The sequence below is a fragment of the Gymnogyps californianus genome, chromosome 14 (assembly GCF_018139145.2).
Source record: "Gymnogyps californianus isolate 813 chromosome 14, ASM1813914v2, whole genome shotgun sequence".
Classification (NCBI taxonomy): domain Eukaryota; kingdom Metazoa; phylum Chordata; class Aves; order Accipitriformes; family Cathartidae; genus Gymnogyps; species Gymnogyps californianus.
The window spans coordinates 2,580,092-2,652,180 of NC_059484.1; the positions used below are offsets into that span (position 1 = coordinate 2,580,092).

General features: G+C 41.4%; 1 long non-coding RNA gene across 1 annotated transcript; it reads left to right on the forward strand.

Moving 5' to 3' along the window:
- The first annotated feature begins 880 nt into the window (after nt 1-880).
- Nucleotides 881-39,145, forward strand: LOC127022089 (uncharacterized). Its single transcript, XR_007767302.1, has 4 exons — nt 881-948; nt 2,779-2,842; nt 30,886-30,957; nt 37,707-39,145. It is a non-coding gene; the product is annotated as an uncharacterized LOC127022089 (long non-coding RNA).
- The last annotated feature ends 32,944 nt before the right edge of the window (nt 39,146-72,089 follow it).

A 72,089-nucleotide genomic window follows, 5' to 3' on the forward strand; every position in this document is an offset into this window, starting at 1 on the left:
GCGGGAGCAGCCAGGAGACATCACCGGGAGGGCGTGCGGGGACCTGCCGGGGCACTGCCCTGCGGCCGGGCCTCTCCTGTCAGCGCGGCAGGCGCAGCCCGGTGCGCAGGCTGCGGAGTCATCCCACAGTCCCAGAAGGGAGCATTCCCGGCTGTTTTTATCACTCTGATGCGCAAATGCATGGTTTGTGTGAAGGGGCATTGTATTATTTTTGTTTGTTTACTGTTACTTTACCGTCAAGAACACAGAGTCCGTCGGAAGGCACCCCCCCTCCCCGTTCCGAGAGGCGCCAGCTCTGTCCTGAGGGGAGCCTTCCCCTCCACTCACTCACGTGCTTGCTCCCAGCCACGTCTGCTGAAGAACATCCAGATCAAGTCATGGCAGGCACAGCCCGCACCGCTCACACGGCTCCGCCGTGCCAGGGGGCGAGCGGATGGAACGAACCATTGCGCGGGAACGGGCGGGAAAGGAAGGGTCGCTGGTTCTGGCGAAGCAGCTCGGTTAAATGACTGGTCTGCTTAATTCCCCCGGCTCGGCCTTGGTATTTCAGCGTGAATGATAGAGAGGGCATTTCTGTAGTGCCGGCTCTCTGCCATCGCCCCCCCACTCCCCCCGCTGGAGCGGATGGTACTTTCCAGCGCGGCGGGCACAGGTGCCGGCGGGGCGGGGCTACACGGAACGTTCTGGAGAGCGCGCGCGGCACCGCCCCGCCCCTGCCCCGGCACCACGTGACCGCGACGGCGGCAAGTGCCTTGGCGGGAGGCGAGGGTAGCGGCGGCGGCTCCGGGAGAGGCGGTGAGGGCGGCGGCGGCGGCGGCGGCGGCGGCGGCGGCGGCGGCGGCGGCGGCGGCGGCGGCGGCGGCGGCGGCGCGGCGGCAGCGGCGGCAGCGGCAGCGGCTCTGCGGGCATGAGTGCAGTGCGTGCTTCGCTGTCTCTGCTGTGAGGCAGGTGCTCAGTGACACCCGCACAGTCTATGAGCGTGGTTTTTTTTTTCTCTGGGTGATGTTGTGTGAAGTGGGGTGCCCCCTCCCCCCCCGGCCCCAGCAGGAGCAAGAGGGGCTTTACTTGAGGCTATACATTTCTTAAACTCTTCTAACTCAGTTGTTAGTGTGTGGCTTCTCCACTCGTTAGGTCAGGCCATCGGTGTAAGCAACTATAATTTCAGGGGATCTATGTTAATTGCCAACTGAGGGTGTTGCTGTTCGGCTGTGTTGGCAAGGCAAACTTGCATGGGAGAGAAGCAGCTGCAGGTTGGGTTGGTTGCAGCCAGGATTTGTCTGGAGTTACGTATATACTGAGACATTCACGCCCAGTATTTCTGCTGAAAAGAAACTGTGTGACAGAACTGGATTTAATTGTATCTGGTTTATGACCTGTTGGGTGCGTCAAAGGAAGGCATGCAGCGGCCACAGTTACATGCTCCACCTATGCAGAAATATAGAAAAGATAGGAAATTATCTTGTTATCACAGTGTAATCATAAATTAATAATTCCCATTAATTTACACCTATCTTTACATAAAATTCATATACACTTGAAGACATTGTTTACAGTCTGTGGAATAATTTCTAATAAGGAAGGCATAAAAATGACACTTCTGATAACACTGGCTGGGACCAGGCATTAATGGCAATTGGTCTGAATTGATTTTTAAAGTAGATTCATTAGACTAGGTGTTTTTCAGAATTAAACTTCGATTTCATGTGGCTTATTTTGTGACAAGAGCTTTTTGCTTGTTGCTTTGTGGTTTTTTTTTTTTTTTTTTTTTTCCCGCTTCATCTGTGGTTTTGTCTTTCAAGGTTGGCTTGTACGAAGTAGGTGAACTTAAAAAGGTTTCTTCTGAGATCTGTAAAAATGCTTATGTTATGAGCTCAGGTGCTTCTTGGAGCAGCAGAATAATGGACCCTTAAGGATTGCTCCACATATGTAAGAGTATGTGTAAGCCCACTAGAGTAAGCAATATCAATATAAGATTCAGCATATGCACTGTAAATAGTACCTAAGTCCTCAGAGTCTTTGTCAGATTTCTCCTCTTTGCTACTCCCAGGGGTGGGCACCCTACCACAGTCCCAGAGTGATAGAAAAGTATTTCCCCCTAATATGTCCTGAAACTATCCAGAGGATGCAAACCAAGAACTTGGCTAAAGAGATCCAGTTCACTGTCAGATTACTAGCTGATTGCTGAGCATGGCAGTGTCTCCTGTGCCATCTTTGGAGACTGAGGCCATTTAAAGGATGCTCTGAGTGGAAGACTGAATAACCTGGACTTGAGGCTGTTTTACAAAAAACTTCTTTCAGCTTTTTGATCGGGTTGGAGTTGTTCATGAAAGATGGGATATTGTATGACTTCAGCTAGGGTCCTGTGTTGCCTTTGAGAAGTTGTAGCACGTCCAACCTCAGACTTGGTACGAATGCGCATCGCAATACAAAGTTATCTTGCACCTGAATCCTGTCTGCAACCACCCCAGGTCCAGCCTCTGCCCCGTGCAAACCTCTCTCCTCAGGGTATGTGGCAGTCGCCCCAGGTGGCACAGCTACGTGGAGGAAGTGGCTTGTCCCTGATGCTGTGGGCTTTGTGGTACCACAGTGCTCTGCTCAGTTCTACAGGGTTAACTTTTACTTAATTTACGGGAGACTTATAGGGACTATTACTTTGCTTTGGAGGATATAGGTATTATCTTAGGAATCATTCGCATTTTTACTTGTGAACAAGCAACTGTCTTTTGATCTATTCTTTTCCTTCCTGACCTCTCTTCCCCTTTCTTTTTTTTTTGACAGTGTAAACAAGTCCCAGCAGAATTGCTGAAATTACCTCTGAGTGATATATTCAAGCACTGCGAAGGTAAGATCTCATTTATAAGCAGCAGTGAATAGTTTTGTGCGTATCTGCCATGCGCATACTCATCATCAGCTTACACATGCTCTAACAACACCAGGAACATTGTGGGGTGGCAGATTTTGATATTTCTGTTTGTATTATCAACTGTCAAACAGGCAACAGAGTCCTCCAAAAAGCTGGCATGCTGATAGTCTGCTCATGTCCTGTGCCACAAGAATATTTGCTGTGGCTTCTGATAGGAAGTTTATTACAGAGCATGAAGTGCTGTGTGGTGTGATGGCTTTTCTGGGTACCTTCTTGCACTAAATAACTGTCTGTGTGGTTGCCTGGAACAGATGACTCAAATGATCCCTCCCCTTCATGTGCTGGAGTACCACGTGAAGTCCTGAGTCAAGGGCATTCGAGTGTACAGGAAAAATGCCTTGCTTAGACAGGAGGAAATGTTGATTAAATGTTTAGAAAAGATCGTGTGAAGACTGTTCTTTGGTTATGGTCAGGTTACTGACTCAAGCTAGACCTTGCAATGACGTATGGGCTGAATTTTGTTCTGATGTGGAAGTGGTCTTTTAGCAGGTGAGGAGGTGTTTCTACATGTTTTGGGCTTTGATTTGATCGCCCGCCCCGATCCTTGGTTCTCCATGAGTTAGCCTGTGGGGACTTATTTATGGGAAACATAGATTCTTCCTAAGACCCATCTTGGGTAGGGAATATAATTTCCAGGTCCCAGAAGTGGCTCTTCAGTTAGCCATCCTTGTGAGGTAGGGTGCTGAAGGAGGTGACAGCAGAGTGGTTTTCATGGCTGTTGCTAGGATTTGAAGGTCCCAGATGGAAAGCTGACCAGGTCAGAAGGCTGCTTCCTACAACATTTATTTAAAAAAAAAAAAAAAAAAAAAAAAAAAAAAAAAAAGTGTGTGTGTGGGAGTGGTTGTCTGCATTTGTTTTTGCAGTGAAATACTATGAAAAAGAAACAAGATTTTGAGTTTTCTCCCCTATTTGTTTGCTTGCCGCATGTATTTTCCTAACACCCCCTCCTCCCCAATTTTATTTATCTCTTGATTTTGGAGAAAAAAAAGTTCAGGTGTTAATGGGCTCTCATTCTTTTTGTTTGATTATACATGGAAATTATTAATAAAGAGTCTGGTTAGTCTTATTTGCTCATGTTTTACTCTTCTAGCTCTTGGGATGTCACCATTACTGTAGTTCTTCAGAGTGGCTTCTTGTCTAGGTCTGAATTTCTGAAAGCAATTTTATTTATCTCTCTGTGCTTTTGAAACAATGCTTCCGGGGTACTGAGGAACCGTCAGACTGGGAGCTGGTGTCACTCCATAATGGTAAAGTGATTTGCCTCTCCAGTCTGATTAGAGTGAGAAACCAGTGTTCATGGGGGAGCAGACTTCAATGGTGATAGTTCTAGCTGAAGACCAATAAAGTCCTCGGGGAAGTAATTTAAGAATGAAGTAGTTTTATGATAGAGTGTTATAGCATGACATTAATAAACAGCATGAGCTTGACATACAGTAGTAGAAAAACGATTGATTTGTAATGCTGTTATGTATTACAAGTCTAAGAATATGTCAAAATAGTGTTTTCTGGCAGGAAGAAACACAAAGATCTCCTGTCGTTCATGGTGTAAGTAAAAAGATAATGCTCGTAGCAGAAAACTGTGAGGCAATAAACAGTTTTTGTAGGGCATTAAAAGAGGAAGTGAAGTTATGAACTCTATCCCTATGAATATGGCTTCTGCTGGAGGAGAAGCACAATCTAAATGAATAAAATTCAAAGTAGTCAAAATACTTTCCTGTTTTCAAATGTGTCTGAAAGTTCAGAGTTGCTGATGCCTTGGATTTTTCATTGAAAATATTTAAGGTGGTATGTTTTTAGGGAAGAAATAGTTGAAGGCAAGTAACTGAGGGAGAGAGATACGATGAAGAGAGTGGAAGGGACATGTGACACGACTGAACACATGTCGGGGTTGGTTCTTTTTTGCTGTCTCCCTGGAGCACAAAGCTTGCAACTCAGGTCTTTGTAAGCATATAAAACCCTTGTCCCTCTCACAAAAAAAAAATTAAATTAATTTTATATGCTATGTGTAGTCCTAATAAATTTGGGGATGTAAATTTTTATGTGCATACAGTTTTCTAGACTAGGTCTTAGACTGTAAATTCTTTCTGATTACATCTGCATGAGTGTGTATAACACCAGAAATTACCATTATCTATATGCAGTGAAAGTTGTAAGGCTGTGTTATCTTATACTTATTGATAGCACATTAGTATTATTGTATGCAAATTTAGTATCATTACTCGATTTATAGGTAATAACATCTGCCTGGATAGACCTAATACAGATCCTGTTTTACAGAAATGGCACACACCTTCCCTTTTTATTTCTGTTTCCTCTCAGACAGAAGTGCTTTCCTGTCTTATTTTATACCATATACTTGTCCTGATGTGAATGCAGCATTGGCCTTACAGCAATCCTTTGTGTTTACCCTGTTTCCTGATGTTTCTATGTTCACAAAAGTCTTTATCACTGGCTGCATTTGGCTTGTTTTCAAGAAGGAAGCCCATAATGCTCTCTGGGCTTCTCCTTAAGGAGTAAGCAGATACAAGGCCTGCCTTGGTTTTTCTTTTGCTTCTTGCCTTTGCTGACATGCTTTACATATAAAACAATGCCCTGTCTGGACTTAAGGTGTTTCAGCCACTTTCAACTCCCACCTCTTCATTTTTTGCCTTCTTTATTAAGCCAAATGGCTTCTGGGGTGTCAACCAAACCTGCTATTTTTAAAAATCTTTTCTGATGTAATGTTTCTTTTCCCCATCTTGCCAACTATTTCTGCTTTGTTGCCTTCATCCCTTCTACGAATTTGACACCTTCGTAATTTAATCTCCCAGTCAATGTCTTACTCATGTCTCGAGCATGCCAATTACATTACACTTCTCCCTCAGCACATGTGCTTCTAATTCACTGTATTGTCACATACCAACTCCAAGCGTTGCTACGGATCATGTTTATGGTTCAATCCTTCCTTGTCCGCTGCAAGGAGGGGGAAGTAGTAAGGTGTAGTTCATTCACCCTCCCTCTGTTACCAGTGTGGGATGCTGCCTGGTGAACTGAAGAGGGTCATATGAAAAATATTTTTTTGCTAATGACCTTCACTGGGGAAAACAGTCTTCCAGCTAGGAGTCTTTAATAATGGGATCATACGTGCTACCTTGTTTGGGTGCAAAAACGTAATCCTAAGTTGAAGGTTGTAGTCTTTACAAGTAATTACTTAAGTAATGCCATTACTAAAGTATTATGTTCTACTGTTAGCACCAGTTGGCTGCTACAAAACAGCTGGCTATGCTGTATGGCTGCTGCTGTAAGCTGCTTTTTGATAGGGGGAAGGAGAGTGCAGAAGATGAGGCTGCCTCTCTTGCCCTTGTTGTTAATGCAAGTTGTTCCATGTGTAGCAGAGTTGGTGAAACCAGGTTCTTGAGGATTTGTTTCCAATAGCTGGGATCTCTGGTATGTGAGAGTTAACTGTGAGCGGTATGTAATAAAGGCTGCAGCGTGAGTTCATCCCTCTCAGTCATGAAATAATCTCTCTCTTCTATCTGACCATGAGTTTTCATGACTTTTGCAGAACAACCAGTTTCAAATAAATACGATAGAGATGTAGTAATGAATGACACAGGTTGTTGGGTGGAGTGAACAGACTTTGTGGTTGCTTAAGCCTTGTTTCCCTAAGAAAACAAGCCTAAAATCAAATGCCTCCCAGTGTGGGAGGACATATGAAGAATATTTGCATAAGGAATCTATAGTCCCCTAATTGTGGCATTTTCCATGTCTCTTGAAACCATTTAAAAGCTTCTTCTGCAACCACCAGCTCTGTGGCTGTGGCATATTGGCTGGTATTTCTGGCCAGCACTGCTGCTCTGGCTGATGTGGAGGTCAGGTTTCATTCACACAGCAGTATTACCCATCCTTGACAGTCTCCAAAATGTTCCTGACTCTGGAAGCCTCTTTTGACTTCTGAGCTTTAGACAATATCCCTGGAGAGCACAGACCAAATACATATCACAGTTCAGTCGGTGTGACTGGTAATGTCTTGAACAACAGCTTTCTTGAGGTCACTCCAGTCTCCAGGAGCTAGAAATGGAGGAGACTAATTCAGGGAGTGCAGGGCCTGACCATGAAGGCCACAAAGCATATTGGGTAAATACTAGGTAGCTGATCAGTGTGCTCTTCATGAGTAATAGCACATTAATAATACATATTGCACGTTAATAACACACGTTTCTGTAGCTTACAATATAGATGAATGTGGCAGCTACCCCAGCTTTCTTCAGAGTTACAAGGTATTAAGAGTCTTGCATGAAATGCTGTCCCATTAAAGCTGATGGCAGCAGGTTGGATGTACCTAATAGGACGTGTTTATTTTCTTACATAATGAGCGCTCTCTCTCTTTGTCCTTTAGCAGTTGATGGCTTTGAACCTGGGGACTCTGCCTGTTAGGCTTGGGAGAATTCCCAGGTGTTACATGTGTAAGAAGATGGTTATGAGAAGGCATATTAGTTTTTGAGAGTGGATCTTTTTTACTGCACTAATAAATCTTAAGAGAGAGCAAACAACGCTGATTTATATGCAACCAGATTAAAGTTTGGTAATAAGAACATAATTGCTGACATGCCTGTCTTTTTTGATCATGTACAGTGTTCAGCTCGGGTAATGACAGACTTACCTCTGTATTTGGAAGTCAGTGCCATGTTGCATTTATAGCTTAACACAAATAAGCAGAATTCTTTTGTGCTTCAGTGAGTGAGTGTAATTGCTGGCAGACGTGAGTTCTGGGTTAGCCTTCCCAAATTGCTCACCATTTACAGAGTTCCCCTGAAACCATGCTGCAGCACAAGCCTCTAGTTCAGTGATGGCAGGGTGAAGGCTGCACTGCTGTAATATGAATGGACAGCGGAGGCAAGACTTCTCCTCCCTAGAAAGGCCAATGCTGCAGTACCCCTAATGGTTCTACAACACTGGCAGGCACCCTAGATGTTTCTTATGGAAAAATGCAGCTTTGACAGTTTTTCTATGACATTAGTCTGGTTTATGCTAGATGCTATGCTACTGTATTTTTGGTAGTTCAGGATTACGGTAAAGTTTGCAGCCTGTCATGCTGTTTTTCCACAAACCCTTTCCTTTTCAGTGATGTTGCATCTTAGATTAAAATGTGACTGTAAGAAAATCTTGTCATTTTCATTAAAACGCTACACGGAAAGAGATCTGATTTATTGGCTTGAGTAAAGACATTGTTCCCCCACCATGTATTTGATACAGGAGAAGTCTGAAGAAATCTGTGTATTTTTATACATCTGAGATTGAGGATAAGTACTGTAAAAATGCTTCTTTTGAGTTGAATACTATCAGACCCCTGTGAACACTTTGACAAAATTCGATGCTACAGTTTTTGCATGTCTAAAACTGCTTGAACATCTTTCCCCCATCCTTCATTCCTCCTGAGCCTTCCAGCTCTTGATGGGAGCAGAATTGGGGGTACCAGAGTACCAGCACTGAAAAGGAGGACTAGGTCTATGGGGGTGAGATAGCCGAACCCTTTCCTGAACTGCCCACAGTGCCACAGAATAGCCTATATCCCTGGACAAAAAAATCTCCAATTCTTTAATATTCAAGACCTCAATTTGAACCTGAGCTCCCAGGGAGCACAGGCAATACGGAGGCAACACTGCATCATGAGTCCAGTTTGGAGGGTGAAGGCATTCTTGTCAGACTGGGTTTGTATGAAGTCAATATATAACTACTGCTAGTTCATTTCTAAGACAGTTGGTGAAAGAACTCTAAACCAGGATGATTTCACAAGTGAAATGGTGTTCTGTGACCAAGCTGTGGAAGCTCTCTTGCTTAGTTTGCAGCTTCCTCAGATGTAGTCATGTCAAAGCTGGGTTGTCTCATTCCTTTAGAAACCTTCCATGGGATATAGGTAGAAACGATCACTGAATTTTCAGAGCAATGCCTTGAGCAAAAGATGTGCTGGGGTTCTGCAGTAAAAACAAGATTAGCTGGATTAATAGTGCAGATTTTTAGAAGAGATGGTAATGGATAGATGCATCAACCAGGGAAAGATTCATAGGTGTTGATCTTATACATCAATATGCAAGCTGGAAGAGTAGTAAGAAGAACTTGCTTAACATTTGTGTTGGAGATGAAATGAAATACTCTGAGCTTAGAGGTAAATTGGATGTAGTTCTTATCAGTATACCAATGTATTAGACTGGCTCTGAAAGCCCAGCTTTTCTGTGAGTAATTGCTTGCATTTCTGTAATGTTGGCCTGTGGTGATGCAAATAGCCCAAAGAAATACAGATGTATTCTGTAATTTCTCACACAAAATGGAGGATTTTCTTTACTATGAAGAGCAGTGTTCCTTCTTTCAGCTGCTGAAGCTGAGCCCCTCAATGTCAAGTACAAGTCTGAAACAAATTTTTATGGTTGAATTGTAAACTTCAGGAGATGCTTCTAATCAGTGGCACTCTCTGGTTTAGGCAGACACAATGTGAAATTTGCTGCTATTAATAAAGTTCTTCCACACTTGTTTTCATAAGGATGATGTTGCACACAAAGCTTAAAACCTCAGCATCAGTTTTGAAAAAAATAACTGCAGTGCTTAGCTGCTGAGGGCCACCTTAGCTTTTTTACAGTTGATAGTTGTTTCCCAGCTTTCTTACATCACCTCCATTGGTGCTGCAAGATTGATGTAGGAAATTTTGTGCAAATACACTCAATCAAGAAACCATTGTGTCACCGTGAGCTCTTAAAGATGTTCATTGCAATGTAGCATAATTGGCAAGGTCACCATGGAACAAACCTCCATGATTTATAAGTTACAAGTATGAAGTCTTTAGGAAAGTTGGAGAAGTACTTTACGGGTCACCTTTATTTTTCCTACCATAGACGCCTTGCCTCACAGGCTTCCTTTATGTCACTATGTATCATTGAAGTGAATAAAGAAGTCACTGTACATGTAGCTGAGTAGAATATTAGATGTAGTTTTGGGGGGTTTGCCTCAAAAGAGGTAAACTGAAGAAGCACCAAATAAAATATGAATGTTTAATTAAAATGAATGGGGGTGTAAAGTTTGCTGAAAAGAATGCATTTAATCAACTGACAGCACAGAGAGCTGGGATTTATTTCTGTTGTAGTAGTGCCTTGAAATCCCCCTGGGATGTGTTGCTGTTGCGCAGGTGGTAGTATACAATGTACAGGATGAAACAGCGCTTGCCTGGAAGAGCCTACCATCTAACTAGAAAAGAGCAGGAGAATGGACGTGGTGGTATTTACACCTTAAAAATAGGAAGCCGAGGCTTGGAAGAGGTAAATGAATTAGCCAAAATTATACAGAAAGCTTGTAGTCAGCGACCGAACTGGAAGCAGGTCTCCTGCATTTCAGGCAAGGCTTCAGCCAAAAGCTCATTTGCCCTCTTGATAAATGCATTTTGATTGCTCGTAGAAAAAAACAGAACTTGACATTTGCATAAGATATATTTTCACTCTTTTTAGGATTTGAATAAACCAGAATTTAATACTGAGAGCACAGAAACTTGTTCTGTGCTCTTGCAAAATTTTCCTTCAGTCCCCTCATACCATATTCAATTTCTGAGTTCCTGTAAGTCATTCTTTGAATGGGTAGTCAGTAAAAATGGAGTGGGAAGCCTACCACCATCTTCTTCAGGTTGAAGCCCCTGCTGAGTTTCTACTTTGGGGGTAGTTTTACATTCACAAAGAAAACCGTAAAACTCTAAATCAGTAACTGTGGTGAGCAGTTTAGCATCAGACAGGAAGCTAGTTGTATATAGTAATGCTGCTGCCCCCCCATAAACCAACCCCAAAACAAAAGGTCTGTTACGGTCTGGTGCTATCCTTAATGTTTCTTTGTAATCCCGACTGTGTGTTTGGACCTTGAGAATTCTTCGATATAGGTACGTGCTAATTTATAACCATACAAATGTTGGAGATTGTGATTTATTACCTGATAAAGAATTAATCCAGTATTGCAAGATAATGTTGTAGTTTGTGGATTCCATCAAGAATAGGAGGTGAACACAGAATACATGCTGCAGAAGCCCATGGAGAAAGCTGGGACAGTGAGAATTGAGCACTGCAATGATGCCAGCCGGCTCCTTAGACACCAGCATATTTAACCATCTATTTTGAATTTAGTTCCTTTCCTTTTGAAATTCCAGGTACTAATTATTGAGCAGATCTGCTCATTTCAGCACATCTGCTGAAAATTCTGTACTAATAATTTGCTTTTATCTTGAAACCAACTTCTCACAAAAAAAGCATTACCATTTGACCAGCTCTACACTTGATTGAAATATACAAACTAAAAAATGTCCATGTTAAAACTTGTGGAAACTTGAAACTTTTGTGAGTCTTGAGATCCTTTGAAAACCTGTGGCTGCTTCTACTTCATATCATGCAAGTGAGATGATTTTTTTTTTTTTTTTTTTTAGTAATGACTTCTATGTCTGGTGGCTAATGCAAATAGCTGCGTTGTAGTTTTGGCCAAGCTTGTGAAAGACCCCAGACTTACAAACACAGTCTGAAATTTAAACGTATGTAAGAAGGTTCAAATACTTCTGTACAGTATTCCTAGAAAAACAGACCTAGCAAAGCCAGTATGAAATTTTAGTCCTAAATATATTATAAGTGCTGCTGGTAGTGCTGCCTGTAATTAAGCTTGCCTCACATTTCCCATTATAAGACCCTGTTTTCAGTGGCATATAACTTTGCCAAATTTTAACTGTTTGGGCTGAAACTTTCCATGCTGAATGTCTGCCTCAGATGAATTGTTTGGAAAGCTTCAACAAAAAATGGTTTCACCATTTCTGGGAATGAAATTAAGAGAAAAATATTTTCTTTTGCCCATGCAAACTTAATTCTGGCATTTCCTAAGTTTTGAGTGCTTGGGTCTGTAGCCTTGATGTTTTTGTATATGTATATTTACATTTCCTTCAGAAAAGGAAAGTTTATAAAGTAATGCCTACATGGATATATTTGGATAGCTAGAGAACTTTTAACTCAACATGAAAACTGTAAATAATTAGGTTGGAAACAATCTAATTACATTGATTTATTGTTTATCCTTGGGCAAATTTCTTGAGGCCTGATTTCAGCAGGCCCATCTTTCATAAGGGACTGGACTATGGATTAGTTTTAAGATTGGTCTCCTAATCCTTTACTTCTGTTCTTAGATATGAAGTATGGCTAATGCTTGCCTCCTCCACAGTTTGCTGCCAGGCTGAATTAAGCTTTACAGGGCATTTTGATTTGAGTAGTTGGAATACACCCCAATACCACCCAAATCTGTGTCAGTAGCAGGCTTGATCTTTAGCTGTCTGAAGTGAGGTTGTCTTCTGCACTACTCTCTGTGCCTCCAGATACTGAGACCATCCAGAAACCTAATTTTAGTTGGATGTCTGATGATTTCTAGTAGCCAAAATTTGACTTGCTATTCCCTAAGTCTCTCGCTCCTCCAGAGAAAGAAGTTAAAGGAATATCCCAAAGCTTGGACTTAATAAAATGGGAAGGAAAGAGAAGCTGTAGTAGGCACTCAAAACGCTTCGGAAAAAGATTGTTTTTTCTAGATGCATATAAAATGGAGAGGAGAGGTGAGGTATCAGCCACCATAATTGCATGAACAATAGTGCAGTTTTGTCCTGCTGGCTGCAAACTCTCTTGCTTTTGGAAGACAGCTTAGCTGTTGTTTCTGCTTCTTGTGCTGGCTGGAATTATTTCTTTTGCTTGTGCTGCCCCTGCATTGAGCTGTTCCCTGTAGCTGTGTGTTTCAGTCCTAGCCCCTGCTCAGGAAGTGTATCTGCTGGGAATCACTCTCCAAGAGGTTTTGAGCTTTAGGGCTTTTAGCAGTCTAGCCAGTGCCTTGTGGTCCGGCTCTGACTTTACTGGATGCTTTGGTTATACATAGGTTCCCTACTAGAGCGTGCACTACACAAACATGTAAAGCAACGTAGTCACTGTCTAAAGTTCAAAATACAAGGCTTGATGGGTGGGAGAGGAGTGGAGAGCTGCTTGGACAGGCCTTGAATTAGTCTGTGAGCCTTCAGTCAAAGGTAGAGTAGAAGTGGGCACCTACTGCTGCATGTTAGAGGCCATCTCAGGTGAGTGGAAACATTGCTTTATCTTTGCATGGCTTTAAATTGTGTCTCCTTGGTTTGAGCTAGCCTAGTGATACATAACCAGTTTAGCATGACTGGATCACATGTTGCTCCCTGAATGGCTGTTGAATGACAAAAGAGGATGCGAGCTGGTAGAGAAGATACTTGGGAAACTACAAACAGGTTAGTATTTGTCGATGAGCTGACGTGAGTGGGAACAAGATGAGGGAGCATACTAGATGGGACCACAGGACTATGTTCTATTTCCATTAAGGCATCAGGCCTGCAGATGGATGGTGGACAAGTCACTGCTGCTTTGATCCTGTTTTCTGCTCACCTTCATCTGTGCACTTAGCGAGCAGTCTCCACAGAGCTGTGAGCACACTGTGTGCCCCGTGTGTGTTGGTGTGGCCACGGTACAGCTGGAAACCTCGCCAGAGCCTCTGAGGCTCCGTTACGTGCTTGTGTTTGCTCTTTTTCCATCCCAACTTTGTTTTCTTCCCTTTCACCTCCATCCCTGTGGTTACTCCTGACTGTAACTGAGATCCGGTGTAGTCCTGCAACCAAAACTCTGCTTTCTGTTCCTGCATCATCTTCCCTCGCTGGCAGAACTGAAGCAGAAGCAAAGGAAGGACGCAATTGCGACTCTTTTCTAAATGCAGGTCAGTTCCAGGGAGAGATCCAAGCTGGTACACAGGATCTGAGGGAAATGATGTTGATATCTATCCTGAAAGAAGGACGCTATTGGGAAATACTGCCTGTATCAAAAGCAGACTCATGCTTCAGAAATGGCCATGTGATGCCGGAGTCCTCAAAAACTGCTGTCCCATACGCAGGTTGTTTAGATACACAGCTACTGGGGATGCAAACTTTAGTATCTTCATGTTTTCTGGCTTTTACCATAGATGCTTATTTATTGTTCGTTTGTCGTTGTTCACTTATCCAAAGTATTTCAGAGAATTGTGTCTTCCACCAAAGCAAAGTTTGTAGTTGAGGCTTGGTTGGATTCCTTCACACTTTAAATCGAGAGTTTTGCTGGCTTACGTTCGGGAAATGGCAGAAATCCCAGGAGTATTTTGTATTGTGGCTCCTAGGAACCACAGCAGACTTCTGGGACCATTTCCATTAGCCTGGACTACGGAAGAAGAGTCTTTGAAGTTCTTACAGTTTAGGGAGGGACGCAAAGGGTGAAGATAGTGAGACACAGAAGTGAAAAGCCTTGTTCAATGCTATGTTAACTGGTCATAGCAGGGATGGGACCCTCCCCACCACCCTGCTTGTGGTGTGGACTGAAGAGACCTAGCTGGTACACAGAGGGTGTTTGTAAGAAGTGTTGGGTGGATAGTTGTTCAACTTACTGAATAAATTTAAACAAAACCACAGTCGGTTAGGTTCACTAACAACAGGGGAAAACAAAAAATAGTTTGGAGAATGCAGGTGTATGTGTATGGCTTCATCCTGCTGAGCAAAGAGATGCTGGGGCTCCTGGGTGTTGGTTTGGAAACTGTTCAGAAACTGACAGTGTAACTCGCAGCTTTGGGCCCCTGACAGGTCAGATGATCTAGTATGTGTGGACACAGTTATTCTAGTGGTACCCTCAACGTAACCTCTATTGTTGTTGCATATTTGACTTTACTGGATAGAATTTTTTTATGGAAAGAAGAAAGGTTTCTTGAAGTATTCGTGAAGTAATTAAGATGGATTTTTTTTTTTTTGAAGAGGAGAGTTGTTGGGGGATCAGACAGGTGTGTAAATTATATATTTGTTGTGTTAACGTTATTATTGCCAGGGGTTTTTAGTTGCACTGCCCAGGAAATTCTGTTGAAAAAAAATAATGGTGCCAGCTTGATACATTTTTCTGTATTGTTGGCAAGAGCTGTGACAACAATGAAATCATTTTCTGTCTGTGCTGCAGGCCCAAGGCAAGGCTTTCTTCATTTCACAGCTTCTTGTGTACTTAGCTCTAAGTAAAATTAACTCTAAATAAATATAGTTTGATCAAAAGAACATGCATCTCTATAAACTACCTTAACTCCCTCCTGAGGCTAATAACGACTGCCCTCAGACAGAATTGGTGCAGTCCTCCCTCTTCTAATGGTGGCCATTTTCCATTAAAAGATTGAAGAAAAAAAAAAAAAAAAAGACTTTACTCCAGCCTATCAAGGAAGGAATTACCAGAGGACTATAAACTGCATTCCCACTTCAAAGGCTTCTGAGCTAACTTGGATTATACTCCTGTCTTGAATGCTCTCCTGTGGAAGGGCTCTATCCAGCAGCTAACAAGCTTGGCCCCGTTATGTCTCTGAACTCAGTCCCTCAAAGATGGGAGTGGTGGTATATACCGAAGGGGAAGTTGTTTGCATAGCATTTCTCTTGAAATGTTGTCTCCGTCTCGCTCTGTTCCTAAACCACGTGTGCATTCTTTCAAATTAAATTTCAATGGATGTGGTATTTTCCTTCACTTCCTCTCCTGAAGGGGTGTTGACGTGCTATTAAACAGCTGCTTTGTTCTGCTCCAGAGATGGGTGCCCTTTTGGAGTGGCTGAAATAACTCCAGCCAGCCTACAACCTGCGTGAAACTGTTGGGATTGCTCAGGACCAAGCTTACAGAGTAGCAGTGTGTATGTCTGTCTGGCAGGTGATCTGGAAGGGTAGTTTGTTGTGTATGTGGGGTTACACGTCCAATGTGCATCTGTTACCGCCGTCAGAAGCCGTCATACAGCTTTTGTTCTCAATTCAACAAAATACTGAAGCAATTCCATACCTTTACTTATTCAAGCTCAAACATTTAACTAAAAACCTGTTGTGCTGAATAAGAGCCTTAAGAAATTAGGCTTTCTTCAAGAATATTTCTTGGAACGAGTATGACAGGAAAGTCAGCTTCATATCAACTGTATGTACCAGTGGTCTGCATACCTTGTATTCCTTGCTTTCCTCTCCCAGCTGCTCAGTGGGCTTTTTTTACATACTTTGTAGGTTCAGCACAAGAACAATCTTTCACTCTTATTTCTACGGTCATCTAAGTCTGGAATACTGCCATAATGTACATGATGTTTATAATCTTGATGGGCTTCCAATTAATGTCCTGCTCCTGCAGTTGAATGTTTCTAGGAGTATCTCTTTTGATCACACAACATCCTTTTGGGAAACTGGCTACCAACTGTTTATTAATAGGGGAGTTCACAATATTCTATCAAGACAATGATTTAACACTAAATAAAAAGTGTTCCTTTATTAAAATTTAAAGTAGTGTCATGTTTTGAGTTTTATACTGTGCTTAAGTGCTGCTGTGATCTTTTTCATGAACACCATACCAAAAATAATGCAAGAAAGAAAGCACTGCAGAAATTGAAGATGAGTCAGTTGGGCATCATATGCTGATTTCCCCAGAAGGCTCTCCTTCAGTGTGTGGAGAAGTAATTTCAACATTCATCTGTTTTCATTGTGACATAATTACTCAGTATTTTTGTCGCCTCATTCAGTTTATAATTTGTTAAATTGTTTTGGATTATGCTCCCAGAAGAGGGGAAAAAAACCCTGAATTAAAGTATATGAAGGAAAAAAGTATTGGGATCTAAAGCAAAAAAGAAAAATATGAATCAATAAATAAGATTATTCTGCTTTTTTAACATAAGATACAGCACAGTTCTCTCTGATGGGAAAACATTATGTTTATAAAGGTTTTGAAGAAACTCTTTCCTGCTGCTGTGATCCGGTGCTGTTGTGAACTTCAGGGTTTCTTCTGGTGTGAAGATACCGACAATGGTTTTGAAAGGCTGCAGTGGTGAGATCTGGGCTGCTTTGGTAGAGGTCCTGCTGACTTTCTGAGGTTAGGATCTTTCTTTCCTGATGCCTTCAGTTTCTCAAAAACTTGCACCAGTTGGTCTCAGAAACTGTGTTTTCTGAGTCAGTCACACTCTGCTTCATGAATCTGACCACTTACAGACATTGCCAGAATTCCCATGAGATTGACAATGTTTGCCAGGTGTTGGCTGATGTTGTGATGTAGATCAAACACATGACAATATTTATATTATCTGTCAAGTGGTTCACCATGTTTAATAACACCTGCTAAATGCTTTGGGATGTTAATGATGTGTTCACCAAGGACCTGAGGAGTTCTGTGGTATATACCAGCTGGCTGGCCACATTTGTGGTGTCCACCATGTGGTACACAGCTCGCATATGGGCACGTCTTTATTTCTGATACTATTCCAGCCTCTCTGAGGTTAGTCGCATGGGATTATACCAGTGATGGGTTTGGTACAAAATGTCCGTAAAGACGGTGATGTCTGTAGGGAGGTTCTCTCTAGGTAGGGGACTCTTTCCCTTTCAGTAAAGCTAAATAGCCGTTAGTTAATCCCTGAATTGGTGTGTCACTTTGTTTTTGAAAGGATTGACTGCCCTTTTAATTATTGAACTCAACGTTGGGGCCTGTAAAATTAACTGTGTGTTTTCTACAACCTTGATTAAATTGCTTCAGCTTTTTGTTCCTCACTTCTTTTCCATATGCATTAGAGACTCTTTAGACCTTCAGAACATAGTTTCTATCATTATGTATTTGTATAGTGCCAAGTGTGGTGGAGTCCTGGCTGAAGTTATATTCGCTGGAAGCTATCCTTAATTCAAGTATTCAGCCTCCAGCATGTGCTTCCTACTGTAGACTCTGGACTATTCATCTGGGTGGTGTAGAGAAGCACTGCGCACTGTTAGTTATGTGTAAATAATTTCTGCGCCTTACAGAGCTTGTTTAGCAATTTAAGACCCTTGTGACTCTTTTGACATAAAACATAGATAGTTATTCCAATGTATAAGGATACTAATGGAGACTTTAGTCATGTTGAGCCCAGAGGTAGAAGTTGCCACTCCAGTAAGCAGGAAAGGGGAATGAGACTTGAGTCAACTAGGAGAACAGCAAACCTGTCTTTTTTTATAGCTATTATACAATATCCGGCCACACATGCTGTAGCTGTTGCCAAAAATATAATCCTTGTGCTTGTCTCGCAGCTGAATGATACTCAGTGTGGTGTGAAACCTTCAGAGATCTTCATCTTTCTGAATGTGCTGATTGGGGTAGGTTCATTAGGCTTCAAGATATGCTAGTATACAGCAGAAGGTGCTTATATGAACCAAGCTTTCCATTAAATATATAGAGAAATATCAAACTTGGGGAATGGCAACGTTGTTCTGAAATCTAGCATTCTAGCTCTGGTCTGCTTTAAGAAATGGAGGGGTCCTATCAAGGTGAATGCAAATTGCACACATGTATTTGACAATGGAAACTTGTTCTAAAGTTTTCTGGGAGCATCTGCTGAGTATATGCTGTGGTCTTGAATCAATCTTTTTTCCATAAGCGGGAAATACTATTTCATTCTTTAATGTTTCTTTTGTTGTACGTAAAGCTGTGTTTTCAATATCATGACTTCATTCTTAGATAATCAAAAAAGAGCAAAACAAGTGAACAGTAGCTTTCAGGATCACTTTTTTTTTTCCTGAGGGCTTCTTTCTTGACTGAAAGCTTCTGAAACATATTTTGTTGCAAATGCTTGGGCCTGATTTTTCAGCTTTTTCATAGTCATGTCTTTTTAGGCTAGTAATTTCTTGGGTACAAATCATTGCAAGTGCAATTTATTAGATGCCTGAGGAATGGATTGCACCTAGAAGTCATGTACTTTAGTCATGCAGGTGATGAAAATTTGTCTAAAACCTAGCCTACCATGCCATCATTCAGTAGCTGGACAGCAGCCCACTTACCTCCTCCCTGAGCAGCAGCTCTTCATAGGAAACCACAAGTGTCAGAATGTACCTTTGATCCTTAATTTCTTTTGCAAGTGAGAAGTACTGCTTTGGATGTAAAATACATTGCGTGAAGAATAGCACAAAATGCTTCACAATACTTAATAATTTGTTGTGGGAGAAAAAGTGAGAACAGAGATCGTTGTGGCGATAACTCCTGACTGCACTAATTTAATTTTTCTTAGTCTTGGACTTACTGTTCCTGGGACTGTCTAATACTCTAGTTCGTACGGAGGAAAAATGTATTGGTCGTGCCAGGGGCACGAGATGTATTAGGTTTAAAAATGCAGTATCCTCCCTCTCTGTAAAGCTGCTTCTGATACCTTGTCCCAGTTTCTTGGATCCCAGTTCAGAGTGCGTTACAAGGTCTTGCTCTGACGCACCAATTTATTCCCAAGAACTGCTTTATTTGGTTTATAAACTATTTTTCTTAACTCCATAAAACTAGGGCTTGACTTACAGGGTGCTGGTTTTACAGTTTTAGAGCTTGTGCAGCATAAAAAATGACACTTTTACCATGACATCCTCATTATACATGAGCTGCAATGCCTTACATAGCACAACTGCAAGGTTCCTTCTGAAAGTAATGATCCCGAGCTCATACCTGTGAAAGAATTAAAGCAAACATTTAGGCATTGCTGGGATCCGGTACGTAATAAGAAAAACTTTCAACTTTGCTGACAGCAGTCTTTTATTTGGCTCTTGAAATGCAGGAGATAGAGGTAAGAACTGATGGAACTGGCCTATTCCTCCCCTTCCCACAAGAGCTCTATAATATTCAGCAGCTCTGAAATGGCAGCAGCACGTTGCAACCCAGTGGTGCTTTTGCTTTGCCATGAGTGTGCTCTGAATGGCGCTGCCATGCATCACAGCGGGCAGCCTAAGATAGCTCTGCTCTCTGGGCACATTACTGGAAATGTTACCTGCTGCTTCTGTTGTTTTGCAATTGTGCATTTCCTCTGATGAAAGGAGAACAGGCGGGTTAATTTCTTAGGTAGTAGCAGGTATTTGTTCACTTCCTACCTTCTTACAGGCAATATAAGTGAAAGGTTGTAATTGTGAGCTGGAGGGTCAGCCTCTGATCTTCAGCTAAAAGCTGGTCATCAAAAATGCTTACGTACATAATTTGCAATGCTGTATGCCTGCCTCTTGGTAGAAATAAGAGGTGAAAAATTCGCTTTGGAAAGTTTTAAACTAATTTCTAGCTCAACAATTTCAGTAGAAATCTAGGTTTGTAGTCCTGAATCAATAATGCTATATAAGGTGGTCTAAGAAAAGATGCTTACCTCTCCTGACAGACTTTGCTTCCGCGGTTCCCTAGAAAGATTCAGCAGCACTGCTAATAGAATGCATCAGGCTTAACTAATTACTTTCGTTGTCAGATGACCGCATTGCAGTGGTGGTTGAAACTTAGCTTCTGAAAAAGCAGTAGTAGTACCTGGAATTGATAGATTGAAGACCCAGTCATCCTGACAGACTTCTGGGGCTGATAACATGAGGAATGGGCTTAACTTCTTTTTTAATTGCAGATTTTTAAAAAGAATCCTAGAAATATATTACATTGGCTTACATTGTTGACATAAGGAGATTTTGTCCATTATAAAGAAAGAAGCTTAAACTACAAAACTGATGTTGAACTTTATTTTTCTTTTTAAAATTAAAAAAAAAAAATCCTTTTCTAAATCTAAACTAATGTGGGACAATAGAAAGCACTATAAAAATGCAAAGACTAAAAAAGAACAATCTCGTAAGAGTAAGAAATCTCTCCGAGGAAATACTTTTCAGCTCAACTTGAGATGTTATGTCCTTAACTTAAGGCAGACATTTAACATGAAATGATGCAAAAGGTCCTTGCTTTCATGTTTACTTATAGGTGCTCCTTGTTGAAACTGCTGCTCCCATTATTTCATTTAAATCCAAGCAGCAGCTTACTCAGATCATGGAGTATTTTCAACCTTAATAATTCATCTTGCCCCCCTCAAAGAGCGGAGGAGATCCTGCGCTCTAGCCATCTCCTGTTTTGCAGAGTGCAATGGATGTTGCTGATACGTCTGGCGACGAGGCTGGGTGGAGCAGGACAGCCTTCCAGAACAAATGGGTGTTTCCCATCTGTTTAAAGGTTTGGCTTTCCTCCTCATGGAAATCCCTTGCATTGCAATGCAATCCAGTCCAGTGCATAACTGTCTTTGCAGTTGGAAAGCTTTTTCTAATGTTTACATCTTCTTTATGATTCTCAGTAGCTTTATCCTGTCATTTTGAGAAAAACTGCAATGTAAATGGAACCCTCTTTTTGGAGTCAGCAATTTGTCTTAATGAAACTGACTTTAACATGTATCAGACAAATATTTCTGCTTTTACGATGTGATTCTGCTATATTTCCACATTCTGCATGCTACATCCAAAGTGAAAACAAAGTAGATAATTTGTTTTATCCCATAAGTACTTGAAGACTAATACAGTGTCTCTTAGTCTTTTTTGTTCTAAACAACTTCAGATTTTCTGGTGTTTCTTCGGACATCCCGTTTCCGACCTGTCTGTTCATTTGTTTTCTTATGTGTCTTTCAGATTTATATTTTTGAGGAGTTTTTAAAACTGGATATAGTAGCTGAGCTGAGATCTGTCTGATGCTGGATACAGTATGTCTCTCACGCTACCTTTTCGTTCATATGTACATTTTTTTCCTGCATTATGGTGTTGCTGCCTTTCTGCCAGTTTCTGATTTATGCAACTGATTATTCTTGACTCAGGTTAAGTCTTGCATTTTTCCATATTGAGTTGAATCCTCCCCCCCCCCACCCACTTCTACAATTTGTCTTTCCACTTTGCTTAGTAATCCTTTCCGCTCCCTTTGCAGCTCTGTCTGGCTTAGCGTTAGCTGTGTGTTTAAGAAGCATACTACCTATTCCATCATTTGAGTTATTCAAGAAAGTACTAAATAAACCATAGCTAGGACAGAACCAAGCAGAGCCTGGCTCAGTGCAGGGAAACAGCGATACCAGCTTGGTCAGTTTGATTTTTCTTTTTTTCCACCCAGCTTTGCACATACATAGAGACGAACAAAACTCCTGAAAGGCAGCATCAAAACATTATTACATCAAGATGCTCCTGCTCCTGTCCTTGTTGTCCTGTCTACTGTTTTTGATAATTTAGGGCATGAAATACATCTGCTGCTTTTCCCCCATCTACGAAACCTGTCTGTCTGCTGTTGAAGGAAATAGACGGCTTTGATGTGATTTGCTCTCAAGAAACCCATGTTGGCTATCGGTCGTCTCTGTCTCTTGCTTAAAATGTTTGTGTAATGATTTGTTCCAGCATTTTTCCAAGAACGGAAGTTAAGTGAAAAGGCAACTGCAGCAGTCTCTGAAATTTTCAGATGCTAAGTACCCTATGATGCGATGCATCTGGGGCAGTTCAGCTGTAACAGTGCATCCATTTACATACCCTCTAACTCTTCTTTCCCAATGCTAATGTGAAATTGTACCGCTTTGTCTCTGATGCTGGGTTGTCTGACTCTGCCATTACTACCTTCTTGAACTTGTCACTTGAGTTTTGTGGGTAATCTAATTACCTAAAACGTGTTGCAGACAACAAAGTCTCCAGCAAAACGCTGGGACTAATAGGAGGCATTTAGTGTTTAATATGCAGTGTACAAAACTTACTGTAATTTTAGCTAGTGCAGCTTTTGGCCTCTTGTCACTGTGTATTATTATTGTTTTGTGTTTAAAAACAAAAGTACAAATAGCAAACAAAATGGTTTTGTTAATTAAAAATTGTTTTGTAGAATTAAATATAAAATGGCCTTTCTTTCAAGGCTCTAGCAGTTCCTGAAACCAGTCAGTGCCGTGTTTCTCTGCAGTGGTTGAAATATGTCAGGCAGGTGTTTCAAAAGTCCTTATGCTGCAGGGAAATATACTCTGATGTAATCTGCCTAATTTGACTCTTTGAATTACTTTCAAGAACACTTGCTGTTTGTAATGGAAATAGCTCACCAACCACTTCAGAGAGGACTTTGTAATGTGAGCTGGTAAAACTCTGCAGGTGTAGTGGGTTTTTTATTTTATTTAACATCTTAGGTTTGCTTACTTTAATGTGTTACTGAAAAAGTGACATAAAAGTGGTTTAACAAGTCATTTTTCATTTGAAAAATGTTTTCTTATTAACAAAGTTAACATCCAGTATTCTGCAATAGAACTACCGACTCCAGGAAACCACATTTTGCCCAGGAGAGTATGTTTCCTGAAGCTGAAATTCCCCAGAGACTTTTGTTTGGGATTGTACATACCTGAGGCATTTTGGCATAAGCATCAATTAAAAAATGGGAAATGGTGTTTTCCTTGCTAATTCTTGGCTACTGAATGGAGGTTATTGAAAGCCCTCTGTTTTACCAAAGCTCTGCTTTAATTTACTTGCCCCCCCCAATGTAAGTTTATGAATTAAACTGGGTTTCCCTCAGGAAAAAGATCCCAAGATCCCAAGATGTCAGAGTTCATCATCTGAACTATGGAGTTAAGCAGTTGTAGTTGACCAAAGGTTGTACTTTTTGAGCGAATTGTCATTTAGAGAAGTAGAAAACCATCTGTGATGCTAACTTGAAGATGATGTTCAACACACAATGCCATTGTAGTAGCAACAGGCAAACCCATTTACGCTGGGAAAAAACCAAATGAAAACTGATAATGACCAGCCAGTGCAGCCATCAGTTTCCAGGTACTGCTTCATCGTGCCAGTGAAAATTTATTCCCAGTTTGGTTAGTGTATTAGTTAACTTTATTGGCATGTACGCTGTTGAGGCTGTATTTCAGTAGAGATAAAAAGATTAACAAAATAATGTGTGCCATTTCAAGGAGATGCTGTTTTACTGATATTTAGTTGTAGGACTTAGCAGGCATAGCAAATTTCAGTAGATTTTTTTTTTTTAAATGGGCTCTTATTGTATTTCATTGCTCATGTTGCTTTGAATCACTCCAAGTTCAAATATACAAATGCTAATGCAATCTTTCAAACGCCTGCCTTTGCACCGGCCGAGGTTCAGAGCACTTCTCGTTGGTATTGTGTCAGGCTCAGTAGTCAGTTTTAAACAGCCATGAGGTGTTTTTTTCAGAACTTAAAGCACAGCTCTCGTTTTTCAGTCAAGGCTACCATTTGCCCTTGCCAAGTCTGGAGTTTTAAATCAAAGCCATTTTTGAATTATCCAAGCACCAAAAAAAAAAGGATCTGAAAAATAAAGTTGACAGCTGTGAGGTTTTTTTTCCACATTCATCTAGCTCAGAAACAGCTGAATGGATTTTATAAAACTTTCCAAAAATATCCCCCTCTATGCTAAGGGCAGAGTTAGTTAAACAGCAGAAAAACTTAGCAAATCTACTACAACTCACTTTCTGTTTTGACAACTCTTGTCTCTTCCTCATTTACCGACTGAGGTAATTTACGCAAGCGTGTTTTGTTTGTACTAGTATTTCAGGGATGGCTGCTCTTCATGTAAGTATCTGTGTTTACAAAAAGGTTAGTTGCAATTCATTATTTTCCAGTGCAAGGAGCGTGGTGTTAGTCAGAGGTCAAACCAGTGACTGGAGCAGTCACAACTTGTGAACATTTTCTAGCTGAAGTTAAAACTTGAGGAGTGACCCAGAGACTGAAACAAGCCTGACCAAAATATAAAGTGAACAGTGGCAGTTGAAGAAAAGTCTTTGTAAAAAAAAAAAAAAAAAAAAAAAGTTAATTTCATTTTGTGAAGAAAAAAAATAATAATTTGCAAACATGATGCATAGGGAAGGAAGAATAGCTAGTATTTCCTGGAGAATAGTTCTGCCAGCTCCGAGTGTGCCCAAATGAAAGACGTTTCTGTCCCATTAGTTAATTTAATGGAGAGTTTACACATGGGTCACAATGAGAGTTCACACTTGCTTTGTGTGGTGTGTAACAACTATTTTCATTTGACCGTTGTCCCTGTGAACTGTGTATGCGTGCCCCAGGATTGCCACAGTAGTTCTAATTAGGTGGAATAAAGAGTTAATAGCAAACAGTGCCCCCATTGCATTCCCTTTGAATGAACCTGTAATGATTTTATGCTCTATAATATGATCACATAAGCGGGAAGCCATAATGAATTAGCTGGTGGTTGTTCCTGCAAGTGTGCGTTTTATTACAATAGGCACATCTGGGGAGCACCTCGTGCTCTGCAGTATCCACGGAAAAGGACCTGCATTCCAAACTATAGCTGATTTTGACTTGTAAATCTGTTTTTATGAGGTGTATGTGTGTGCCTGCCCCAGGAGAGTGAATGCCGTTTCCAAACGGGCATTTGGATACCATATGCTTAGAAAATGCTGGCTATCGCTCAGTAAAAGTGAAGTTCCTCCTCTTGGTAAATGCTGTAGACCTTCTTAGTGAAAGGTTTATCTCTATAACATACTTTGAGAAATGATGAGCGATAGATGAAAAGCTTGAGTTGCTGTCTGTGATCCAGTCTGAAATTTAAGCTGTTCGATAGGTCTTGAAACTGAGGTTCATAGCCATCTGAAGTATTATCTTTCCATGCGTTCAATCAAAACCACCCTAATGTCAACGAAAATATTCCTGTGTGGGTCAGGTGATGTGAATTTGACCTCATATGGGTTTGGTGACTGCATGGCAGCCTTAGTATTTCATTTATAAATTTAATCTAATAGCTTCATTTGTAAAACAGAACTAGAGCTGGTCTTTAGTTTAGATTTAGCTTGATTAGGGACTGTGGTATCTCAAAGCAAAAGTCAAAGCATGGCTCCTGGGAACGTACAAAGGCAGGGAGTGTGAACTGCTGGGCAGTATTCTTTGTCTGGCAAAGTCTGTAGGAGATAATTTAATAGCTCCTGCCAGCCACCCCTAGAAAGATGCAGCTGTTTTAAAGGGCATAAGGACTATCACAAAATTCATGGCATGAAAGAACCAGATTGTGGATGTAAAACTGGCATCGTTAGCACCTGCAGTCTAAGACTGTGGTGCTTTTTTCCCTGTGGCTGAGTTAACATGTAAGGCCGAGCACCGAGCAGGTGTGCGATGGGATGGGGAGACGCCTGCCCTAATGCTCAGAGCAGGAAGCGTTTCTATGGGAGCTAATGCTGATGTGCTGGATTTGGGGGGTGGAAAGATCTACAAAATCCTCTAGCCTCATTCTTCCCTCCCTTCTCTGTGTCCACATTCATCCCCTAAATAGTTTTGTACAGGCAGCTCCAAAACCCCAGTCTTTTCAAGACGCAGTGGTATAGCAGAAGGCCGCCTTCTGTGACCTGCGATGGGTCACAAAGCACCGCGGTGGGGACAGATACCCCCTGGGGATGCACTGGCTCGAAGGCTTCAGTCTCAGACAAGTCCCTTGGGCTGGGGACAAGGAGGCGGTGAGGTGGCAGCAGCTCATGAGGGTGAGGAGGGTGTTGACCCAGGGACTGGACTGTTCCTGCGCCTCTGTGGAAAGCACTGGCCAATTCAAGTGCTTTTCCTTAAGTAAGAATCCTAGTATGTTTTCTCTCTCTTAGATACGGTTAGACTGGCTTATTGCAACTTACTGTGTTAAGGTACTTGCCTCAGTGATGCCAGCTCTCTCACCTGCAAATCTTCTACTCCTTAATATCGCTGCTGATAAAGCAAGAAATTTGATCAAAACCTTAACTTCCACTAAGACCAAAGGTATCTTGTTCTTTAATTTGCTGGGCAAAACGTGACATGAGAGTAACAGTAGTGTCTAGAAAGCAAAAAGCAAGTAAAAAAAAAAAAAAAATCCTGAACATACTCTGAACGCTTGGGGCTGGCAGTAGGCTTGGCTGATGCACAGGTTGAGTAACTTATTGTGGTCACCAGACCCGTTGTGCGAGTGCACAGAATGTCAAGTGGTTTTTGTGTAACAGCTTTGATGTTTTCGTGGGTGTTTTCATGACAGTGGAAAACAATCTTTGCATAAAGAAACAATAAACCACATGTGCAAATGCAAACTTCTGTTTACATGTGTAAATAGAGGTTTTGTCAGCCAAGAGGCAAGGAAAAATCCCTACTGCAGTCCCACCAGCTGACATGAGGAATTACACAGCTCCAGGGCTTGCTTGTTCCACCCAGAGGGAGGATCTCCTCTCCAAGTCCACCTTGGTGGCCACTTCAAGTTCAGGAGGAATGAATTCTTGAGATACTTGCAGTCCATGTCTGTAGTATCGTGCAGATTGTTGGGGAGTCTTCTGGGTATTGACATATACACTGAGAATTCCCATACAGTCAGGGAGCAAGGGGGGTAAAACAGAATTTATCCTTAGAAAGAAAAAAAAAAAAATCAAAACTTTGAGCATTATTAAATTTTTTTTTCTGAGTGATGACCAAAAGCCCAATGGGTCTGTGTCTTCCAGGGATTTCTGAGCAAATTGCTAGTCAGAGCAACTTGGACTCAAAACCATCCCTGCCAAATTACTCTAAGACTTTGATTTTTTTTTTTTTTTTAATTGACTTTTCACTGTTTTGTGACTTGACGACATGTTGCCATTTTGAATGATTCTTCATTCTGATTATGAAAATACCATTTTCTGAGCAGTGAGATGATTTCTAGTGACACCAGGGGACTCGCTGCTGTTGGCATAAAGTTGAAGATTTGTTTGTTCAGTTATTTCAGATAATTTCTTAAGATTTCATAGGAGACGGCTTTCTGGTTCTCTTGCTCCAAGAGCGACCTTCTTGGGCATCTCTGGCTTCCTGGTAGGTTTATCCAGGATGCTGCTATTTTTGTGCAGGTTGAGATCCCATACACTAGAGCGTATGTTGACCATCTGCCCAATTAAGAGCTTTCCACATGTGTCTCATGCGATAAGCAGATCCACAGTTAGTGTGCTAAAAAGCTTGCGTACGATGGCTAATTCGGGCGTGATCTGTTGTTGATGCCCAGACTGCAGCGTACAGCTGGGTGGCTGGGTCGTGCCAGGTAGCGATTGCGCGGCTTCTGGCCAGCGTCCTGGCGTTAGCACTGTAGCTGCATCCATAATCCCGTTTTCGAAGCATTTTTCATTTTCACAGTCTGTTTGCTCTGGAAGGGATACTCTGTGCGGGCAGGGGTTTTGTGTAGTTGTTTTATGAAACTGAAATAAGTATGAAGATTGAGTAGCTTATCTCATCAGGATGGCTTGCCTTGGGTCTGATTTGAGGCTCAGCTGTGGACAGAACAGAGTTTTTCTGCCCTGAGAATGAGGGGCTGGGACAGACACTGGTGTGTTACTGGGATTTTCATTGCAGAAAGGAGAGGGTCCGGCTTACTGTACCCACTACCCTCAGTATGACAGGATCACGGCTGTTGCTAGCGGTGGGGTCTGAGCCTCGTTGTTCTCCATCAAACGGTAGCTGTTGCTAAGCCCAATGCGGCTCCTCTTTTGCTGCCGAAGCAGTAATCAGCCTGATTTTCCAGGGCTCTGGTGTAAAGACGATAGGTCCAGGTCAAGGCAGAGCAAGTGTTGCTGACTTTCATGAGTTTCACGGTTTTCTCCCATTGTTTGAAGGCCCTGTATGGAGAAATTGCATGCCTGTGTGCCCCTGTTTTGCTTAAAATAATTTTTTTATCCCTCAAAGATGCTTGAGAACAAAGGCCAAGAAGCATCTTTGGGTTCAGCAAACAAAGGACAAGTACAGAAATTACAGTTATTGGGTTTTTTTCTGAAACTCGTGACTGTAAAGGCAATTTTTTGATATTTTGAAACCTGATGTTAATTAAGTACTTCTGGTTGCCATTGCTGGGTGAGTTGCTCTTTCTTTTAGTTCCCCATCTGCAAAATGGGGATAAATATTTTCCTACCACACAGAAAAATCACGTTAAAAATGTACAAAGTCCAGATACCGAGGTAGTGGAAACCATATAAATATCTAAGATAAACACACTTACACCAGGATTGGAAAATGCATTTTATTTCTAGCAATACTCTTTCTGTTCCTTTTAACAGACCTGGTAATTTGCAATATTTCAGTGTTGAGAAAGCCATCAAGGCAGATTAATAACACGGTAGATGTTTTATTTTTGTATGTGGGCAAGACAATATCATTAATATCTGTCTTCCTTTGGCTGGCTTTGTGTGGATTTTGCACAGAGCACTACATTAAAAAGAGATTACCCTGCTATGACCCACTGAGTTTCCCTTTCCACCCAAAAAAATACAGGAGAGAGCCAGTATGCTTTAGTTCAAATATAAACGGATGTGCTTCACCGGTGCTCTGGTATGCTTTGTAGTTTTTAAAATAAAATTAGAATTCAATGCAAAATGTCTGCTTTGCTACAGCGTCGGGGCTGTGATAGCCTTGATGGAGGAGAGCACCGGGGCTCGTTCTCCCTTCTGCTGAGCCGGCGTGTGCTTCTGTGTGGGCTTCCCAGCCCTTTCTGAATGGGGTTTAGTTCCTACACCATGTTCTTAGAAAATAACAGTCTGGTCCAAAGCCAGGGGCAGGCCGTGGCGGCCTTCCCGTGGATTTCTAGGGGCTCTGGATCAGGTCCTTTTTGTAAAGAGGTCAGGGTGGCTTTTTTTTTAAGGTTTCTATGGCAACCTAAAAAACACAGCAACATAAACTTTGTTATATTAGCCTTAAAACCCAGGGAGAGATGTCAGAACTGGAAGGTATGCATTTGAATTCTCAGTCACCGGGGTACAGAGGGATTTGCTTTGGGTTGAACTTCATCCTGGTTTCTTAAATATTCACATGCAGAGGTCTCTGGGCAAACCTCCTCTCTGCCCTCTGCAGCAGGGGAGGGGCAGAGGGAAATAAAAATTGCCCCAGCTGAGAGAGGCTCTAGTGCCTCCCCTTCTCTTGCCTGTAAATAGTGAGTCAGTTTGCTTTGTTATTTTTAGTGGTTGTACTGTCAAGAGATGCAGGATGGGTGGTGGGGACCACAGCGTCTTCCACTGCTGTGACCATCAAGCCAAAGCTCATCTGTAGGAGTCAGGAACTAGGCATGCTTCTTGGACCGTTACTGGCCGTGGCAGCTTGCTGCATTATGTGGAGGCTAGTTATTTCCTCTCCTCTTAGTAAAATTGCTCCCCAAATGGGCTAGATTTGGGGTTTCAGCTTTTGGCCTGTGTCAGTTCTCTTGTTACATATCTTTTTAGATATCTTAATTGTTTGAGCTGGAAACTTTTCAGAAAATATTTTGGGTTTAATTTAAAAAAAAAAAAATCCAGGTTATGAAATGGAAACTTTTGATAAAATACTTTAACTTAAAATTGGTTCTATAAATACTTAAGTACTGCTACAGATACTTCCACAACTGAGCATTTTGACAATTTCAGAATTATTTTAGAAGACATCTTAAAGAATTGTAGTTTTGAAAATTTTAGAATAAATATGATTTCAAGGAATTTGAAATTATTAGTGAGGGATTATTTCTATGATCTGAAATGAATTTTCTCCTGATTATTATTTAGCAAAGTATTTTGTCTTTTTTTAAACTAGTTTTTATGTACCAATGTTCAGGGTAGAAACTGTTTTGTCATCTTAATCTTTTGTGGGTCAGGAAGTCTGTTTCCCATTGGTTCTGGCCATTAGACAACTGGGAAGGTGCTTTCAGTCCCCATGGGCATGGGTTTAAACTTCACTGTGCAAACACAGCAGAAAATGGCTGATGCTTGATGAAGAGGGAAAGAGTTGGTAAGCTTCTCCCCAGGAAGTATGTAGCCAGCTACTAATGCTCATTTTAAAATGAAAAAACAAATTTTAGTAAATCTAACTAAATGGCAGAGATTTTAAATAAAACTATTCTTCTAGTATTATTCTTTTCCTTGATCGTGGAGAGAATAGTTATTTTTTTTCTTACAATTTTCTGTAGTCAAAAACACCCTCTTATCTGCTTTTTCCTTTACTGAGCTCCTGCATGTGGCTTCATAGTTTGTGGATGCAATAAATTCTGCTCCCACTTAGGCTGTGTAGGTACCCAGTTGTCCATGTTTTATGGATCAGTTAAGAGCTCAGATACCTGAGTTAACGGCATCTCTAGCCTGGCAGGTACTGAAAATATTGAAGTTGGAAAACTGTGGATTTGGGGCCTTTCCTCCAAGGAGAGGTCTGCATTGACAGAGCTTTGTCTTGTGTGCAGAGCGGAGCCAACGACACGGGAGCAGAGAGAGCTGAGAGTGCGTCCTCAGTCATAGCGCACGGACAATGAGAGGTGGGTATCTCCCAAATGGAGGTTCTTAGGAAGAAAAACCCTTTGCTTTCTAGAAACAAGGGCAGCTGGCTGCCTGCATGGTGGGCGATTGAGACTTGCGTTGCGGAGTTTGGTGGGGCTGGTGGTGGTTTTGTTTTAAACCCAGCAGTCTGGGACCTGGGGAAAATACTTCATGCGCTTTGAGGTATTTATGGAAGGCAATCACAGGAGGAAATCCTGTCAAAAATTGTCGTTGAGGTGTGCTTACCTCTGAGGGGTAATGCAGTAGTTGTTTAAACATGTGGTGTCACAGCAGGGTGGATTATGTAGTATAGAGTGTCCGGTGTAATGTATACTCAGCACGTGGACTCATATGTGCTGAGCTCAGAGTAGCGGTGGCCCATCAATAGGAACTGGCTGAAGCCCAAGCCTGGGATCCAAGTGCTTCGAGTTATGGGGTGTGCAGTATTCAGATCCAGACGTGACTTTAGAATTGAGTCTCTATCTAGAAAAATTAACTGTTAAGAGTACACCCATGAAGTCCTTTGGGATTCTTCCAGCTGTAAGTGCTAACCATGAATGGTTCCTAACATTGCAGTCAGGTTTGAGTTCTTTCTTCTGATACCATACAGTACCAAGCAATGAGGGGTGGCTTTCTGCAGTATGAGAAACACCGCTGTAGTTCTGGGGTAACAGAAGAAAACAGTATTTTTCAATCAACATACATGAAAGTGTATACTTTGCTATACTGTGAGTCTCATAACCTTGGTCAGGTTTCTCTGATTGAGAACCAGTGTGGTTATTAAATGACTCGGTGTAGTCTGATGTTGCGTTGACATTTTGTGTCACTCACACCTTTTGTCATCACTGCCTCTCTGTATCACATTTCAGAAGAGGATGCTAACAAAAGCAAACCCAGATTTCTTTGCACATGGATGATGTGAGTTTCCCAGTTTTCACAGGAAATGTGTTGATCCTTGTTACCATTGCATTTATTTGGAGGTCTGTCGGGAACATCTCTCAGGGTTTAACTGACACCTTCTTTCAGTTGAAAGAAAACAAACACACATATGAAAAATTTCCTTCCATTATTCTCTTTGCTTCCATGTTAATAGAGACCTTGTTATTTGCTACTTCAGATGGAAAGCCACCGGAAGGTAGTCTGCCTGTTTTTCTTAGAAGCTAAGTGGGTTCATCCAGGAAATAAAATGCATGGAAGTTACAGGTTGCAAGAGTCATTTTGATTGCTGAACTCTCTGGTCAAGCAGAACTATTTGCTAGGAAACATTAAGTAAGCCTACTGGTAGTGAAAGTGTAGAGATCAGACTGCTAGAAAATTGAGCATCAGCTGTCCAGCTGGTAGCAGCAGTGCAGGCAGATACATCAAACTGGGGATGTAGATTTTGCAGGCAGGAGACTTGTTTTTCCCTTGTATTACTATGAATATCCAAGTGAGTTCTGATGATAATTACAGATGTTTCACCTGGTGGGGAGAGTACCTTAAGGACTCCTCCAAATGTGTTGTCATTTGCATTTTTTTAAAGTTTCCTGAAATAATTTGAGGGGATTGTGAAAAATAGCAAAGTGTGTAGCTGTGATGTAGGGCTGGAGATGATGATGAATCGACTGATGCAGATCAGAATAACATCGTATGTTCAAATAGCTTGGGCAGAAAAGGCAGAGGGCTGAGGATCTGCTATGAAGTGTTTGAGAGGCATACTAATTCAAAGAGGATTTGAATTTAAAATACCAGGATACAGCAGAAAAGGATGGGTTAAAATCTGTTTTGAAAATCATTCCCCAAAACTCTTATTTTGTGTCCATTTGATGCAGATTTTTGTACACGTGACATTGTGCTACGTTTCTGTCTTTTTTTATGGAGAACAATCACACAGCCTGCACCTTTCTGGGAAGCTCGATTAGACTTCAGACATGTAGTAATGAGTTCCAGTTTGGAAAGAATCCACTTCATAGTTCTCAAGAGTCAGTATATATGAAAAAACCCCCAAAAGATTCGATGAATTTCATGTTTAGGAAGAACACACCAGATCTCTGCTGCACTACTCTGGTTCTGTTGATGTTAACTGATTTGTCTTGGCAAGTGAGTGGGGAGAATATGAGAAGGTAGCAAATTGCAAGATTATGTGAAAAGCCGATGATTTCACTTTACCAAATACGTTCTCCTTGTTTCATTTTCTATTATATTACAATAATTAGTCAATAGTCTGATTGCTGTATTCAGGGATTAGTGTCACAGACAATTCATCACAAGTTGAACGTATGTTCTCTTGGATGTACCATATTTCCTTGCTTATAATTACGCTTTCATTGTGCGCACTAGTCAGAGGAAAAACTCTTCCTCATTAATATTTGGTTGAACATACTTGTACCAGATGTAGATTACTGTGGGGTTTTTTCCATCTGAGATAAATCAATACAGATACCAGTTTAGCTTTTAAAAACAATGGACAGATTGTTTGAGGGAATTTTGTACCTGTTAAGATTGTGTATATCCCTAGTGTTGTTAATTCATCTAATCTCATTGGTTTTCTCTAGGCAAATGGCTTTTCTGTCAGTTTTAATATTTTTGCAGTGGTTATGGAAGGACTAACATTTAACGCTTCATAGGGCAAAGAAAAGGCACCAGCCCTAGAACTGTGCACAGAAATTGCAATTCTGATCTGAAAGGTACAGCCCTAGAGACCTGCACAAAAAGGTGAAGCCATTTTGTCAGTATTCAGCACTCTCTTGGAGCCTACAGCTCTCACTGCGACGCATTTGTCAGTGTATTCTCAAAAGGTCTCAGTATACAGAGCCTTGAAGTTATTTGAATACCTGTCCCTTGTCTCTAAGCCCACGATACTTAATTGGGGCTCTCAGTTCTTCAAAACACCTCATAGCCTGATGTTCAGCTCTTTTTCTGGGATTTGTTAATTTTGAGGCAGTTTGTATGGGCAGTATTTCCACACTTTTGATGTAACTGCCGTTAGAAGTTGAGCTATGCAGCAGATTCACCGTTGCAGGAGTCTGGTCCAGGTTTCCAGGAACTGTATTGGATTAGTCCCATGGAAGACAGCAGAAACAGCACAGCTTCACTGATGTGCTTAATGACGATACTTTTTGAATTGATATACCCTTAATTTGAAATAGTCTCCTGGATCATGTTTTCCTGGCGCGTGGATCCACTTCAGGCAGTTGAATCCAGTCTGACAGCAAGGTACAGATTGTGGGGTAAGTTTTTCTTTATTAAAATCAAATTATATTTTAAAAATGCATGGTGCCCTTTGGGATAAGAGCAAGGAGGCCCAGTAGTAATCAAGATAATATCCATATAATGATTCTTCTCTTATATATAACTGTCAGTTTAAAACAAACTGCTAAGGCTTATCCTCAGCAAGGTATTTGCAGGTTGAAAAGCTGTACTTCAGTGTACAGCTAGGGATTCAATGGAGAAATGAAAGAAGCCCTCCCCAGCTACAGGACTTCTCTAAAGTGAGTTAAAAGACCCTTAAGGCACTGGGTAGCTGAGTTTACGTCCTCTTCTTGATCTGTTCCTGGAGGATTAGGGCTGTATCAGCTGCAGGAGAGCTCTCACTGGCACTGGTGGGAATACATGCTTGAGAAGTGGATTTGCGCTTTTGCTTATGGTATTAAACAAAACAACTGTTTACTAAAGCCCCGTAGGAGGGTTTCTGTACAGCAGCCACACATTAATCATCTCTGTCAAGAACATCTTCCTGTCCCTAATTCTGTGTAACACACAGAGGCATCTAGTGGAATAACAACATACTGCAGGTCCCTGTGGTGGTAATCAGTGGGCTGTTGGAGCTTGTTGGAAAGTGGGTTTATTTTTCATGGAATATTAAGTGAAAAAATAACAGGTTAATAGATGCTTGACACTTAACTGAAGTTTAATATTAAAGTTGAATATTTCTTTGAGAAGATTCCATACTTTTAGCTAGATTCTCCTGTTTTTCATTGCGGTCCTCCCAGGGTTAGGTGGCCTCTCTTGGATAATAATGAGGTTTAAGATGTGCCACACATTTGAGTGTCTGAATTCTTTGTGAAATGTTTGGCCCTACTGCCAAATCCACGTAAACTCCTACTAGCCCTGTGGAAAATGAGCAGTTTTTCTGTTTGATGCCAGTTAGGACCATTTCAGTAGGAATCTAGCTCGAGTGGTAGCTGCGGAGCGGGCTTCCTGGGGAGGTACAGCTGTAAGCAGTGCTGTAGTGGGATTTCGCTTGTCGTAGCCTTTAAGGAACTGCGAGTTGGGAATCGGAGAAAGTACCAATGTTGTTCTGGGCCTTGATTTTTAATTTCATCTGTGACTGGGAATTGTAGTTCACAAACCAATTATTTCACAAGCGGGATGAGGGAAGAGCTAGAAGGGGAGACCCATGTTTCACACTTGCAGTTCAGTGACAGGCATTGCGAGGTCAGTAGCCTGACAGGTACAGAGGACTGGAGAAGCTTACTGTATGCCCGGAGCAAAGTGGAAGCAAGTGAGAAAAATGTGACCTGTGATCGTCCTGCTTTTTGAGCTGCTGCTGGGGTGAACACACTGCCTTGTACATAGCTTAACGTTAGAGTGCTATTCCACTCCAAATTAATTCTTCTACTGCACATGTCACCTTAATATTTGTATCAGAGAAAGACCTGAAGATGAGAGATACTCATGCTATACGTCAGAGGATTTCCACTGCAAAAGTTAGAGGATGGATCAGTGGGCTGGCATGGCCTTCAAAATACTGAAAGCTCAATTGACATTAAACATATTGAACTATTTTTAGTTGTTAACCCAAATAAATAAATAAATTCAAGGTCAATAGCAAATGGATGTAGTAGAGCTGTGGATGCTGGACTGAGTAGCAATATGTTTTGTAGATTATGTGGAAGTTTTCAAAAGAAGTCAGTTCTGTGCTGGTGTTGGGAGGATTTGCAGTTGAGTCGTGCTTGGGAACCTGCAGTAATCATCACTCAGGGCTCGTAGCAGTGGACTAGGTCACAAAATTGTGGAAAAGTGGGAGTTTTTGTTCCTTTTGTGTGTGAGGGTCCCTTTGTTCTGGCAATTTTAAAGTTCAGTTTCTAAGGTAAATCTTCAGTTTGAGAAAGAGAAATAATTAGAAGTGTCAAATCCTGTTCAGTTCACTCATAAAAACACTACCATTCACTTCAGTAGTGCAACTTCTGAGAGTAGACTTAGCTACATGATTTCTTGCAGTTATTCATGAAATTAGTTAACTGGGTGTAAGTAGTGAGGCAAAAGTATGATAGAGAAGTGATGCCAAGGAGAAGGTCAGGGAGACCCTATTAAGCCAGCAACTTAAACACATGGCCTAGTGTAAGCAGTGCTTGAGTAGTCCTGTTGTTTTACTTAAGCACAGATGATCCCAGTGACCTCAGCAGAGCCACTGGTGTGCTTAGAGCAGGAGACATCTGGAAGCATCTTGCAAGGTGGGGCTAGGTAGCAGTACTATCCCACTAACAAAACAAAAACCACACAAACCCCCTTCCCCCCAACAGCAAAAAAAACCCAAAGCTGTATGTGCAACACCATGGACACAGGGAGCAAGACTTGGATTTGCTGATCTGGAAGCAAAATATGTAAGTATTGCTTCCTTTGTCAGGAGACGAATGCTCCAGACAAAAATCAGTGACTGTTTATTGTAATAAGCTTCAGAAGAAGATATAGAGCATTCTCCTTCAGTCTACGACATGCCTGATCTATGCTTTCTGTCTGTTTTCATTATCCCTCCTAAATGAGCAATGCCCTGAAGTCATTGGTTGGGTGGCCTAACATAATTCACTGCTCCCTAATGCTTGAAAAGTCTTGCCTTGCTCTGTGCTGGTAGGTATGTTGAAATAGTAAATTATATAGTAATGATGAAAATAATCATAGCTGTTTTTATACCTATTAAGTTTCAAATCATACTGCTCTATTGTAGATGATCATTCTTTCTGCTTGATAGTGTGATAGTACAAAATGAGTCAAAGACTGATGGTAGCAGTCTGTAATCTCCTCTCTAGAGGCTCTGCCAGCCTTCACTGGGATTTGTACCACACCTTCCCATATTCTTGGTCTCTTTTCAATGCCACTGTGGAAATTGATTTTAATTACATTTACTTTTAATAACATGATCTCAGAAGGGGATGTAGGTGAAATAAAAAAGCCAAAAGAGACAAGCAAATCTGATGTAGTCTGGGGACAAGAGGAGTATTTTATCAGTGGCATATGGGAAGAGAGGGTTAGAGACCTGGCTTAGGCAAAGGAAGTTGAGATAACAGTGCAAAGAAAGCGGGGCAGCACTCTCTGCTTAGACCATAGTGGATGAACTGGGAACGTTAAACGCCGACACACTGTCCATCAAAGCTGTGTCAATTATAGTGAAGTCAGAGAATTTCCTTTCATTGACCATTTCAGGACTACAGATAGGCCTTTCCCTTTCACTTGCAATACCCTTCTCTTTCAGCTGTCAAAATGAACAGTGAGTAACAAGCATGAGTAAAGCGGAATTCATAGCAGTAATGTTTCTCGGTATGTTTTCTCTTCACTTGTTTAAAACAAAAACCCTCAACTTTTTTACCTTCTTGGGCTACATCTGTGGGTTGTATTTTATGTGCTCATGGTTAATTTACTTTGATACCAGTCCTTGCCTCTGTAAATTCAGTGTTCTGCAAATCTAGCTGACCAAAGTGAAGCAAACTGTTTTCAGACTTGAGCACTTTTCTGGAGCCTTTGTCAGAGAATCACGATCCCTGTTTTGCAGTTCGGATCTGACCTAAAACACATGGATTGCACTGAGAAGCCACTTAGAGATGTCTGTCGTCCAACTTGGAACTCTCATCCTGGGTCGGATATCCTCAGCAGGTGTGAGCTGGCACAGCTTCATCTCTGCACAACGCTGCAGCGCCAGGTTACTTGAAGTCTTCTAAAACAACAGCAAAATTCCTGCTGAACTCACTATAGTTATGAGTGTTTGTATTGTGATAGTGCATTGCACGGTGTGTGGTCCCCGACTGTACAGCCTGCAGTCCCTGACAGGGGTCTCCTCTGTATATAACAGGACCAAGTTTTCACCTCTTGTGGGAATCTGATTCTGATACATACTTTGACTTATCCTATCTTATTGAGGTAAGAAAAAATTTTGCTACTGACTGAATGGAAACCAGGTCTGGAGCAGGTGAAGGGAAGCTGTGCAAGTGTTTTGTGAGCGCTTCGGTAGAAACTGTCTTTGCAGAAGACCAAATACCATTTCCATCTAATGTTTTTACTGTAACACTTTTAAACTCAAAATGATGTAGCGTCTTCTCATCATTAATTTGCTCTTGAGCCCTGCAGGTTCATTTGTTTTGTTTTGCCTTGCCTTGCCTATATCAACTTTTAATGCTTTGCACTGAGCTCCCATAGTGAGCTCTCTTGAACACCTCAGGGTTTACTCATGCTCTGGATGTGGCTGTATTTTGTCTGCAGTAAAAGGTAAGTGTTGAATGCTGTGGAAACAGATCTGCAGTTTGCCTGGGAAATACTGGAGGATGTGTGTTCCCCATTTTTAATAGCATTTATACTCGTGGTTTCACTACTAAAACTAGGAGAGGAGTTGTCCGAGGACAGGGGAAGCTGCTTTTTCTCGATTCTCCTAGACAGGGACCGTGTGTCTTTCCAGCCTGAAGATTTGGGAACTGGGTGGTTCCTGCCTTCCCCTGTGGGGGCTGGGGATGTGCTGGCAGAGCTGGCTCCAGGCAGACGTCCTGGTTGAGCCTCAGCTCTGCCTGGTCGGCGTGGCAAGGCTCTGCCCTGGAGCCGGTGGGACGGGGCTGTGGCTTGTGCTGGCGCTGGGTCAGTTCCAACCCACCGGCATTGCAGCCGGTCTGCCTGCGAGGGAAGTGCCGATGGTTGTCTCCATTCACGGCAGAAACCCTCTCATTGATGCGGCTGATATTTCTGAATAGTGAGCTGTGAAAAAAGAAAGATAGCGCGTGACTAAGCAGGCGCTTTGCTGCATGGCAGGCAGTTCTGGTGGGGCTGCCGCCTGACGCGCTCCGAGACGTACCTAGACATCCAAATCGCCTCTTTTTAAGAAGGCCAAATGCTCTTCCAGTTATTGTTCTGGGAAGCTCATGTCACCGGGCGTATAGTTCATTTTGTTTGGAATTTCAGGGTCAGACATAAGTGTTGTTATCCACCTCGGAGGAAAAGCTTTAGAAAAAGGAGGGGGGAAGCTGAATTGATATTTGGAAAAATGAAAGATGTTTAAAATATTTTTGCAAAAAAAAAAAAAAAAAATCCCTCAGCGAATAGTCATTCCACTCGGCTTCTGGCCAGTCTCGGATGCTTCTCTTCCAGAACGTCTGAGTATGAATGAATCATGACATGATCCTGGGAACTCTGCAGCCACACTCGTTATTCTGTACGTGGCATCAGGCACCACCTGCAGATGGAGAGACTGGAAAACGTTGCAGTTTCTAAACCTCACCTCGTTATACCACAGTGTACAATTAGACCTGTATAGGCAGTTCATAGCTCCCGGGAGAGCGAATAAACCAGCAGTGTCGTAGAATTCACAACACGACTTGATGTTGGTACTGAAGCTGTCTTGGAAAACTATTATACTGACTAGGTTTTGTAAGAGGTCATGGCCAGAAAAAAGGCTTATAAGAGAGAAGGAAAAAAAAGAAAAAGATGAAGGCTAGTGGACTCTGATGGGGTTTTTGAAAATAATCAGAGCAAACCAGCAGCAATATGAAATTGGAGTCAGTTTTGCCGTTTCCAGCATCTGTTAATCTTCCTGTGGACAAAACATCTGAATCTGCCTAAGGATCTCCTTTTTAGCATTGAATGTCAAATTCTTAGGGTAAAGCTCCCTGAATACAACCAAAAACATTTTAGAGGTTGAGTTCTTTTCCCAGGAAAGCTTGAGTAAATCCCTTTGATAAAGAGAATTTGGCTATAAGCGGGGAGGAAACGTGCTTTATGGGTGACAGCATGAGCGTAATGATTGGGATTCCAGCCTTCTGCTCTTCTAATTTATATGTTTTTCTGAAAAAAAAATTGTGTATCTATTGTACCAGTCTGTATGCTCTGAATTGGAGTAGAGGTAAATGAATTCAGGAGTAGTCTTATTTATTTTATCATCTGTTTAAGTGGATTTGAGATGTTTGGCATCGTACGATCAAATATATGGCATTTCTATGAATTAATTGGAGCGAGACTTACAGCTTTTTGTCTTGCTGGTCTGACAGGCCTGGCAACTTACTGGTGGGCATTGTTAATAAATGAACATTTAGAAGAACGTGAAAGCCTCAAGAAAAACACATGTTCGTTTTGGCCCCTCCTCTTCCCTAGTCTAAGTGGAAATTCTAAATAAAGCCTTGGAGACAATCCTCTGAATCCAGATGGTAAATAGTCTTAGTGCTTTAATGCATAACCAGAAATGTAGCTAATGCTCATAAAAAATCTGCTCCCATTTCAGAATTCAGCCATGGGACTGCCTAGTGGATTAAATTCTGTAGATTAATTGTATGCTATTTGAGACCTAATGATTCCTTATTTTAAAAGATCATCAGCTGTTGAGCTCACTGAGGTGCATTAATATATCAGTCGGTATAAACTCAGTGGGTTTTGAAGTAGTTGTGTTGCCTGGTACAGAATATTCAAGTAAAACCTCATAATCATTCTGGAATTTGAGCTATGAGCTGTGTCACCTGGTATGTGCCTGTTGCAGATGAGGTCCTTCCTCATCCTTATCCTCCTGGCTGGCCTCCTCACCAGGTGAAGGTCTCGCTATAAAATTTCTTCTACAAACAGCAGTTTCGACCTGAGAACAGATTCTGTTACCGCTCAGTTTCTCTGTGGTACCTCCCTACTGTAACAAGTGATAGGACGAGTGGGAACGGCCTCAAGTTGTGCCAGGGGAGGTTTAGATTGGATATTAGGAAAAGTTTCTTCACCAAAAGGGTTATCAAGCATTGGAACAGGCTGCCAGGGAAAGTGGTTGAGTCACCATCCCTGGAGGTATTTAAAAGATGTGTAGATGTCGTGCTTAGGGACATGGTGTAATGGTGGACTTGGCAGTGTTAGGTTTACGGTTGGACTCAATGATCTTAAAGGTCTTTTCCAACCTAAATGATTCTATGATTCTACTGTGTCAGTCATCTATTACTGTCAAGGTGTCCTCTCCAGTCCTCAGTTTGCCACAGGATCCCAGGGCCCTTGAAAAAATTTTCAAGTTGATGCTTTCCTGTATTCTTAGGTATTGTCCCTTTTATTGATGAGGAGCATCGTAGTCATCTACAGAAATAATCTTCTTAGACCTCTCCATGCAATTGCCCTTCACTTCTGTTTTGTTGATCTGCTTAATAATCAGTTTCTCCATTAAAGGCCATTGTTCTGCAATATCGGTCAGTGTCCTTCGTCCTGTCTGCTTTGCTGTCACGTATCAACTTAATTGAGTTTTTCTTCAGTCTGCTTTCCTTTCAACGTGCTGAGAATCACGAGGAACTTGAATCAACTTCTTCAACTTCATCTTGATCAAGTTCTATAAAATTGTAATTTGCACTGCCATGAATTTAGTCCTGCTGGCCAAAGATGGAAAAGCAGAGCTGTCATATTGAGAAAAGTGTTGGTATTTGATACTTCGCATTTCTTAGAAAATATCAGGAACCATCAAAATTTGCAGAAGGAACCTTGCCAGTGTGATTGTATCAGGTAGATCAGATTTCAGGACGAGATGTGGTGTTTTTTGTAGAATCAAGGGTCTGGTCCCTCAAAACATTGGATGGCATGAGTTCTAGGTGACATCATGGTTTATAGGACTCAATGATCTTAAAGGCCTTTTCCAACCTAAATGATTCTGTGGTAGGCTAAGGTTTTTATGAAGTTGTCAAGGAGAAGTTACTTATCAGTATCTGCCCAACTGATGTGTATGGCACACACTGCTAGGACGTTCATTCCTCTGTGTTTGGTGAAAGAGATACTGCATATCTAAATGTGTGTTAAGGCATTAAATGTTTCCTTCAAAGCATAATGAAGGCAGATGAGGGGGGATGATGAATTTTAATCATACCGTGGAGCTTAAATTTGGCCAAGCATTTCTGCTAAGCAAAGCCCTCGGGCATATGCTTTAAGTCTCGCCGTTTCTGATGGGGCTCAAACATCTGTTTGTTGTTTTGTGGAATAGCATCCCGAGAGCCCAGTTTTTGCCTAGAGAAAAGGGTATGCTTGTATGTCTTGTGTGCTCTTCAGCAAGGACTTATTAAAAATTGGTCCTGGATGTTCAGTGAGGGAGCAGCCGAGTGAGAGGCAAGCCCAGTCAGTGGTGGGAGTCCTGAGCCAATGGGTTCCTATGCCTCTGTCTAGACCGAAGAGGTTTGGAAATTTTCAGATTAGCTTTGGATAAGCCTCTGAACTTCTGGATGCTTCTCCTAGCCAGATCAGACCTCTAAAGAGCTTGAGGTTTGTCCATTGCTAATTTTCATATGCATTACATTAAAAACTCTTAAGTTGAAATGTTCTTATTTTAAAAATAGAATAATAAAACAATAAATCAGAAGGAAAAGCATGCTGAAAAAAATGTAGAAAACAGATGAAAAGCAAAAGAGAAAAGTGAACTTCGTAAAAATACCATACATGCCAGACCCTTCAAATATGATTTCCTGTATATTACACTTTAAAAAGCATGATATTGCAACATGCTCTCACATGCAGGGGCCAAAAATATGAAAGAATAAAGCCTTGTTTGATCTCGAGAGTTGAATGGATGTCATTTGACCCATCCATGATCTGATCCTAGACCTAGGACATGTCAGATGATTTTCCACTCGATGAGTGTCTGCACCACTCCCTTGTCTCTTCTCCACCCTCTTTCTGAGCAGATAGTGCTGACACGCTTCCTGTTATGGGCTGCTGGGTGCCGCTCCGGAGCATCCTGGCACCCGAGCGCCTGTGGGTTGGGCAGAGGACTTCAAAAGCAGTTTCTGGCGCAGGGAGGAAATATTTTGAAGTGCGTTTGGGTGCTTCCCAAAGCAACCTGCTCCAAGCAAGTAGAAAGAAAGCTTACATTATCTCATGTAAAAGACCCAGGTCCTTTAAGGAGCCTGCCAGAGGTTTATGAAATACCGTGTTACTGCTGAGAAACCTTGACAAATGCAGTGACTGCTGTCGAAAATAAAAAGCATAAACACAATGCGGAGGTAATAGCTCAGAGCTGTGTGTCTGCTGTTAATTGCTCAGAATCTAGAATATACTTGATGTGTATTTTGCAAATGGTAAAATGTACTTGTTTTGTTATTAGTCAAAGCCAAGTGAGAGTGTGGTGGAAGCTACAGAAGACAAAAGGGAGGGAAACTTTAAAAATAACATCTGCTTAACATGAAGAAGTTACAGCCGTTACTAATACGTCTTCTGGAATTAATGTTTCATACAATTTTTCTCTACTTAGTGAAAGGTTGTATAATTAGAAGGACATTGGGAACTTTGAAAAAAAGATACAGGGTAAAAACCAGATAGACATTGTATTTCAGTACAGAAGTAGCACTTGCCAGAGTCCTTGAACACAGAGTCTTGAAATGAAGTGGAGTAATAACTGCATTATTTTCTTACCAATGACTATCCAGATACATAACTTGCAGTTAAAAGCTGATTGGTTTTCTGGAGGTTTCTGCTCAACAGTTCTTTTCCCATAGTAAATAAATTGCAAGGTGGCTGCTGATGACTCTGCAGTTCAGTAGTGTCAGAAAATACCCTTCACTGGAAATCATTAATGCAAAAGCTCAGAAAAAAGCTGAGCTGTTTTTCTCCTCTTCAGGAGCCTGTTTGGCAGTCTTACTGAAATGCGCACTTGGTGCTTGTGTTGCAGGACCTGGTATCGCTGCAGCCGATGGGAAGACAGCTTGTGGTTCTTCATATGCCAAGGAAAAACATAAAAAGAGAAAAGCTAAGCAGCCATTTGTTGTGTAGTGGTTGTGGGTCCCCATTCTAGCAGGAGAGATGACAGTAGACAGGGCGATTTTAGATGTTTAAAATTAATCAGTAATCGGAGATGAGTATCGAGGAGGTTCTCCCTTCTCTAACAGTAGTCACAAAGCTCAACACATGAGAGCTTTACTGCTGCATATCCAGTGGCATGCTCCTGTCCCCGGCCACTGAATTGTGCAGTAGTGGACTAGTGGACTTCTCCCTTCAGTGTTGTGTTGAACTCCAGCTCTCGATGGCTTCTGTTTCAGCTGGGTCCTACAGCAGGCTGCCCTTTGGGATGCTGAGTCTTCCGCAACCCTGGGGGCATCTCCATCTCATCCTTGTGTATCTGTATAACAAATAATAAAAGACCTAATGCATGATGTGTTTGGTACTGGCAGGCATCAGGAGTTGAAATCCCTTTGTGTCTCCCTTCCACTGACAAAGATCTAGTGGCTTCTGGTTCTTTGCTTTGGAAAGCATCCAGCCCGAACTGTTCAGCGCTGTGATCTTTACCATGTTTCATTGTACACAGACGAGAGATGTATGTACATCATCGTCTAGCTAGTTTATTTTTGCTAATTGGCAAAAGTGTTCAGAGCAAGAACGTGCTGTGTGTGAGGTGCTGTGAGATACTGCTGACAGGTGGGATTACAGCGGGGAAGGTGGATGCTCAGTGTATACCCAGGGTTGTGCTTTATCCCTTTTTTGGGCACTGGTGTCCTGCTCTTGACTTTTTTTATGCTAGTGTGGGTGTGGAATGAATATAACCAGGTAACCATGCTTATCTCTCTTTCTACTTCTTCTAAATTCCTGCCCCCCCACCCCACCCCATATGTTCTTTATATATTTGTATCATAAATTTAGTGATCGTTAGTGTTGTGTACTGAGGTCTCAACTTGGGATATTTAGCTTTACCATGGTTTAAATAATAACTGCTAGATCACATTGCTGGTCAAGTGGTCACTCTTTGGAAAAAAAGTATTTGTGGGAAAACTAACGCTTTCTTCCCTTTGTAACCTGTATTACCAAAATGATCTAAAAATTACCTGTACTTAGAGAGGCTGTACTGAATTTTTTTGCCAGTGAACTTCAGCATATGAATGACTCCAAGCATGTGCACCCAGTGGTATCTGCTGCTTGTTACTAGATTGAGTGACAGCTCTCACACAGATTTCTGTTTCCTTACATGGATGACCAAAACCACCCAGAGCACAGCATCAACAAAAATAACACTTCCTGAGTATGCTTTCAAAATTCGGGACTGTTTTTGTAAACTAGCTTTCTCGATAGTCGTGAAAAATCGTTACTATCTCTGCACCAGTAAGAGCAAACCACAGTGGGTAGTTTGTTTTTGAAGCCTTAGTAGGCTAGTTTCCTGCACAACATTTACCCTTTGCTGACCTTGCTTGTCAACACTTGTAATTTGTGTGTCTGCTAGGAATCCTCTCCCAATAGCTGCTGTATTAAATCCACCTTCTAAGGCTTATGGCACTTTCAAATAGTACAGCTTTGGCTCCTCTCCTTTAAAATTACATTTTCCCTTTGTTACTTATGCAAATCTGTCGCATTCTACTGCTCCATTCATTGACTAAAGTACCTTTAATATATATCAGAGCCTCCAACACTTTCTGTTTTGCTTTCTAGTCTTTCTGTTTTATCATGGGATGAGCAAAACTGGCAGAAACAGGCAGAAATCTGAGCAGAGACATGTCCAGAAGAAATGTGTATTTTTTAATCTTTATATATAGTCGATAAAAAAAATGAAATCTCTTATCTTTTTTGAGGATAACTGAGATGTGAAATCTCTTGCCCTGTCTATTTCATCAAGTTTCATTAAAAACATGGGCAATCACTTAATTTTGGATCTTGGACTATGAATGAAATAAATGCTGAGCAGTGCCAGGTCATCTCATTCTGGCCGGGATATCTAGCACGTAGCTGGATGCTGTCCTGGTGTAACCCAGCGGAGCTTGGCGGGCCAGGGAAGCAGCAGCACAGGCACCATGACCTAGACTTGCAGTGCTGCTCACGTTAAGGGGCTACCCTTTCCTCTCAACCAGGAGTGAAGACACAAATGAGCCCAGATCATGTTGCTTTGCATTTAGTCATCATTTTTGTACTTTGAAAAACATTTGATACATTTGAGTAGTTGTTTTCTTGTGACTCTTTTTAAAGAGGCTTTAGGGCACATTAAATAATATCTTTGAAATGACTTAAAAATCGAAGTTTTATTTTTCAGTTGACATAGATGGGGAAAGTATAATTTGACTTGAAAAATCAGAGAGGATTGATTCCAAGGTCATGAAGGTGCCTTTCAAAATTTTGCTATTAGGCTTTTCAGTGCAGTATTTGTTCTTCTTGCAGTGAAAACCACCTTTTTTCTCTACTGTATCCATCAGGAAAGTTTAGTTGTTTCAGGTAAGTATAACTTTAAATTCTCTCACTGACTTGTGTAATAATTTTTAGTCTATCAGTTCTTTAGAGTTGCTTTCTTTTGATTATTCAAAATGCATAACTGATTGAACGTGTTTGTTTTGTTTATTAACTGTTGGAGCGAGTCCAGAGGAGGGCCACGGAGATGATGAGAGGGCTGGAGCACCTCTCCTATGAAGACAGGCTGAGAGAGTTGGGGTTGTTCAGCCTGGAGAAGCGAAGGCTCCGGGGAGACCTTATAGCAGCCTGCCAGTACCTAAAGGGGCCTACAAGAAAGCCCGAGAGGGACTTTTTACAAGGGCATGTAGTGATAGGACGAGGGGGAATGGCTTCAAACTGAAAGAGGGTAGATTTAGATTAGGTGTAAGGAAGAAATTCTTTATTGTGAGGGTGGTGAGGCACTGGCACAGGTTGCCCAGAGAGGTTGTGGATGCCCCATCCCTGGAAGTGTTCAAGGCCAGGCTGGATGGGGCTTTGGGCCACCTGGTCCAGTGGAAGGTGTCCCTGCCCATGGCAGGGGGGTTGGAACCAGATGATATTTAAGGTCCCTTCCAACCCAAACCATTCTATGATTCTATGATTAATGAGAACATAATTCTCAGTCAAATTTGTGACACACACACTGTTGTAAACGCAAAATTCCCTTTTCATGAACACCCTGCAGTGTTCCTGTTTTTTAATCCCCTTAAATAGTCCTGCCAATAAAATACTGTGAAGAAACCGAGAGGCAGATTTATTCATTGTTGTTTGAAAGAGTCAGCTGAGGTTCTGTGGAAATGTTTTCTTCTAAACTTGTCTGCGACTGCAGTAAAAGGACAGCTTTAAGTGTGAGGACTTTGTTCTGTCTGCCCCTATTCTGTGTGAGAGGATATTATTTCGTGATGAAAAAGGGAATGAAGAGTAGCATCGGCTAGATAACAAGTGTTGAAAGAGAAGCTGTGTTGTTTGTCTTAATAGCATGATCTGCATATCTTGGTTGGGCAGCAAATATTTTTTTTTCCCCACTTACCATTTGAAGCAAAACAGGCTTTTTCAAGTCAAGGGGAGATGTTATAGTACCTCGTCCTAGTGCTGGTTTTTTTGCAATAGAAAAATACACATCAACGTCCGTGACTGCAAGGTGAGCCATTATTGAGTATCAGGAAACTACCTAGCAAAGCCAGCTGCGTTACTGCCCACCCCACCAGAAACTGCTGGGTTTGGAGTACGTTAACGAGAACAGTAACCTGTTCTGGAGGTGCGGCCATGATGACTTATGCTATGACTTTATATAGTTACCAGAGAGATAACGCAGTCCTATCAATACTTTGCACCGTTGCCCAGTGCTGCTGTTTCCAATGACAGTACTGAAGTCCATGCTTTCACTTTGAAACATACATGTCCTTCTTATGCTAACTAACTTTTTTTTCTCATTCCTGAGAAATTCAGAATTTCCTAGAAAATGCCAAAAAAGTTATCTTCCATCCTCTGGATCTCGGGCAGATGTTGCTTAGAAAGAAGCCTATGGCCCAGGTTTTCTGCTCTGGCCAAGCTGTGTTTGAACCAAGACGAGGCAAGTGAAACAAATGTTACTTAGAGCTATTTTTATGATTGCTTGATCTTGGGACTGACTAGTTGAGCTTCTGAAGCAACTAGAATTGCTCTAGTTCTGTGCTGGACATGCTTGAATTGGAGGCTTCTTGGTATGCAAATACATGTCCCTTTTAATTAGAGACTATCTGCCCATGCTGTGGACTAGCAGAGCTGGTGTATTCACAGTATGCCAGAGGATGTGTAGGTAGTACAGCCTTCACTCTGTTGCATTTGTAATCCCTCAGTATTGCAAAACACAAGTCCATGTGATGGACAAACACAAAACCATAAGATCCCATGGGTCCTCATCGAATGGTTTCCTCAGCTTGATGCGTTCACATGATTTAGCTCCGTTTACAATGGCAGTGGTCAAGGGAGACTCGTCTCTGTGCATGGTTCCAGCATAAAGTCAAGTAACGTGCCTGGGACATCTCAGCGAAGTCTTTCCGTTAAGGAGTGAGGTTTTCTCCTTTTCCTAGGCTGTTTGCTTCATACAGCAGCCTCATGCAGGGAGGTAATTGGGACAGTAAATTCTCTGAACTGTTCCTACAGAGATGGCTGTTCCTGAGGATGACACCAGCAGGTAATGGAGATGTAGTCTTTTCTTCTGCCCTCTGCACTCAGCTTTGGTCACAGTTCATCTTTTACTCGCCGAATGTCTGAGAAGAACAGGTCTGCTCCTGCTTTTAGAGCCAACCAAGTGTCCACCTATGTCTTTTATATTATCCTGCATTGCTTTCCAGTAAAAAAGAAAAAAAAAAAAAACCAACAACAAACCCAAACCAACAAATCATACCTACTCTGCCATGGCATGACCGGTGTTCTTACAGAAGCTCAGCCTCACTTTTGAAGTGTGTTTTTACTTTTTTTTTTTTTTTCTCTGCTTTTAGAGGACTAAAATGGGTGTTCAGAGGATGCAGCAATGGCTGGGAAAACTGAGCTTATTTAGATAATGGGAATGTCTTTCCTGTGCTAACAGCTGTGAAAAGCCTCAGATAAGGCTGAAAGCCTTAATGTTAATTAGACAGGAATCTCCTTAATTTGTCGGTCTGTTTTAAAAGTTGTAAATCCAAGAAGCAACAGATGGCTGAGGAAAAATGAGAACAGATTAAGACCTACATCCTTTCTGTAATGCCAGGTACTATGGAAAGTATTTCTGAACACAAAACTTAAGCACTTTGATTGTTTGAGCTATCTGACTCTTTATCTACTGTCTCTGCTGGAAAGCACTAGAGCACCTACATCAATTCTAAATGGGTGTATAATCCTTTAACTATTCCCTGCTCTGCAAAGCTCTTAAGCATGTACTTCAGTCCCAAAGAAATCAGTGGGTTTGAAACACATGTTCAAAGTTAAAGGCACATGTTGAAGTGCTTGTTAAATTGCTGTCCTGTACATCTGTAACAGTGTGCATTTTATTCCTGCTTAACCTTTTAGCTTTATATTCAAAGCTAGATGGTAAGAAGAAATAAAATGTTTGTAAATGTGATGTCAAATGTTCAGTCTCTAGCTACCCCGAGATCAATAGGACTATCCCCTAAAATAAGTACTGCTCATTTGCTTGTGCTGCTTCAGTAATTCATCAGTTTGTATCATTTTTATTATCACTTCATGAATTATGCCTTTGCAGAAACTTAAGGTCTAATTCAGAAAGATAAAAGACAACTGTTGGGGTCAGTTAGGAAACCTGTGAAGTGTTGAGAACAGTTTCTGGGACTTGCCAGATTCCCCAGATTTGAAAAATATGGAGAAGGAATTTGAAGAAGTTCTTATTGCTTCTGTAATAGCAGTCCCTAATGATGGCAGTTATTTTTTAACAAGTTCTCATATGCTACTGAGGGCAGTAAGAGAGAGAACCACATGGTCTGGTTTTTTGTTAGTGGGAAGAATGCATTTGCTCTAGCACTCAAAGAATAAATGTAAATACGATAAGAACATATTACAGCTTGCCGGCATCAGTGAATAGCAGATGATCTCCACTGCCTGAAAAAATAAAAATAAAAACATGCAAAAAAGGGACAAACCCAGTACTTTATTGTATAAACAGAAGTCCTCTGACACATTTATGTTCCATGGTGAGAAGCTTTTGAATCAAAATTTTGAAAAAGGAAAAAAATACTATGGGGAACACAGGCTAATTTGAGTGGAGAAATATATTGGGAATTTTTGTCCACCCTCCTTTCAGTGAAGTGCTTTCCTCACTGAGTCGCTGTGTGTTCATGCGGTGTTGCACCAGTAGGTTTGCACTGCCTCGTGCAGAAGACCCAGGGACTGGTTGTGCCACGCGTTTGGTGGGGTCCTCTGTATGGTAAAGTGCTGCCATCGATGCTTCTAGGTGCTCTGCACTGATTTGCTTTCATAGAAATTAACATGTGAGGCACTCAGGCTCTTTATTAATGTTAGTAATTATTCAAAATAGTTGAGCTTTAGCCTGTACTCCTGTAGTGGAGCCATTGTGGGAGGATATATATTGCAATAACTGACAGTGTAATTACTCTGATGTAAATAAAATGATGGAAAAGTACAAAATTTATTTTCTCCAGATAAATGTGACACATCTGTTAGCCGTAGAGCAATTCTTGCCATTTGTATGATGGCTGCAGTACGTAGGCCCTTACTAAGACCATAGTTACTAATACCATCACAGCCCTGGCAGATCAGTTATCCCACCATCTGACAGATGCTCAGCTGCAACTTCACAGCTCTTCATCTCGATCTTGGGCAGAGCAGGACGGGCTGGGAATGCCTGTATGTAACAGTTGTTCAGTTTGCTCTGTTTATAAATGGAACGCTGCTTGCAGTGTTTGGTACAAGACTTGAAACTTGGGTGTCTAGAGTTGGTCCCTAAATCAAGCAGCATGTATGTGCTTATTAAAGTGAATTCAGTACCATCACAGGTTTGTTAACGACTGTGTTAAATGCTGTAGGTTCTGGGTGTAAATACTATTGAACTCATGCAGAATATGTCTTGCCTATATCTTGAGTGTTGTAGTGGGACATTTACAGAAGGGAAGAAAAGGGGGAAAATAAGGACCTTTAGGGATAAAAAGCCCAACAAAACAAATAAATAAAAAGACAACCCAGTTCTGTTGTTTGTAATGGGTCTCAGAAACCTTAATAATGGTAATGTTAAAAATGTATAGTTGTATCATTCAGTTGTTTGACTTGATGGTTACAGAATAGTTTGTTGTGAGAGGCAGGCTAGCTGTTTGCTATAGTGACTGAGCCCTCTAGCCAGTATATACAGTGAGAAAATCCGGACTACTGTGTGATCAAGCAGTGTTTCATATTTTGTCTTTTCCGCATGCTTCGGCACACCCTAGCTTGAGGTGAGACTGGAAGCGAAACTTCTGGAATATGCGAGGAAGACCATTCTTGTGGTATTGCCATCCCAGCCAAAACCAGGAAGCGCTGGAAAACTTGCCAAAGGAAAAAAAAAAAAAAATATCAGACTGCTGGGGAGAGTTTGCCAGCCTGGTTTCCAAGCCAAGGGGATTTGGAAAAGCATCTGAATGTTTCAGAGGTTATCCAAACCAGACCAGTAGACTTTCACTCACTATTCAGTGTATGAGTACAGCCCTCTGAGCTGCGCTGTCATTGAGGAGGTTCCTATATTTGGTTGCTTATTAGCAGCTCTGACCTACCAACCGTAATAACTTATTTCCCCATAACCGAAGGAGTCTGTTGTCCTGCTGTCCAGCCAACCTCAAACTGCAAGTTAAAAAGTCTTATTCTTGAAAAGAGCTAATGGGGGACACACACACACCAAACTCCCAAAAGCCATTCTTGAAGTTGTTCTAGAAATGTCTCTACCTGTCATCCTCTCCAAATGTCACTTAAAAGCAAGCAGCTCCTGTCCTTTCTTCTTCAGCCTTAACTCCATCCACCACCAACTGGTGTAAGAGCAATTCGATCCCGCTTCTCCCATGGCAATCCCATTGCCTCTTTGGCCTCTCTTTGCTTTCCAGGATACCCATCTCCTTCTGACTTGCTGTCTTTCCATGTAGGGAGATGCCTTTCTCGTTTTCACAGCTCAGCTGTGAGACTTGGTGCTCTGGTTGACAGCATGTCCTGAGCTCTGTTACTGCTGTGTGCGTTCAGGTGGGACACTTCACTGTGCTCCTCAGCAATGCTTGCCCACTGAAGTTCATTTGCAAAGACTGGTTGTTCTGATGTCATTGCATCTGAAGAGGACGTGTGTTGTTACAAGCTAGTGATATTTGTGATGTATTATTGAGAAGAAAATTAGTGAAAACTGTGCTGAAGTGTGCATTTATAGAGTAGTTGGAATTTTGACTTAAATATTCTTTTGAGACAGCCTTAGCCAAATTGCGTGTGTCAGTTTTACAGACCCAGGGTGGTCATAAAGCCAAGAATGTTAATGGTTTCTTCCTGTCACATTAGTTTATGACCGAAGGTTTTCTTAATAACCAGCTATGATAGCATTAATCTAAACAAACCTATCCACCCTGGACTGCTCCTGACAGAGTGAATCATGGCTGCATGCTGGCAGAGGATCTGTGAGTTGTCTTCAGGACGGATCCCGTGTCCCCAGGACAAAGAAGAGGTGTGCTTATAAATTACCAAACTGTGGTGTTTCTGTATCTTCTCACACCTTGCAAAGATAGGAGCTAAATAACTCAAGACATGAAATATAGCTGGGATGAAGAGTGGAAAGGGCCATAGAACCAAAGCAGCAAATAATTATTGTGAACCCACTTTTCCTGATGACTCTGCAATGTAAAGAAAACAACCAGCCAGATGCAGGAACTCCTGATAGATGAAGGTTTTCTTGCTTGTACCAGAAGCACTTGGTAGCATATGACTTGTCATATTTAAAGAGTTTCAATGCTTGAGATACATCATAAGAAAAAAAGTGGTAAAAACAAATAGTTTTCCGTCTAGAGAGTTTTATTTATAGTACATTTTGTAAGTTGAATAAGTAAAGTAATATTCAGACAGTAAATAATACCACCTCAGTTAGCACATTCTGATTACTCAGCAAAAGGTATAATTCAATTGTAACAAAACCGAACAGAATTTTGTGTTAGGAGATGTGACAAGAAAACATCCATCAGGACAACTTGTCACCATAAGTGTTTATGGCAGAAGGTCTCCTTCCGTAGAGGAACTATTTTCAAGATAAAATTAACTTGGCAAGTTGAATCAGCGAACCTGATTACGTATCAGCTTTTTGTTAGGATCAAATCCAAAGAATAATTTCTAATTACTTGTTTAGTCTTTGAGACTGGTGTCATAAGATACATGGAGCTTTCTCAAAAGAGACCTGAAGTTCATTCCATGCTACGGAACATGCCTAACTACTTGCCTTATCACTGCAAAATCGCATGCCATCTGTATGGCCAGCAAGCAAGGAGGTGACCAGAGAGTTGTGTGAGGATGTGACTGATGGATAGAGGGGAGCACATGTGTAGTACAGCTGCAGCCACTGAGAAGGTACCTCAATAGCTATGACTATGCATTTTGCTTTTCAGTTTCAGCTACTTTGCAAAAGGAACAGCAATTTAACTTTTCCTGTCTTGCTTGTCCCTTCTACTCAGCTTATTTTCTGAAAAAATAATTCTTAAAAGCTTGAACAAGTGAAATAGTTTTGATTTGAATAAAATATTGACTATATTAGGTAAATATCTTTTTTTTTTTAAGATTTTGCTAGGAAGTGCAAGGAAAAATAATATTTTTTACATCTCTGCCTTCTTTAACTTGACTGCAAAAGGTTATCTTTACTGCATGCAAAAACCTAGGCAGTTCCTGTCAATAGTAGAAGTAAATTTGGAAGATGTAAGGTTCAGTAGTTTTATAGCCAAGTGAATATGATGGAGTAGGAATTATCCCTGCTTTTCTCCTCTCCAGGCAGCTGTGTCCTCTGCTGAGAGCTTTGAGTTTTCTAGCTGTGAAGATTTTCCTGGTAAGGGACTTTCTCATCTTTTTTCCAGTTTTATTGTGACTCTACCAGGAATAATAAAAGTGTTCCGCTCTTATGCTGAAAGACTTTTGACTTCACTCTAGAAATGCTCTATTAGGGAGCATTTTACACCTTTTGCTAGACCCACTGAGGGGTAAAAAAAACCTCTGCAAGAAGTCTTCTTACAAAAGGACCATTCACACTATTTTGGTTGTATTTCTGTTTTCAGCTTGACCATGATAGGAAAAAGAACATTTGTTTGCAACAGCTTTTTAGGAGAATGAGCTGCACATGAAACTTTTCCAAAAGAAATAATGGTATAACTTATTTACCTTTTGTTTTGATTTTTTAGTGAAAAGAAAAAAGGAGTGCACCTGCATTTCTTAATAAATCTGGTGGGAGACACATGTAAAAGCACTGGAAAAAGGGGAAATGGAGAAGATAATTCTGAGTATGTGCTGTAATTCTGGGTATCTGTTATATCAAAAAAAAAAAAGAAAAGTGTTTGTAATAGTTAATACGCACTCGGTTCCCGATGCTTGATGTCAGTTACATCAGTGTAAGTGCAGAGTAATGTTCCTGAAGTCCAAAGAATCCAAGCAAGCAAAAAACTGGGCTGAGGTCAAATTCAGGCTAGTAGAGTTGTCTTCAGCCCCTCTGCAATGTTAGGCTAGTGAGGGCTTAAAAAAGGCTCTGAGGCTGCAGTCACTTAGTGTGTGTGCTGCATATCTAATTACTTCTGAGGTCCATGTGAGTTAAATGCTTAACTAGAGTTTTCTGATGTCTACAATACTGCATCCTTACAAAAAGCGTGGGAGGAGTGGTTGGTTCCTCTGGCCTGATAAGCTTTGAAGTGCATGTTTATTAATAGCTTAGGTTAGAGCTTCAGGTTCATTATGGAGTGTCTCTTGCTGCATTCCCCTACTCGGGGGGAAAAAAGTACATCTTGTTTAGCTCTTAGTGGGAACTAAATTATCTTCTAGCTTAAGTGGAGGTATGCCAGCAGAAGACATGACCCTATGCTATTACAGGGCATTGTAAGAAGCCATGAGCTCTCGAATCCAGTAGGAATTTTTGAAAAATCTCGCTGTAATTTTAAAGCAGAGGGAATATAGCTATTTACTCCTCCTTTTACAATCTGTATTGGGTTATTCTTTGGTAGTCCCAACGCAGGCTAACAAGCTGGATTTTTTTTTTTTTTTAAGAGTGCATGTTTTGGGGCTACTGCCAGTCATAAAGAGACACTGAGTGGTGGTTTGGATTGGTATCCTGCTGCACAGTTGAGTAAAACAGCTGTAATGCTGTCAGCTGGAGTTATTTAAAACTTACTGAAATTTAATAGGATTATCAAATAGCCTACTTTTATCAATGTTTACTAATATGTAGTAAATTTTTTTCCTCTTGAACAACAATCCAGGAGAACTATGCTGTTATTGGAAAGAAAATATCCAGTACACGGATACAGACCACAGCAGAGAACTCTTGCCTGTTAGGAGGATCACATGTGCTGTTACTCAGGGTACCTTGGGTACCCATAAACGAATAAGCAAAATCAGTAATATGGGTATATTGGGCTACTATCATAACAAAATTAAAACAAGGAAAAAATGCATGTGTTTGTGTGATGGGACTTTATTCTCAGCACAGACCTGACTTTGCTGCTCTTAAAGTCAACAGGCGTATTACTAGGGATTTCAGCGAGAGCATGGCTGAACCACGTTGAGTACATCTGAAAACTCTGCCTGCGATTAGTACAGCAGACATGAAAGCTTAGCTTGGTGGGCTCACAGGAGTATTTAGATTTGCTGCGTTGGAAAGGTGACACTATCAGAACCTAGAACAATACTAATATTTAAGGCCTCTATTTTCTAAAGCACGTACTCTGTTTCCTCTTTATTAATAGAAGCTGTATTTCGCCACCATTGAAAGCCGCTGAGACATTCTTGTTGTTTTTTAGGGGAATTTGGAACCGCCTTTGGTGTTCCAAGCTCAGTAGAGGTTTGGTTGACTTCAGTATGAGAAGTGGAGCTAGTCTGCAGACTTGACTTGTCTGTGTTTGTGATGGAAAGATGGAGAAAAAGCGTTATGCTTTTATTTTCATTTCATTTTCTGTTGCGGTCCATTCATGTTCCATGGGCCTTGGGTTTGGAATAGAGCACGTACGGATTCTTCAGAAGAAGACTTTGTTATCCAGATAAAAATGTGCGTTTCAGAAGCAAAACACATCTGTGTTGCAGCACGGCAAGTTCAAAGGCAGTCGGAGAAGTTTATGGGAAGCAGCTGCGGGTTGTCTTTGCTAATTAGGAACAGAACATACTTGAGGATTTGACACAACAGGTTTACACAGTGCGATTAGGTAAAGAAAGTTAATGTCTGCTTTTAATAACAAGAGCAAGTAGCAGAGGTGGCAAAGTATTTTTAATGACATCATTTGCCCAGCTGTTTTACACATCTGTAATGCGGAACGTCATTCCAATTCTGTAACACTTCATCCTTGCTCTTCCACACCTTTGGGATAAGGGATAAAGTTACCTGTCTGGAAGGGAGCAGCCTGGGAAACATTTGTATTTGCGGTTAGTTATCGGCATTGGTCATGTTAAAACATTGGCTAAAGCGTACTGCATTAGGTATATATTTTTTTTCAATGTGCTAATTGCTTCACTGTGAATTTGGCACTTATGCAGAGATCCCTGTGCTCTCGGCCAAGCTTACATCTAGGAATGAAACATTTGCAGCAGCTGCAAAAATGTTTTTACTTATTTACAGCGTTATAATTTTTTATAGCCATGAATAATGACAAATATATAAATCACTCATTAATTTGTAATGTTAGATGATTCCCCTTACAATGTCTGAGACAATGATGGCACGGAAAGAATATGTTAGGGGGCTATACTGCATTTATATGCAGGTACACGTGTTGACTACATATATAGGGTCTGTTTCAACTCCTGTTAAAATCAATGGGATTTCTATTTGAGCGGGCTTTGATTCAGGCTCCTTTTCTGTCTGTCTTTTCTAAGGATGGTGTAGTTCTGCAGAACTACCATCAAGATGGTACCTGGGCTCCTGGTTTCAAAAGAAAACCTTGTTTTGTGAAGATGCCATGGCCAAGTAAGGATGGGTTCATAACTACATCCAAAGCATTACTGGAACAAATGTAATTGATTTGTTTGCTAGAAAAGAAGAATATAATAATGAAGTCTCTTAGGTTGCATGTTTCTTTTCCATAAACCTAAGCTGTTTGCTAGCTCAGTGGGAAACAACGAGAAATTTTCTTTCAAAATAATCTCGGGATTTGCCATTTCTTTGGATCAATGTCTCTTGTGCTCCTCAGCCCAGTAAGCGGCTCAGAAGGGCTCCGTCCAGCTGGTTTGCTCTGTTTATCATTTGGGTCCACTCTCAAATAGCTATAACGTCTTTGAAAATTTTGTTTTTCATATCTAGTGGACTTTCTTAGAATATTGGTACATTGGCACATTGTGTATGGCATGCTTTGTGAACATACCTGAGCTGTACGATTTCATTACAGTGTGACCTGGCCTTCAGTTTGCAAGAAATAATGAAAACAGCAACTTTGATACAAAATTGTAGTGTGCCTGGAGAGAAATAAGGTACTGACTAATATTTAAATGCAAAACAAAAAAGGTTCATGAGAGAGTATGCTGTGGGTCAGAGAAAGAGGCACTATTCATTGTAATATAGTAGTAAAAATCTTCTTGTTGTTCTTCTTTATTACCAGTGCAGAGTTAAGGTAGATGATCTAAACCTTGGGGGCCAAAAAGATGTCTTTTTGGGAAAGACGTTCTTTGGGAGAGACGTCTTCTTTCTTTTAAGATGATACTTAATATAGAATTTGTTCAAAGCTTAGGTAATTAGTAGGTGCGCAGATAAGTCTAATGGTACTCCTTTCAGCCAACAGCTCCATTTCATCACAACTTCATATGTTCTGTTGTGTTAGTGTTTTTGTATGTACATTTTTATTTATTTGTGTGTGCAGTAATGGTTGACTTTCCATCAGCTTCGTTGCAAAAACACATGAGTATTTTTCAAAATCAGAGGTTTTTCAGAACGGTTGAAATGAGCTATAAAATTCCTGCAGGGTTGGAAAGTCTGAAAGTTTAATTTGCTTCTGAAAAATTAAATTTTACTTTATGCTTTACTTTATGGAAAAAAATGAAAAGGTTCAGGTGGATAGCACAAGTCTTAAATAAGCAAAGACAAAATACAATTTTAGAGCAGGCGTATAGATTCAAAGAGAACAAGAGAACACATTTTTTTGGTAGTGAAAAATGAACTTTGTGTACCTTGAGTTTCGTGTTAACTAAGTTAACACTTACAATTTTTCCTTTCAAGTTTCTTTAGGAGATAGATAAGTGATACAATTTAAAAAAAAAAAAAAAAAAAAAGAAAAGAAAGCAGTGACAATTTGCATCAGTGGGAGAGCTACCATGCAAAACTGGTCGAAGATTGCATGTGCTGTACATATTTTAGAAGTGAGAAAGTCTGGCCAGGTGATAACAACAGAGTCAAGGTTGCACAATTTGATTCCCGAGTGCTCTTGAATTGTAATGTGACCTTCGGATGAAGATCTCAGGCCAGAAGCCAAGTATTCGGGTAATATTTCAAGGGTGTACTCAGCACTGAAATTCTTTGTATTTAACACCTCTATGGCACAGGTGTGATGGGAGGTTGCAGGTAATCTGTCTTGCTAGCCCTTAACCTCACCTACGAGCACAACTGTGTGCAGAAGGCTCTTTACAGTCTGTCTCCTTTTCTAAACAAAATTAATCCCAAGGTAAGTGCCATCCTCTATTCTTGGAAGAGATAGGGATTTCGCATTTAATTTATCTGTGTTTGATTAGAACTACTGATAACTTGCTGAAAAATTGCTAAGCCATTTCTCAGTAACTTGGATGACTCAAACCAAGACTGAACCTTTTTCTAAAAACATATCTGAACGAAAAAGATTTGGCCTGATACGGGAAGCATACGTGAAATTGTGTATGCTGTGTTGTGCGGATGGTTAGCTAGACGATATAAGTTTTCCTTTTTGGCTTTAAAATCTATTAATGCTTCCTATAGCTTGAAAATATTGCAAAGCTTAATGAATCCAAGTAAGAAAAAGCAGGTGAAAAACTCAGCTATGTGAAGGTAATGTGTGTTTGTGTTGGTGTAGCCCAGCAGAGGAGGGGTTAACAAGCAGGAGAGGGTTTTCTGCAGCGGGTGCATGGATCTGTCCTGGGATGCAGAGGGATCAGGGCTGCCTGGAATGCAGCGCGGTGCAGTTTGCAGAGTGCGGCTGGCTGCCAAGCCATTTAACAGTCGGCTGTTTTTGTTGAAAAGACAGCTTGAAAAGTTAAAACCTTCTGATTTTTTAAAATCAGCTGGAGAACATTATAGTCACGCAGAACTGAAGGCAGACAACTCGTTAAAATTAGCATTGGCCATAATTAAAAACATGCTGGGGGAAAAAGACCATGAGAAGAAACAGACTCTTGGAAAGCTCCTGACAGTGCTAGATGTCTAAATGGAAATGTAGCTTGCTAATTGATTTAAATAATTGCTAGGTTACTACATGCTTCACCCACTGCAGTAGATACCAAAGCTGTCCTCCTGTGCGTGGTGGAGCCCCGGTCATCAGGTCTTGCAAGCTTGGGAACAAATAAAGGACCTTTACAGAGGTGAGCAGAGAAACCAGCTGCTGCATTGCCAGGCTCCCCTGCACCACGCTGGGCAGAGACCTGTTCCTCCTTTCCAAAATCTGTTACTAGTCTTTCGTTTTTCTGTATGACAACTTGACTTCTCATGCCAGTTAGTAATCGGCATTGCTTAGGAATTTGCTTGGCAGTTTGCATCCTCCTCGAGGACTCTCCTAGAGGTTCTGTGCTACTTCTGAGTGTAGGTTTGGTCCGTGCCAGTATGCAGGTTCATACCTGGCCCACATTTAAGACTGCAAGCATATACACAGAAGAAAAGATTTTCAGGGGGATGAAACTCAGAATTGAGTTCAGCCTTTGCTGTGAGTGCAGATGATGACCACTGGTGATGCTGACAGGCTTGAGGCCAACTTTGGGAAGAGTGGAGAGGAAAACTGGACATTTTAGGTCTGTACCAGCTTATATTGTGATGGGATGGGCATAGTATGACCAGCCAGCCTGCTTCCCATTGCTGTGTTGCTGTCTGCCACACTAGAGTTATTATTTGTCAACGAAATGTTATGAGTTTCCACTCAACCTGCTGCTCTCACCCCTTACCATAAGGGTCATTAAAACTAGGTGTAAGGGTAAGGTGTAGTCTATGAGTCTTCAGCAATGCATGTGCTTGCAGGGTCCGTGAGATCCGAAGACGGTAAAGCTGGGGAATACAGGTTGCGTCTATTACAGATGGCAATGCAGATGCATGATGGCAAGTCAGAGAGCACATCTGGCATCTGTCTGCTCCCTGCTCCAGGTTCCTGAGGGTGGTGTAGCTGTAAGCACAGGGAGTACAGTCAAATTAGCATTATCATCTGGTGCATTTGGAGTATCGTTGCTAAAATAATGGGGCTACCAGCATTTATAGCTGCACGAGGAATTTCTCTGCTGGGCAATGTAGTGTTTCTTTTGCATTTGTTCTGGAAAACATGCTTAGTTTTTACAAAAATTATCTTCAGAAGCTCCTATAGTAACTTTTCCTCAAAATAAACATCATTATGGCTTGAACGCTACTTCACGCTGTCTTGCATGCTGGCTTCAGATGAACAAGCAGCCCGAGTGAATCCCCCTCCTTATTGTACTATTAGGCCTGATTTTGTAGTGCTGCTAATTTTACATCCATCCTGTCCCATTTAGGAGGAATTTTTATTTCATAGCTATTGCATATGGTTAGGAAGTGTCCCTTTCCACACATAATAATTCATTTTTCTGTTGGCTTCTATTGTATAACACAACATAAGCGTGAAAAATCCTCTTCTCGCTTAGTGTCAAGAAGCCCCATTTCATATCGTCACGCAGAGTCTCGTGGTTTGTACGTGTTGTTATGAAGATAACAAATCCCGCTTCACAGCCTTATGTAAGACCTACTGGCTTCAATTACGCGTTGTAACTCAATGACTACCCTATTAAAATCATAACGCAATTTATATTGGCTTTTACTGCACATTGTAACATGATGATAGGCCCTTTTCATGTGATGCCTTTTGGCTTTTTTAACAAATCGAAATGTCACAGCCCACCTTTTTATATTCTAATGTAATGAACTCTTTCCACAGCTCCGTCTGATGCTTATTGGCTTCTATGAGAGATCCTATTCCTAATTTAATGAGTCCCTCTTCACATCATAATGTAATTCATGCTGGCTTTTACAGCGTATCCTCGCACACCAGTGCCAAATCGTGTTGTGTCATAAAGCTAAGTGGCTTCTAATGGACATCACACCTCCGTAACCCTGTCGCACGCTGTAACATTCGTCTCTGCTTCTCTAACACGTTGCAGAAGCCCGGCGGCTCTGCAGACCGTCTGCTTTGGACGTGAGTCCTGCCAGGGCTCACCCAGCAGACTGCTGCAGCGTGTGCTGAGCTGCTGCAGGCTCTCGTGCATGCAAAGTGTGTGTCACAGGCGTGTGTTAAAGGCTATTTTAGAGAAATGTTACCTGCCAGACTTGAATGACTCCCTTGGTCCTCCCTGGTTATCGCACAAATAGTGGGCTGAGGTCTTTTTCTCTCTTTGTGTATTTTAAGCACGTGTAAGGTTTATCCTGCATAAACGTTCAATACGGTGTTTATTTGCTTCCTTAGCAAATTATAATTTTAGGGCTAAGATTGTTTTTTCCATTCCCAAATCCATTTTGGATTTTTATATTGTCTAGGGGAAGGTTTTTCACAGCGGAAAACCAGAAAATTCCTTTTTGACTTTGTATTACTGGCAATTAAAGCACTCTTGTCTGAAGGCAAAAGAGACGGTGACCCCGGTGTTCTCCTCTCCTGGTGCTCAGCGCTGCTGATATAAGTGCCTGCTGTCCCAGAGGTCGCTAGGGGAGTAAATACAGTGTTTCACTGACTTCTCTTGAAGCCTGTAAATGGTCTTCAGAAGAAAAGGATACACAAATACTTACTGCTCCAAACTGGAACGTTAAATAGCACTGGTTTCAAGGTATGCAGGTAAGTCTGCTGATTTAGGGCCTAATACTGGTTCCCCTTAAAGTGTCCCTCAATAGGGTTCAGATAGCTTAAATATTTTCAGTATTGTAAAGCAGATGCTAAAAATGGGATTTATTTTCCCAAACTTCAAATGTCTACATCTTGTCTAGTCCCCTTAGCCTACATTTGTAGGTGGAAGGGAGAAATGACAATGTCAGTATGTGATCATCAGATTCAATATAGAAAACTCCTTTTAGCTGAGTTGAATTGCTCCCTGAAAATGTTTTCTTTCCACTGATGGAAAATGGGATCTGATGACTAGTTAGATGGAGAATCCCAGTCTTGGTAAGATGACTGTTTGTAAAAATATGATGGCCGGGTACAGTAAATTACAGATTTGGGATTTTTTTTTTTTTTTTTTTAAAAACTCCATCATATATTCTGTTGTTCTAAAGTTTTCATCAACTTGTAATGACTCAGCTTTTCTCCTTTTCTTGTTGTTGTGGTTTCGGCTGGGATAGAGTTAATTTTCTTCCTAGTAGCTGGTACAGTGCTGTGTTTTGGATTTAGTGTGAGAATAATGTTGATAATATGCTGATGTTTTAGTTGTTGCTAAGTAGCGCTTATCTTAAGCCAAGGACTTTTCAGTTTCCCATGCTCTGCCAGCAAGCAGGTGTGCAAGAAGTTGGGAGGGAACAGAGCCAGGGCAGCTGACCTGAACTGGCCAAAGGGATATTCCATGCCATTTCCATGGCCAGTATATAAATCCATCATGCCCAGTATATAAACAGCGGGGAGTTGGCCGGGAGGGGTGGATCGCTGCTTGGACGTCAGTCAGCGGGTGGTGAGCGATTGCATTGTGCATCACTTGTCTTTTCTTGGGTCTAATTTCTCTCTTTTTATTATATTCCTTTTCATTACAATTATTATTATTGTTATTATTATATTTTACTCTATTTTAGTTATTAAACTCTTCTTATCTCAACCCATGAGTTTTACTTTTTTTTTCCCCGATCCTCCTCCCCATCCCACTGGGAGGGGGGAGGAGTGAGCGAGCAGCTGAGTGGTGCTTAGTTGCTGGCTGGGGTTAAACCATGACACTTATCTGTTCCCTTGTAGCCTGTTTCCCCCCAAGCCTGCACCTTTTTTCCCCACCTGACATGCATCCAAGATGATGCTGGTTGTTATTGAATGCTGTTTGCCAACATTCAGTAGGATCTTCCTTCTCCAGGTCCCTGAGAAGAGCTGGTGAAGTGCAGTTCAGCAGCCTAAACGTGTGAATGTGTGCAGTGCTGAGAAAGCAGGTGCACGGGGAGACCACTGAAGGATTAGTGATTTTGACACACGCCTGATCATTTCTGAATCCTCTTAATGAGCTGTGCGTTCCCTCTCGGAGTCTCTGTGGTGCTATAAAAGAGTAATCCTTGGCCAGGGTTTCAGGCTGACATGGAATGTGGTCATTCTAAGTGAGCTATCGTTATAACTCTTTATAAATCATCCATTTTGTTTATTGCATTACAGATTATAGATCTGATAGCAATAATTTTATAACTGAGGTCCTTTTAACACTGTCATGGGATTTAATTCCCTGTAAAAAGACAAGTGATGAACTTTTGCTTTGTACAGGACAACCTTTTCTGATTGCTCCTCAAGCTTTGGTAAAAGAAAAACTGCTATGTCAAAACTTCTTAACAGAAATATGAGCTTCTAATAGCATTGCCGCTGTTCTTCTCCAGGTTTGAAGCTGGGATAGCTCACATCCCCGTTCTCTTCTGTGGGCTGGATTCATCAGCCAGATTATATTGACGTTGACTCACAATGACCTCATCTTCCAATGAGATATATTTTAAGTGGGAGGGAAGATCATGGTACATGGTGGAGTATGAAGTGAGATCCATGGAAGGTGGTGGGGTCAGAGGAGTCAAGCTCTTGTAAAGCCAAGCTTTGCTATTTCATCAATACATAGGCTCTCAGCATAGCTCAGGTTGGCAGGGTCTAGATGACCCCTGTCCGAGCTGGGTCATCTAGAGCATGTGGCTCTCAAGCGTGTCCAGTCAGATCCTGAATTAGCGCTGAGGATGGAGACTCCACAGCTGCTCCAGGCTGGCTTTCCAGTGTTTGACCATCTCGCAATAAAAATAAAGTTTTTCTTATCTTTAAGTGGATTTCCTGGGTTTCAATTTGTGCCCGTTGCCTCTCGTCCTGTAACTGGGCACCACTGAGGAGAGCCTGGCTCCCTCTTCTTTACTCCCCCATCAGGTACTTATACACACTGATAAGACCTCCTGAGCCTCCTCTGCTCCAGGCTGGACAGTCCCAGCTCGGTCAGGCCCTCCATGTACGACAGATGCACTGGTCCCTTTATCATCTTCGTGGCCCTTTGCTGGACTTGGGGTTTACCAACAGCTCTTATGCACCACACATTAATGTCGGAAAGACTGTTGTATTCCCTTGACCTTAGCTTTGAATGAAGGCTGCTGTGATCACTAAATGTAAAGCATTGGCAGTGTTCATTTTTCAGTGGAATATATATATTCTACGTGATAATTTGTATGGCTGGGGTCAGTGCAGTAGTATCATGCAAACATGTCAGTGTAGGTAACGGGTGAAGTGTTGTGTGGACAGAGCTATAATATGAAAAAGGACGTCACTGCTAAGTACCACTGTTCCTGTCAAGTATGCTGGTAACACCGTGATAAATTGGAAAGCGTTATCACTTTAACATCTGGGGTTTTAGAGAGAGTTATAACTTTATAGACTTATAGAGGTAGAGCTTGGTGCTCAAGGTCATTTTATCTTTATTATCTGCGCCTGACAAATTCAATAGTTGTACCATCTCCTTATCTATGTGAGTTACCTATTACCAGTTATTGGGCACAGATTGACTTGCTAGTTCTGTAAAAATAAAATCTATGCACTGTGTGAAAACAAGGGCAGATAATTTGAATAAATAGATGTAGAATCTGAAATCATGTTGATTATTTTACAGAGACTGGTATTAGAGCTAAAATAGTAAAAACAAAAAAATAGAAAAAATTTCATAGTAGAATATCTTTCCAGGAAGCGAGTATTGCCTCCTTGTGTGTCCTGGTGAATGGTACTGTTATAACAATCCCGCGTGGCGTCCTGTCCGCCAGCTAAGGAGGCCTGGATGTGACAGCTTCGTTGCCCATCCGTAGAACGCATGGGGGGGTAGGTGCTGCTGGGAAATGTAAGATACTGCTCTCCAGCTCTTCTGTTTTTATAGACAATCAGTATTTTGGCTCTCAGTCTGAGCTAGCTTGCCTGAAGCAATTAAGAATAACACTCACTTGGAGTGAGTGAAGTGATTATTTAATATTTTCTAACTATTTTTGAGTCATGTGTTAGATGGCCCTCAAGATTTTTGGGCAAGTATGCAAAAAAGATGATGCAAATCTTCACCTGGATTAAACTGCTCAGCTGGTCGGTTTGTGAGGCTGCGGCACTTCTGAAGTGCAAGCTCAATTTACGGCGTGTGGTCAGGGAACAAGTGAGCTGGCTCGTACAGCAAACCTGTCTCCCCGCAGCCCCCTCCAGTGACTCACGCTCCCAGCTGCCATCCCCCCTTTCAAGTCTTATATTACAGGTTGCAGGCATGGGCAGGGAGCTGAGCGACTCTGGTCACACCTGCACTAGTGGACTATGGACAAGATAGCTGGATCCCACATCCTCATGTGGGAGCAGAGGCAGGTCCAAAATCTTCTCCCTTTATTACGGATAGATCCAGAACGTGCTGGTCTTAAAAGCAGGCACTGCAGGATTTGATGTTTTTTATTCCTAAACCCCAATCTTACCAGTTACTTCATTTTACAAGTTGGAGAACTCTGCACTTGGTTGGTAAGTCTAGACAATTTATTTACTAAACTCTTCTGGCTGCTTAGATACTGAGCTGGTTTGTGTATTCAGTCCTGTTACAAAACTGTTTTGGCAGCGAGTGGATCCCTTAGGTACAATAAGCAGGACGAGTAAATACCAGCCTGTCTGCCAGTGTGGGCACTGCTGTTGGAGAGCCGTCCACCGGTCCCTCCGTGCAGCAGCGTCACCCTTTCAGAGCAGATGGGAAGCGGTCCCCGCAGGGGAGAGAGCTTGCAGCCATGGTGACAGCAGAGAGCAAAGATCTCAACCCACCGGACCAGTTGTGTGTAAGTGGTAAAGAGAATGAGATATTTTGTTGATCTGCTGGATTTCAGGTCAAACGTGCGCATTAAGCTTTGCCCATGCTGGAGGATCTTGCTATATGTGTATTTACGTGCATGATCCAAGGCAAGGCTAGTACTGGAGTCTCATGTAAGGCTGATATCCTGTTTCCTTGCTCTCTCCACCCTGCCAGCCTGTCTCCCTTGGGGATCATTACATCAAGAAGAAAAACAGTGTTTTGCATAAGCAGAATGATCTCTCCTGCTGATAGTAGAGTACGTGAGCTCATGCACCTCACAGAAATGAAGCACAACTGAAGCAAGCACACCATAAATAACACCGTGCTTCTTTTCATCTGTAGCAGATGATGCAGAGAGTACCCCATTCCTGCTGCTCATCTTGCAAAGTAGGTTTTATCTCCCACTCCTGCCCAGAGGAAGGAAAAATAAAGACATCTTTGAAATTCCCTTTATGTTCTTTCCTGAGACAAGCTCTTTTCCCTGCTGAAGGAATCAGACTTCAGTATTCCTCGCTGAGTGTGCCAAAAAAGCCACCTGCTTGTGTGCAGCCCAGTAACTCTCTTACATAAACATCTGACATCCTCTGCTGAGATGTGCTGTGCTCACGGGGCCGGGGTCCTCACACCTTCTGCTGGTCTGGCCCCGGGGGTGCTCTGCTCTCCTGTCCCCCATCGACTTCTCCCTGCAGCACAGGGGGAGGGAGGAAAGGGCACTCCAGGGGCTGTGGTCCAGGAGAGGACTGGTGCTCAGCAAATTTTGCCGAAACCTTGTAGAAAAGATAGTGGTGGAAATAAAAAACTAGAATTAACTGCTGGGTAGTGTGTTGCTGTCTGGGAATTTTGTTGTTAAAATGGAGATTTCTGGGGCATTTAGAGATTATGTTGCAATGATGGCTTTTTATGGGACGTGATTTGCCTAGAACTGGCACATTATAAGAATACAGAATGGTGGCTTGATGAGGTTGCATTTACGTATAACTTCTTAGTATGTTATGCTTATTCCCTTTATTTAGTATGTCAGGATTTGCTAGGACTGTGATCTTGGCAGCAACGGGTAAAGATACGGAGGCCAGTGTTTGGATTTCCTACATTGGAAGAACGTTGTGTAACCTGTTCAAGATAGAGAAAGATTGCTGTTTCAAGTTTCAGCTATGGTAGGAGGTTTGATATAAAAACAGGTGAATTAAACTTCAAAAGCTTCCAGTCAGATAAAATGAGGAACATATTAAGTGAAATAGACTGGCACTGTTTATTAGAAAATGGCCTATGAAGGAAAATTGGCTAAACTTTAAAGAGGTGCTGGAGTTGGCTTGGGGGGAGTGAATATATCTTTACATAAAACTAAACATAAAACTTTAAAACCAATGTGGATGAGTGATAAGTTGTTAAAGTTAATTGTGAGTGAAAATAGAGCTCTAAAGCGTATAGGGAGTAGTAGAGCATGGGGTTGTCGGAGGGATTTATAAGGACAAAGCTGCTATACAAATGGAGGATTTGAAGGGCAAAATGGAGAGTAAGTAGTTAAGGCCATTAAGCTAAAGAGTACTCTGGTGAATAAAGCCGTGAAGTGAACCAGAGGGACTGCTCTTGGGATACTTACTCTTTGTTCAAACAAAAAAAACCCAAATGCCCCCCAAGGATTTAGTTCCATTTAATGCTATACCATTAAGTGGTGCAACTCTTACAAGGAATTGTAAAGCGCCTATATTCAATTACCTATGATGCCTATTGTTATTACTAGTAATTAGTATCTATTATTATATAATAATATTTATATAACTGCTACAAGGTAATGTGTATGATTATATATTGTGTGCTATAACTGTATAGTAATGTATGTTGAGATATAGGTTAATATAGTGCATATAGTATGGTATCTATATGATATTTATCTAGCTTATAAACAGGCTTATGCATGAAATATATTCTGTAGGAGATTGTGACAGATTCATCGTATTATGTGATAGTATACATCATGTAATATACTGTTACGATAATATTATTTATACATAATAATGACAATAGCAACAGCTGCTGGGCACTGTTATCTGCAGGCGACACATAAATACCTATTGGGAGACAGTTGCAGTCTGGCAGGCATTGAAGTTTTGCAACTTACTTTGCTACAAGCTTAACTTTTATTCACTCTCACGTGCATCCAGTGAAGAAGATGCAGTTAGATAACACCAGTATTATTTGCATTACTACACTCATTGGGGGTGTAGACAGCAGAGGTCAGTGCGTGGTCCTGCACGGTGCTGCGCGGGTTTGGAGCACCCGCTCCCCAGGAGAGGGACGCAGGCTGGCACTCTGCAGGGCTCATAGACTGGGAATACCATGCCGTGCCCGGGGAACCCTTCTGCGTCCCGCCTGCTCCCACACTGCTGTGGCTGGGAAGTTCTCTCCAGAAAGGTCTGAATTTTCTTTGTTCCAAAGAAAGATGGGGTATGTAGGTAGCAGGTAGCCCAGCTTTACATCTGAGTTACCTTGAACGGCATGTTAGCGTGGGCTGCTTTTGCTGAGTGAGGGAACACGTGCAGCCTTCCAGGCTCTCCAGAGCAGCGTGGGTGTCTTCAGGTGCGTGAAAATAGATTGCCCTCTGCAGTTGCAGCCTCTGGTAATGGACCAATTTATTTTAACATCTAGTTATCCATCTAATAAAAGCAAAGAAGCAGCTATCAAGAAACCCCCCTCACCTAAAAATAAATAAGCGGCATGGGTGGACTCAGACACAGTAACACTGGATTTCAAACACAAACGTAATGCAAGTATGGGAGCAGTGGAAGCAATCACTGAGCCCTTTTCATCAAAAAGGGTTACTCTAGGAGGCCTTTCTTGAATTATACAGTATGTCAGGTATGGTCTTACTCCTGTGTTTTCTGATGGCATTAATATTTCTGTCTCTGGAAAATAGTTCTGCTGATGCTTCCCTGGATAACATTTACCCTCCTTTGTCTGCATTGTTTTGGCAGCCCTCAGTCATCACCAATTGTATCATCTTAATCCTTTCCCTTCTAAATCTTGTCTTTATTAGTGGTAAGGGTGTTTATTTGCTCAAATTTAGCTCGCCTTTTAGTCAGATTGGCAGTAATATTGCTCTGGACAGGAAGAAGCTATTTTTCCAATTTGTTGGAACTCAGCAGGATTCATTATTAAAAAACCTGAGATTACATTTAAGATAACTGAAGCTATTAAGACTGGAGATATTAAAACCTTGTTCACAGTCATATCTGTGTATTGCTTTGGTCCTTCTTCCTCCATGTTCTGGTCTCCTGGACTAAACTTGATGTGGCACCTGCATAATTCAGCAGAATTGCTGTATTCAGTTGCATTAGTGGTAAATCTATGTATGAGGGATCTCAATCTGACCAATGTGATACTTAGAAACACTTAATTCAGTGTCTCTTTAATAAAAAATAAGTTGGAGGACACCATGCTAGGAAAGGAGTATTTGCTGATTGGATTTCTGAAATGCATCTGAAGTTTGGGTGGGTTGTTCTTTTTTGCTATTGACATCTGCTGCTGATATTGGCAGTTTGAAGAATGCAAACATTAAAAACCCAGTATGGATGGTAAGGAATTGGCAGTCATCTCCCTCTGGAAGAAATTTGTTTCAAATGTTTATTTGTAGCAATAGTCATTGGCATTATTGGTCTAATGTGTTATGTCACGTCAGAGAGCTCTGCACATTTATTTTATAGGGATTTTTCTCATCACTCAATGCTTTTCCATCTTATGCTAGAAGTATATCCCTTGATAAAATGATTCCAATTCATTAGTCAATATTTGCTTTTCCTCATAACTGTTCCACTTAAGACTCAATTTGTTGGACTCTTATGTTGTGCTTAGAGCAATATGGGATTTTTTGATGTTAGGAGACAGTACAGCTAGTGACCAGAGTATGTATCAAGCTCTATATATCTCTTACCTGTACCCACTGATACAGGCACCAAAATTGCACTGAAATATTAATAGGCATTGAGTACCTTGTTCTCGTAGTTCTTTAAAAAACCAATACCACTGATCACCCCTTGTGCCTTGGAGGGATCTAATACCAGTCTTCCTGCTAACCCAAATCCGAATGCTTTTACACGTTATGCTGTAATGCAGCTGACACCGTATTTTGTCATGATTGCTGCTGCTTTTGCTGTCTTCCACCTTGGTCCTCATCTACTTGCAGCTGCACCATCCGTGTCATCTTTAACAGGATGATAATAAACACCTATGTATGTCTTCAGACATCTAGGCCTAATTACTGTCTCTCTTTTTTCCTCCAGAAATGCTTTTTTCTGCTTACTAATGCTTTACTCACGTGCTTCCTTTTGAGTAATGTGTATGTTTGCTGTGCTTTACCAGCTGACTTTTTTGGTAGCCAATACGACTGACCCAGCCTAAGGGGTGTTCCTGTCCAACTCTTTACCTTATCCCTGAAGGAGAATGGTAATGGCAAATTTTGGGCAGTGAGCACAACCCTAATGGCTGAACACCTTCATTTTGTGTCCAGACATCCCCTTCACGTGGAGGAGGCTGTGGACGTGGGCAGGAGGAAGGCTGCTAGACCTGCGTGTGGCCGGGCAGTTCTGCCGTGCCACAGTGGCATGGCGATGCCAACCGGAGAGCAGGACCAGAACCAGCATCTGCAGCTTCTGGCTGTAGGGGATGCGCTGTCCTAATGCAGTGCTCTTCAATGTAATAATGCCCCAATGTAAGCAGACAGTATGTTTTTCTCTCTATGCCAAATACATCTTCCATAGATCTCTCCTGCCAGGTTTTTTTTTTGGTTTGTTTTTTTTTTTTTTTTTAGGAATGCATAGCTTTTTAATGCATAGGAAGGAATGCATAGCTTTTTAAAGTAAGGCATAGCATTTGAAGTGAATTAGGGTTGTTATTTATTTTTAGGATAAATGCAGAATAAATAATTGATTCAGTCATTACCTCTTTGCTTTATGAAATGTCTCTTCCATGAAAAAATCCAGCACACAAAGTCTAGCACTGTGAGCTGAACAACAGCTCCATATAAAAATACTGGTGCCAATAATCCAAGAAAGGATCACAACTTACTTTCATTTTGACATGAAAACAATAATTTGCTCTAATTTTCTTCATAAAATTTTGAAATGTGTTGCCAGTTTCTGACCTTTGAGGTTTGAACGGTGTGAATCGGTTTGGATTGGCTAAACAGGTCTTGTGGTGGGTGCTAGCACATGGGTTATTGGAGGTGTCGTGATTGAGCCTTCGTTGTAGGTCACGTATAACCGGAGGCACATTAAAGAGAAGCAGGTTTATGAGATCCAGAAGTAGTAGGATAATTTTATGGAACACTGGAAGGATGGAGGTCATAAAATGAACCATCTTCACATCTCAACTCACAGCTTCTTTCTTCTTAGAGTAATTAGAATATGGAATCACTAACTTTGCATAGCAGTTAATAATTTTTAAGCTGTTGCCATGGGATACCACACTTCGTCTACACACTGCAGATACACAGATCTGCAAAATGCAGATCTGGCTGAGATTAAAAGGTGCTTTGGCTAAGTTTCTGCGGCATTGCAAAGATGAAGAAAATTAAACAGACATCATAAGTGAGGTTTCAGGAGGAGGAAAAGATGCTAAATCAACAGGAAGAAAATATGTCTTTAATAGCACTTTTTTCAATAAATGTAGGTAGAAATGAACTAGAATGTCATTGTATTATTTCACTGCATTTTTCCCTACTATTAAACGATACTTTGTTAGCTGCTATGTATTTTATAATTATTCCAGAATCACAAATCTTTTCTGATGTGACTCAACTACAGTAAATATTGTACAAATAAACAGTGAGAGATGCTCAACAGTGCAGAGTTTCACAGTGATAGAGGTTTTGTGCTCTAAAAAAAACATAGTTCTTGTAAAAATCCCATCCTTTCATGAGACAGAACGGATAAAACAGAGGTGCCAGTATTTATTCATCTTCACCCACCAACTTTGT